The sequence below is a fragment of the Amblyomma maculatum genome, chromosome 2, assembly GCF_055883805.1.
Source record: "Amblyomma maculatum isolate TAMU_Amacu chromosome 2, ASM5588380v1, whole genome shotgun sequence".
Lineage (NCBI taxonomy): Eukaryota > Metazoa > Arthropoda > Arachnida > Ixodida > Ixodidae > Amblyomma > Amblyomma maculatum.
Window position 1 is genome coordinate 134,805,835 of NC_139345.1, and position 72,089 is coordinate 134,877,923.

General features: G+C 45.8%; 1 long non-coding RNA gene and 1 pseudogene across 1 annotated transcript; one reads left to right on the forward strand and one right to left on the reverse strand.

The window, feature by feature from the left end:
* Positions 1 to 21,267: 21,267 nt before the first annotated feature.
* LOC146199935 (uncharacterized) lies at positions 21,268 to 48,406 on the reverse strand. Its single transcript, XR_014704780.1, has 4 exons — positions 48,337 to 48,406; positions 42,072 to 42,173; positions 27,323 to 27,395; positions 21,268 to 21,432 (listed from the first exon to the last, which is right to left on the reverse strand). It is a non-coding gene; the product is annotated as an uncharacterized LOC146199935 (long non-coding RNA).
* LOC146199936 (uncharacterized) lies at positions 35,886 to 38,168 on the forward strand (annotated as a pseudogene).
* Positions 48,407 to 72,089: the final 23,683 nt, after the last annotated feature.

Below are 72,089 nucleotides of genomic sequence, written 5' to 3' on the forward strand. Positions count from 1 at the left end.
GCGCCGTAAGGGAAGGGAGGAAGGTGGGAGTGAAGGTGGAAAGAGAGGAAGGGCAGCCGTAGTTGAGGGCTACGGAGTAATTTCAACCACCTGGATTCTCGTCTCAGCTGCCGTAGAGGACGGACGTGTTTTCATGCACTCCGCTCTTCGCGCCCGCTCGAGGACCGTTACGCACCACGTAGCCAGCTCTTCACCTGCCGCAGGGTTATTGGACAGTGCTCCCGGACTGGCCGGAGCCGATTTGTGTGCAGGTGGGTCATCCACCGACCACTCTAGTGGACTTTTGAATCGCCAGGTGTACGGGAACGCTAGGCTGTGTTACGCCTAGCGTCCCCCGACGCGTCGCGGCGGCTCCACGCACGCTCGTTCAGCCACAAAGGATGGAGTACCACGTCGACGGTGAAGACATTTCACGGGAACAGCTCTCGGAAGAAGGCTGGGAACGAGTTCTGGAACACCATGAAAAATACAGCCACATTGGACGCAGGAAATCCGCCCGCGGCCGGAACGCGGGAAGCAGAGATGCCGAGATGGACCCGTCGGAAGTCAACGTGGCCAAAGGCGAGTCCGAAATTTCCTCCGCTGGCAGCAAGCCACCTCTTCGCCCTCGCAGGGCAGCCCTTCCCCGCCTTCCGGCAGACTACCACGAAGTAGTCGTAAGGCCAAGAGGCTTCGAGCTTCAGGCTTACAGCCCCCGGGCAGTCCACCAGGTAATCGCCGCATCAGTGAATCTCGACCCTATATTGGTGCTGAAGGAAGATTGTGTTCGAGTGAACCCTTACAACAACACGATCACTGTCGCCACCAAGGATCCCAACCGCATGAGAAGCTATCGCCGCTTGCAGTCCGTCAAACTGGAAGGCAAGGAATTTCGAACTATGACATATGTTCCGTCACCCGACGAGTCGTCCAGAGGCATTATCTACGGAGCCTATCACCCGGGAGAGACGCCCGATGAAGTACTGGACGCTGTAGTAAGTCGCAACCCGGACTTGCCAATAATTTCTTCATGAAGAATTGGCAAGGCTCGTTCAGTTTTAATTACATTCGCCGGAAAGCATGTGCCCTATGAACTTTACTACGGTTCAGCATTGTTCCACTGCTATAGATTCCGAGAACAAGTCGAAACATGCCTGAATTGCGGCACAATGGGGCATCGCGCTGACGTCTGCAGCAAGCCGCCGCAGCAGCTGTGTCATAGCTGTGGTGAACAACACCCGCCCCCGAGCCCTGGCCAGCCCCTTTAGTGCACACCTAAGTGCATCGTGTGTGGGGGCGCTCATGCAACAGGGAGCAAGAACTGCAAGTACCGCTACGTGGATCAAGTCAAGCTCTCAGCGCCGAAGAACCCTAATTCCAAGGTCGGACAACGACGTGAGTCAAGACCAAGGCAACGTCAAAACAAGAACAGTGGACAAGGAGAGCAGTACAGCACCCGTGATCGTTCCAGCTCATTTCCACCTCTCCGCGAAAGGTCGCAGTCTACACACCGAGGAAGAAGTAACAGCAAGGGACACGAAGACACCAAGCCGGATAAACAGGTGGGCTGGCGTGCCGGGGTCTCCCAGGATAAAAGCCGGAAGCAGGAAAAAGGTAAAATTGACTCTCCTTTGGATGAAATTCTTCAGGCTATTCGGAACATAAATAAGCGCCTAGATGCTATGGATCAGCGGATAGCAGCCAATCATGCCACCATTGCAAATTCACTCCCCAATCCGCCTAAATTCTCAACCGGTAACCCGCGTCCTACGACCATGGACGAACAAGTCATGGACACTACGGGCAGCAGCAGTGCGCTCAAACGCCCTGCTACCTCTGATAGGGAACCCCAAGCAAAAAAGATGGCGGAATCCCCTTCAGACAAGGACCTCCCATCTAATCCTTTAACAATGCAAAAAGTCGATGCCAGTTGTAAACGCTACGTCAAAGAGCTTGAAGATAAAGTTGAAATCATGTTTCGAAACTTCCATTCGCAAATCATGAAACGATTAGAATGCATTCTACCCCTCCACACCTCGCCCTCGGCACAGGTTACTCAATCCGCACAGGTTATTCAACCCCCCGCCTAATATTACCAACCATTAACCAAAATGGCTCCGCGAAGCCGGGAAATTGAGGTATGGCAGTGGAACTGCAGGGGGTATCGAAACAAAAAAGCCAACATGCAGTTCCATATTCAAGCCCTCCAAAAACCTCCAGACGTTATTGCCCTACAAGAAACAAACGCAATCGTAAAATTACCAGGCTATAAGGTTTTCCAATCTCCGATTGATGAACGCAGAAGGCGACTCCCTGCCACTGCAACTCTCATTCAGAGAAATATGGTAGCGATACAACACAACATAGACGGAACAACAGTACCTCATACACTCATCGAAATCCTTCCGCAGGGTAAGGAAAAGATAAGCTGCTTTGTCCTCAATGTATACAGCTCGCCCAAAGACAAAGGCACCGAGATCCCAGGTCTCCTTCAGAAGGTCGTTAGAGCAGCAGGGACAGCTCAACTTCTAATCGTCGGTGACTTTAACGCCCAACATACCGCATGGGGATACAGAAAATGCAGCACCAAAGGAACCAAAATTTGGATTGCAGCATAAAACCTTGGCCTCTCTTTTCTCAATGACGCGCAAATTGCCACAAGAATAGGTAATAGTGTCAGTATCGATACATCTCCAGATCTCATGTTGTCTAAAAACATTGGCGATATTCGGTGGTGCAACACGGGTGTCCACTTGGCAGTGATCATTATATTATCTCAACCGCCTTCCAAATCCAAGCCAACAAGTCCCCCAAAACGACCATCAAAATTACGGATTGGGACAAATTTCGCAAAATTCGGGAGCAAACCGCTTCAACCGATATCTCTAACCTGGAGAAATGGATCTCTGATCTTACCTCAGATGTAGAACATGCCACTTCATTGGCACCTGCGTCTGCAGAGCAACATACCACGGACAATAAATTACTCCACATGTGGGAAGCGCATGCCAGCCTTCTTAGACGCTGGAAAACACAGCGCAACAACAGGACACTACGTGTAAAAATTGCTCACTTAGAAAGGGAGATTGAGCAGTACTTTCTTGAATTGGAAAAGCAACAGTGGGGCCAAATCTGCGACAGCATGAATGGACAGCTAGGCACCAAAAAGACGTGGCTCCTGCTTAGGCATCTTCTAGACCCCAGTAACCCTAAATCGGCTCAAAAAGACCAATTGGTTCGACTTGTACACCAGTATCCGGGTACACAGGACGCACTCATTAATGAACTCCAGCAACGATATGTAAATACCACAGACAATGGACCGCTGCCAGATTACATTGGGTTGGATAATGCGTACCTCGAAAGGGGCATCGAGGATGCAGAAGTCTGGCAAGCGCTGGGTCAACTGCGCACAGGCACAGCACCTGGAACGGACGGAATAACCAATAAGGTTCTCCGAAATCTGGACCCTAAGTCGATCCTCGCCCTAACGGAATTCCTTAACCATCATTGGCAATCAGGCACCCTCCCACAAAGCTGGAAACATTTCATAATTACTTTCATACCTAAACATGGCAAAAAGCTAGCGCTAGAACATTTGAGGCCCATCTCCCTGACCTCTTGCCTGGGAAAACTATTTGAGCACATTATCCTTACTAGGCTCCAGAACTACGTTGAGGACGACGGTCTCCTCCCGGACACAATGATTGGTTTCAGGGCAAACTTATCTACTCAGGATGTTATGATTCGTCTCAAAAGGGATATAATCGACAGGGACAGAAACAAACATACCAGAGCCGTCCTGGGCCTTGACTTAAACAAGGCCTTTGACAACGTCTCACACAGAATCATCCTTGATAATCTAAGTAGTATTAATCCAGGCATCAGAACATACAATTATATCAAATCATTTTTGTTTAAACGTACAGCCGTCATAACACTAGGAAACATAACATGCGCCCCAACAACGTTAGGAACACAAGGTACACCGCAAGGCTCGGTCCTTTCCCCATTTCTCTTCAATTTGGCACTCATCCGCCTCCCAGGTATGCTAGTCGAAATTCCAAATTTGCACCACACCTTCTATGCTGATGATATCACCCTCTGGACCAATAAAGGTAACGAGGGCGAAATCGAGGAAACTCTTCAATTGGCAGTTGACCAGGTAGAAAATTACGCCGCACAAGCAGGACTCACTTGCTCACAGCCTAAATCTGAACTCCTCGTCATCCGAGGTAAGGGGAGAGGTGCGCCACCACTGCGCCACCTCGGCGGGGCTTTTGGTCAGGAAGAAAGATAACAGTTGGGGATTATGTGCTGACTACCACTGTTTGAATGCGATAACCAAAAAAGATCTGTATTCTCTTCCGTGTATCCACGACGTGCGATGGATTTCACGAAGCCAGCTACATCTCATCCACCGACCTTCGTTACGGCTATTGGCAGATCTCTGTCGACTAAAGGGACCACGAAAAAATAGCGCTCATAACACCTGACGGCCTCTACCAATTTACAGCCACACCGTTTGGCCTTTTGCAAGGCAATAGCAAACTTCCAATGCATAACGGGCTCCTCGATCCGAGGCTTCAAGTGCACCGCTTGCTTGCGGTATGTTTAGGACGTAACTGTTTTCTCCTCGGCATTTAACTGCCACCATCATCTCCATTCTACAATTCTCGAGCTTTTTAGTCCAGCCTGACTTCAACTAAACTCCAAGAAGTGCAGCTTCGGTGGCCGATAAATGAATATCCTTGGTCACTTCGTTTATGCTGTCGGCGTTCAGCGTGACAGTGACAAGATTCACGCTGTCAGAGATTTTCTGACTCTGTGTTCATCGAGAGATATTCGAAGCTTTATATGCGTATGTTCCTATTTCCGACGATTCCTACTGAAATTCTCAGGCCTTGCTTGTCCTATAACTCACCTCCTGAAGAATGTCGTTTCATCTTCTTCGGACCAGAACAAGTTGCAGCTTTCTCGGAGCTTACTGCGGCTCTCACTAATCCACCCGTATTGGACCATTTCAACCCATATGCCCCTACTGAACTACGCAGCCAAACAAGTGGCCATGGCATTGGATATATATATATATATATATATAAGCAGATCAATCAAGGGAAATGAGGGTGCTCGTTATAATACATGAAGGAAAGAAGTTAGCAGTCGGCGAGGCCAAGGAAAGCGTTGGGGATGGTACTTTTATGTCTTTTTTTTTAATGTTTACTTGGATAAGCACAGAAATTAGTAATGTAATCTGTTTAGGGGAAAGATAATTAGACACAAAGTAGAAGAAAAAACAACGTGCCGATGGTGGGATCCGAACCCACGACCTCCGAATAACGCGTCCGGTGCTCTACCAACTGAGCTACATCGGCCGCTGTCCCCCCTGCTACTTTCTGGGGTATTTATGTTGTCTTCTACTTTGTGTCTAATTATCTTTCCCCTAAACAGATTACATTACTAATTTCTGTGCTTATCCAAGTAAACATTAAAAAAAAAGAAAAAAAGACATAAAAGTACCATCCCCAACGCTTTTGTTGGCCTCGCCGACTGCTAGCTTCTTTCCTTCATGTATTATAACGAGCACCCTCATTTCCCTTGATTGATCTGCTTGTAGCTTATGGGGGTCTCGGTTCTGGCAGTCTTGAAGCCATAGGTAGCGTAAGAGGGTTCTAGCACAGCTTTCACCCTCGCTCTTGATCACGTTCTACGTGACGCTGGCGGTAACAAAGGACGTCCCACGTCCGCCGCTATGGCTGAGGGTGGCGCTGGTGAACACTCTCAAGGTTCGTATACAGACAACATAAATACCCAAGAAAGTAGCAGGGGGGACAGCGGCCGATGTAGCTCAGTTGGTAGAGCACCGGACGCGTTATTCGGAGGTCGTGGGTTCGGATTCCACCACCGGCACGTTGTTTTTTCTTCTACTTTGTGTCTAATTATCTTTCCCCTAAACAGATTACATTACTAATTTCTGTGCTTATCCAAGTAAACATTAAAAAAAAAGACATAAAAGTACCATCCCCAACGCTTTCCTTGGCCTCGCCGACTGCTAGCTTCTTTCCTTCATGTATTATAACGAGCACCCTCATTTCCCTTGATTGATCTGCTTGTAGCTTATGGGGGTCTCGGTTCTGGCAGTCTTGAAGCCATAGGTAGCGTAAGAGGGTTCTAGCACAGCTTTCACCCTCGCTCTTGATCACGTTCTACGTGACGCTGGCGGTAACAAAGGACGTCCCACGTCCGCCGCTATGGCTGAGGGTGGCGCTGGTGAACACTCTCAAGGTTCGTATACAGACAACATAAATACCCAAGAAAGTAGCAGGGGGGACAGCGGCCGATGTAGCTCAGTTGGTAGAGCACCGGACGCGTTATTCGGAGGTCGTGGGTTCGGATTCCACCACCGGCACGTTGTTTTTTCTTCTACTTTGTGTCTAATTATCTTTCCCCTAAACAGATTACATTACTAATTTCTGTGCTTATCCAAGTAAACATTAAAAAAGACATAAAAGTACCATCCCCAACGCTTTCCTTGGCCTCGCCGACTGCTAGCTTCTTTCCTTCATTATATATATATATATATATATATATATATATATATATATATATATATATATATATATATATATATATATATATATATATATATTTGTCTGGCCGCCTCTTTACTGTTGTAACAGACCATCATGCATTGTGTGGGCTTTCATTCCTCTAAGATCCTACTGGCCGTTTTAGACGCTGGGCGCTCCGATTGCAAACAAAATACATTTTTGTCATCTACAAGTCCAGTCGGCTTCATCAAGATGCACACTGCTTATCCCATCATCCCATCGACTCCCCTAGCCCTTCCGACTTCGACTATGACGCCTGTGTCTTGCCTGTATCGGCCTTTTCTAGTAATGTTGACGAACAGCGCCTGGATTCGTCGCTACATTCCCTTATCCCATGTCTTACCTCCGACCGCCGTGATCCATCCGTCGCCTTATTTGTACTGCATGGGAACACCTTATACCGATGGTAATATGCGACCAGATGGCGCAGAGCTTTTGCTTGTCGCTCCCTAAGATCTCCGTTCCATCATTCTGGAACAGTTCCATGATACCCCTATGGCTGGATACCTGCATGTCTCCCTCACATACGACATCCTGCGCCAACGTTTCTACTGACCAGGGCTCTACCGCTCCGTCCATCACTACGCTGCCACATGTGAGCTGTGTCAACATCGGAAGAAACCTACAATTTTGCCTTCAGATCAGTTGCAACCGATCCCCATACCGACTGACCCGTTTTTCGTGGTGGTGGTGACCTTCTTCGGCACATTGCAGTGCCCACCTCGGGGAACAAATGGATCGCCGTCGCCCCCAATTACGCTATGCACTACGCTATTGCCAAGCCATCCCAACCAGCTGCGCAAGACTTTGCTGACTACCTTCTAGAAAATGTGATTCGCCCCTTGTAAACAACTAACTGCCCTAGGTCACTGCTTCCTGTCACGAGTAGTCGATTAAATTCTTCGTTCGTGCTCCATTCCCCATAACTTTACTACCGTGTATCACCTCCAGGCCAATGGCCTCACGGAACGTCTAAATCCTATACTCACAGACATGCTGTTCATGTATATCTCTGATGACCACCAAAGATTGGAACGTACATCTACCCTTTCTGACGTTCTCCTACAACTCGTCTCTCCATTCTACTGCTGGATACTTTCCATTTTACCTGCTATTCGTTCGACGCCCGTTACCGCTCTTCGATACCGCACTGCCTGTGGCAGACGCCACCAGTACTTACGCCAGCGATACCGTCATCCGCGCTCATGATGCCCGCCGTATTGCTCATGCCAGGCTCTCTGAATCCCGAGACTTTCAGAAATGGTAGTACAAAAGTGACCACAGTGATGTGTACTTTACTCCTGCACTCCCGTCTTGCTGTGGCTCCCGTGCCGTCCAGAGGGGTTATGCGAAAAACTTTTTCCCCGTTACTTTTGCATTTTAAACACCTTTGTACTGTGTTTGCGCCCTGTAACCGATGTCAGATACAAAGTTGAACCTGTGCATCCGAAGTCCTCGTCCGTAGTGCCATCCTCCGAAACTGCGCATGTGTCCCGTATCAAGCCCTATAATTCACGTTCTATACCACTAATATAGAATTAAAGCACCGGGAATGTGCTTTTCCCGAGGGGGTTAGTTCTACTAGTGGCGTTCGCTGGTCATGCTCCAGAGTATGGTGAAGTGCCACAGCTGCCTAATGATGACAGCGCTGAGGGTGAACAGAACTGCGCTCCCATCTATGCTAATATGGTACCAACTGATATTGCCTGTGGATCTTTCCGATAAAAATATAATCAAAGATCTCGCACAGAAGTGGATAGCAGGAAACGTCCGGAGTAAGTATGCAGATATCGTATATAAGCATGTTTGTCGGTCCCTCAACACTATTATTTCCGTATAGTTGTTCCCCGAAAACTGCAGCAACGGAAGAGCCGGGTGCGTCAATCAAAAATAAAACACAACCTTACGTTTTGCTGGAGCATGAGGCGCAGTACGGAAACTGACATGAATTATTAAATAAAATGACTTTATGGATTAAAATTACTTACTGGAAAGAGCGTATTACATCGGTGGCTTCCGTAACGCCATCTTTGCGACATTGAATAAGTCAACCTGAAAACTCGCCGCGGCGTAAATCCGTTAGAAAATAGCATTTTAAAAGGCGATTGTTGCTGAGGGCTGTCTCTGAAAGCAACCTATAGGTAACACACACTCACTGGAAAGAGGAAGTGAATACTGTGAAGGTAATTGTCTGGCGTAAGCGTCTTCATACCGTTACACCCTGACTGCGTTCGTGGCGTGTTTTGGTGCTGTTAAGAACAAAAAACCTATTATATGCAACCTAAAGGAGAATATACCACAAAAAATATGGTCGTAATTTGTTTGAATTTCGTGAATAAAAAAAGAACAAATTGGACCTACAGGAATCAAACGCATGTCTTACAATCAAGTACGTGGTCTGAATTCATTTTTAATGGCATATAATAAATACAATGCTGGAAAAAATCCATTGCGCCACAGAAGCGACGGGTAGTCCAGTCTTTACTCATTCATTCATAAACCTTTATTCATAAAGATGATCTAAGGCCTAGAGGGGAAGGGGGTGGGTTAGGTGAAGTTGAGGGCGCCAGACTCGGACATAAAGTCTCGCAGGGCACTTAGCTTGCGCTTGGCGTTGGTATTGGGGGCTGTCCATTCTTAGTAAGTCTTAATGTGGTGAGCAGATGTGTAGCGTGCGCGGAGGCCGTGCGGTCTTTAAATGAGCTCTTATGTATTTTGATTCAACGCTCTAAAGATGGCGCAAATGGCGCAACTGGCATGATCAGAGGATTACTGCAAGCAATTCTCATCCAGCAAACAATTTTATTGCGCATGCATTTTAGTTAACGCAGTGCAATGTATAGTAAAAAAAACATAGCTTTTTTTACTTCCTTTTTCTTGCGTTTTATTTTTTAGTGACAACACTAATTGCTGCAGCTTCGTTGCCAGGAACTTCCGGGTAACTGTGGAGCCACCCAACTGCCGCAACAGGGATGAGCATCTACGCGATTTCATGGAGATTCTTCAAAATTACAGGCTAAGCACGAGACTGGTGCCACCACCGGATAAAGGTTTAAACACCAGGGAGGCCGTCGCAAGCTGGGAACATTGTAAACCCAATCTGGGCATATTATGTCCAGATGAACGATAGAAAAAACGATAAATGCAAGCACTGTGGTGAGAGAGGGACCTTGACCATATAATCTGGACATGTGCTAGCTTCCCAGGGGATAAACCAAATATAAATTGTAGAGAAGCCTGGGAAGCCCTGCTACGGAGCGAGGTCCCTGCTCAACAGCAACCAGCCATCCGCCTGGCGGAAGAAGCCGCGAAGAGCCAAGATAAATGTTTTTACTACTACTACTACTACCTCTTTGCCAGCTTCTGATCGCGGAGGTCTGGGCCTGCGTGCCTGGGCTGGGATTGGGGGCCTCCTTATCTGGTAGGAAAATGAAGTTGTTATCACATATCCGTTGGTGCAGTTTTCAGGGAATAGTAATACGCCTCCTGGACTCCAAAATAGGGGCTTTGACGAAAGTGCCGAAGAGCGCTCTTTTTCTAGAATAGACAATATTTCTCTTTCCACTTTCACTCCCACCTTCCTCCCTTCCCTTACGGCACGGTTCACGTATCCACAGAGCAAGTGTGACAGATACTGCGCCTTTCCCTTCCTGTGAACCAATTTCTAGAAACACGAAATATCAAGAAAGAATTGGAGCCTTCGTAGATATGCCCCGGCAAAGCGGAACAGTCGTGATTCCTTCCCGAAGAGGGATAACCATGACAACACGGCGGGGCGTTACTACTATTGCTCTTTGTGGCGTCTGCGTTTGTCATATTTGCGCAGTTTGTAATGAACGGTGTCACTGAACATGCACTGCATAGCCATAGGCCACGGCACCGCAGTTACGATGTCACGCTCACTGCTGATGTTCTTCCAGGTGCTGCTGCTTTCGTTCTTGGGCCAGCTGTCACCTGTCACCTGGCACCACTACGACTGGTCAAGCCACAACCCTTCTGGTGACCTGATGCATCAAGGAATTGTGCGACCGAATCGTCTGTCAAGTGCACCGCATCATCGCCTCCTTTACTGCCGCCGCCATGTCTGGACGCTACGGCGTTTGAAGTCCGGCAACCTGGAACGGCGTCAGCTGACCAAACAGCTGAAAAACGCGCACATTTCTCGGATGCCACGACACCGCAGTTACGATGCCACGCTCGCCGCTGATGTTCTCGCAGGTTAGTACAAAACATACCGTTGCCGTAGCGATGCTGTTTGTCTTTTCGCCGTGTCGTGGCCACCCAATTGTTTCAAAAGTGCTCGTGCTGCATTGATGTACCTTTGGCGCCTCTTACTTATTGGTGGCGACGTTGAACCCAACACTGGGTCCATGAATAAAGCACGAGAGGAAAAGTTTAACAACGTTGCTCTTGCGATCCAACGTATGCAAACGAATCTTTAAATAAAGTCCTTAACATTCACATCAGCCTGAAGAATGACTTGGATGCACTAAAAAAGCGTGTGGTTGATTTGGAATACAAAATCGAACTGGTGCCGTCTGCACTGTCCTCGTTAGCCCCTAAAAAATATCTAGAATGCAAGACAAAATTTATGACTTCGAAAACCGATCTTGGCGGTCAAATGTTCTTTTTTACGGCATCGAAGATACGATGAAAGGAGGGCTACTTCGGAGCAACTCATAGGTGAATTCTGCTCGATTAAGCTTAGTGTGGTGCCAACTCTTATGGTGAGAGCACGTCGTTTAGGTCGTTTTTCGACACAAAAGACGCGACCTATCATTGCTAACTTGTATAACGATAAAGACGTAGAATTGGTGCTGAGCAACAGTTCCAAGTTGAAGGACACTGATTACAGCATCTCTCGTGATTACTCTGAGGCCGTCCGACAAAAGCGCCGTAATCTCTGACAGTACGCCAAATCTGTAAAAAAGAAAGGTGACCGCATTCGTCTCGCTTTTAATAAGCTGCACATCAGTAATGGCGTCTATGTGTGGGACACTCAGGCTGCCAGCGTAGTCTGCGTTTTTCGCCAATCCACGGAAGAGTGACGTTTTTCTGTTATCCCATATAAAGCACCAGCTTCCCATTCTTCACAGAGCTCATCATGTAATAACAATGAAACCATTTCTTTTTTTACCCTAACATCACAAGTGTTCTATCGCGGGTTTTTGAAATATCTTCGCTGATCTACTCATGCTCCGCATCAGTAATAGCACTAACTGAAATATGGCTCACTGACTTAGTTCCTGATAACAGCATTTTTGTCACCGAAACACGTTTAAGTATTTTTCGAAATGACAGATAAAATCGTAGAGGAGGTGATGTACTCTTGGCGGTAAAAGACGATTTGTTGGTTGTACCTGTGATGGTTAGTTCTTTTCTTGAACGTGTATGTGTATCTTTGCTTAAAGTGCTTTTCAATTGATATAATAATTGGTGCTATCTACCGCCCTCCGAATATGACTGTTTGATTTTCTGCTGAATATAATCGAATCCTGTGGGAAATTTGTACGCGTTTTCCTAACTCTACACTGCTCATATTTGGAGACTTCAACTTCAATAGCATAAACTGGTTTACACAATCCGTCACAGCGAGTGAAACCGAAGCTCATATGTTTCTTTAATCACGTTTTGATTTTTCGCTGTCGCAACTTATCACCAATCCCACACGTCGCACATCGAGCACCACCAACATTCTTGATTTATTACTAACAAATAATCCTGATATTTGTTCAGACATAATTTATTTAACGGCATTACCGGTTCCTTTAACGAAAAGAGAACTACTGTTAAACAAATCAGATGTTACAGCAGAGCTATAATTATGAAAGAATTAACACTGAATTAGATTATTTCGTTGTCCAGTTCAAAAATCAATATTTATTGCGCACTGTTGAGCAAAATTGGGATTTATTCAAAACTACCCTAAGTAACGTTATCGACAACCTTGTGTCTCTTACGTCCATTAGATGTAGCAGCAATACACCATGGTTTAATCACAAGCTGCGGCGTATGAATAACAAAAAAAGCGACTTTACCGGCAGGCCAAAAAATTGTAGTTTAGGCACGTGGCAAAAGTATAAGAAATGCGACCGAGAATACCAGTAAGTAATAAAATCCACTCGACAGCAAATTTTCAATCATGACTTGTCCTGTCTGTTAACCAATAACCCTCGTAAATTTTGGCGCATCATAAATCCTACCTTTCATCCTGACATTTTACTTTCCGACAGTAGCGGCGTCATAATCAATGAATTCGATTGTGCTTCTCATCAGTTTTTACCAACGAAGACATTAGCTCATCTCCAATCTTAAATACATTTCATGACATCTGCATGCCTGACATAGTTATTAACGAAGCAAGTATTTAAGCTTTATTAAACAACCTCAAAATACAAGTAGCTCGGATCACCTTGGCTTTAACTATAAGGTGCTGAAAATATATCCAGAAGCATCTCCGCTATCTTGTCCTGTTTATTCTCGCAGTCGTTATCGAACGGACTAATTCCTAATGACTGGCGTGTAGCAAAGGTAATACCTGTATTCAAATCAGGTGAACCTTTATCCCCACTTAGCTATTGACCCATCTCGTTAACCAGCAACTTTTTCAAACTTCTAGAGCATATCATTCATAGCCAAGTCATTAACTACCTCGAAGATCATAAAAATATTTTCAAATATCAGCACGGTTTTCGCAAGGGGTTTTCATGTGACACTCAACTAGCTGGCTTTGTTTATGACTTACAATCATCACTTAACGCAGGCTTTCAGGTCGATGCAGTTTTTCTGAATTTTTCAAAAGCATTCGATTGGGTCCCTCATCATAGACTTTTACTAAAACTAGCATAGCTTAATATCCACCCTAATGTGCTTGCCTGGATTAAGGACTTTCTTCTAAATCTCAGTATACTTCAGTTAATAATTCCAACTCTTCTTCGACTTATGTGACATCTGGTGTACTCCAAGAAAACGAGCTTGGTCCTTTGCTTTTTCTAATCTATATTAATGATTTACTTGCCTGTGTAACATCTAGAGTTCGTCTTTTCGCAGATGACTGCGTAATTTACCGTAACATTATTAATGACAGAGACCGCCAATTCTTACAATCTGACCTGAACGCAGTAAGCTCATGGTGCTCATCCTGGTTAATGACATTAAACGTTTCTAAAGCTAAACAGATATCTTTCACTTGTCTTACAGATCGCATTTCAACCACTTACATGCTCAATGACAATGCTTTTGAACTAACAAACACTTACAAATACCTCGGCGTGCACCTTCAGTTTGATCTAACATGGCATCACCATATCGACCTCACCCTAGCTGCTGCTTACCGTTCACTTGGTCTTCTTAAATGTACTCTCAAACACGCTCCTATCCATGGTAAAAAACTTACTTATATCACTCTAATACGCCCTAAAATTGAAAATGTCGCGGCTATCTGGGACCCTGATCAAACCTATGTTATGACCAACATTGAATCCTTGCAGAACCGTGCTGCGCGTTTTATTCTTTCTGACTTCTTAGCTCTCACTAGCATCAGAGCATTAAAACAACGTGCTGAACAGGAAGACGTTTCATGTAGTCGTAAACACGCTCGGTTAATACTTTCCAGAAGCTTTATCACCATCCACTACTGCGCAGTGATTTGTTTCAGTCGCTTTATGTCATTTTTTCACGACCTGATCATGTCTTCAAAGTTAGACGCGCAAAGTGTCATTTATCATCTTATGCCGATTCATTCATACCTCGCACTATCATTGAATGGAATGACTTGTCATCGCACATCGCTAGAGAAACTAACATAAAAAGTTCCAAGAGCTACTTTGCTGTGACGGAAATGTGTAGGATATATTTTTCTGTTGTTTTTCTTTCCTCTATTGATGTTATATCTAATGTTTCCTATCGTAATTGTTGCTAATTGCATCGTGTTTTTTACAATTATATCCCCCCCCCCCTATGTAATACCCTCCTTTGGAGTGCCTTTAGGGGTAACCGGAATAAATAAATAAATATAAAAACGACCATACAGACCCTTCGTTTTGTGTACTGGGTGGAAGGAAAAGTCTTCAAAGCACATTGTGCGCATGCGGTTAGCTGGTCACAACTTCGCAACCTCGAAAATGTTTTTGATGTCAGCGCACATCTACTAATGGGCAGCTTTATTACGCTCAGTTTTTCAAACTGACCATTTTAGAACCTGCGAACTTGGTATTTACCAGTGTGCCACTCATGAAGTGGAGAAAACGAAGAAAACGTGCAAAATCCGGACTTCACTATAACCAAGTTGCCTCCTGCAAGAAACAGGAATTTTTCATTGACACCTGACAGCTGTTGCTAATTTGTAGCCGTAAAATATTTTGGTGGGTTGTACTTGGGGGGGGGGGGGCGCTTTTTATGCCGGCCAGTAGTGATGACATTAACCTTGGCATCCATAGCAATGTGATGGGATGTTAGTGTGCTGTGTAGTCACTTTTAAAGCAATGTCGTTAGTGTGCTGTGTAGTCGCTTTTAAAGCAATCTGCCGCATGACCCGACCCGGTAAAAGTAGGCCTAGTGAATGGCGCAGAGGCCTGTCTCCTTCAAGGACATCAGCAAGGGACTGTGGGCGGATTAGTGATTTCTGGTAGGGAAGAGCAAATGACCGTCCGTAACAACAGGAAGCTCGTGAACTGCATACCCGGTCTGGTGATATCAGCGATGGCAGTCAAGCATCTGATCAGCACACCAGAAGTAGTCCAAGGCGCCCTTCTCGCTGGATGAGGGGCAAGAAGAGGGGGCGAGGCCTAGAATGAACTTTCCGAGAGGGTATCCAAGGCTGCCTCAACGGAGGCGCACGAGGATGGTTCCAGCTCGATGGGGGATATTTTACTAGAAGCAGCGGAAGGCTTGGCTGGCATTATTGCATCGGTTTGGATGGTAGGCCTTGGCTGCCATCTTGAAGGCTGAGTTTGCAAAAAAGATGTCAACTTATCATTACAGGCAACCCACTGTTATGAGCCGCCTTTTCTAAGGAGTTGACTTCATCATTTCTTAGAATAGGTGAGTGTCCTGGTATCCAGAGCATCGACAGCTGGAAGCCTGCATCCTTCACTGAGTGAAAGCGAGCTCGAAGGAGCAGTACCGACAGCTGAGAGGAATGAGGGTCAACCTAAAGCTGAAAAGCAGGCCTATAGTCACACAGAACCACAAATGGTCCATGTGCAGCGATGGTCTCCAAAGACGTCATTCACCAGATGGAGACTGGTGAGTGCCTCGGTGGTAAAGCTGCCAGGGAACTTCAGCCTAGAGGAACGAAAACCATTCAACCCCGGGGCAACAAGGACAGCAGTCGCGTGACCAGAGGAGAACAGCACCAAGCCATCCACGATAAGAGGGCAGTCCTCATAATCCCTTCCAGGAAAGAAGCAGGAGCCTGGTTGATGACAGCGACAGGGGAGAGCCGCTTAGAAACTCCGTTGATGTTGGGAAGGACCTGATTTGCGGTACCAGTGCGTAGAGGTGGCAAAACAGAGCACCTGAAAGTGAGGAGGATGGTTTCCGCATTGGCCGTCAACACGTTCCCCGTCCGTGAGTGCGGGATAAAGCTAATGATTGCCAACATGGCAGTACAGCTAATCTGCAAGTGCTATATAAAAGATAAGAATGAATATTATTTACGTATTATTTACGTATTTTAAAGCGTTATTCGGCCCGATGGAGTCAAGCACAACTACGGAGTGAAGTACATCTCCACCCTGAATACAGGAGTCAGTTTTAATCCCTTATGCGGGATTTACGCCTAAAGGTTTCGTCAAGTTACCATATGCAGCAACTACATTCCAGCAGGCAGAGTCTTCGAATGCAAAAGTTTTTGGTTGCTTCATTCGTAAAGAAAAATAATTGCAGGAGTGCACTTAAACCTGGTTAAGAGCGGAAACGGCGAATGCCGCTTCTCAGTATTTATTTTCTTTAACTGCATTGTCGAGATCATGGTTTCTGTTGCCATCATCACTATCGCTGCTATTTTTATGTTAAACCACATTCGGCATCTTTTTAGTCGCTGTTATCATCATTGTCGTGGCTACTACGAATCTTGCGTAAGAGGAGACTTACAATCTGTTTCTAAAAAGCGAAGCGTGGCCTGATGGTGTGCACGCTCGATAGAGATCGGAGGGATAGTGGTTCGATTCCTGGATCAGACAGATATTTTTCTGAACTGCCATTTCTTACGAACATCTCCGCTGCCCATGAGCCTAGAAAACTTTCTGGTTTCATTTTGCTGCTGGAGCGGTTGATATAATGATTAGAAATATCTGAAATATAAATAACAGTTGGGAACACAATAGTACTAGCCAAGCATCAACGGTAGCAAGTTGCTTTTCCTGAAGGATTACAATCAAGCAGAATTCCTCATGAAATCCTCCTTCAAGATTAAAGTATGGCAAGAGCAAGCAAACAAGACATCTTGGAATCGCTCTTCAAACTTTCCGTGAGTTCATTCGTACTTTCAGTGCACAAAGCCACAGAGCGTATATACTAATTCTGTGACTATGTATCATCCACAATTCAATTTTTTTTTTATTGAACCGACGCCGATACTTGATTGTTCTAGACAGCTGCTGCTGCATTGAGTGTGCAGGCAGCTTTATACTGGGTGGGCAGAGGAGCAGAACACAGTCAGAGACAATCCTGCCTCTGATATATGTGGCTCTAATCGTTCTGCAAACAACTTTGTACTCGAAAAATTTATAACAGGTGCGCGATTTTTTATGTTAGTCTATTTTTATCCCCTGGTGTAAAGAAGGGTTTGTCGTAAAAATTAAATTGAAGTGTTATATCTTTATCGACAAAATGAACAAGCGAGCGACAATCCAAACTACTGCTTTCAGCAATAAATGAAACATTAATTTTTGATGAAAGAGAACGTCTACTGCTGTATTATCGCCCTCAGGACTGTAATTCCAGTAATTACACCAAGTGCTTTACAAAGTATTGTTACCGGGAAACGCGAGACCAAAGTGATGTGCTCACTGACAAAGACGACGATCAAGGAACGCAGGCACGACGAAGCGTTGAAAAGGAGAACGACGCTGAGAGAGCGGATTCTGCACGGCTACCGAAGTCTTGCGTCCAGTTCAGCCCATCGCAGTGCCGTCACATTAAGTACATCCCCGTAACAGTATTTAATACGTTACGTTAAACTACATACCTCGAGGACATTACATTTGGCTCCCTCATGACCTTTACAGTTCTCTCCGATGTGTTTAGGAAAAAACAATTATAAAATGTTTTGCACTAAATTAACACTAAAAAAGTATGCTAATTTGATAATTATTGCTTACGTTTGCTCAAAACAGCTCTTCGGGGTCTTCAGAATGCCACACTTGTCTTTTATTTACTTTCTATTGCCCCCGCCACCGGCAGATCGTGATAATGCCAGCCAGTTTGAAAAGATCGGTTTATTCGGTCAACCGTTGCGTTCTTTGAAGGGTTCAAGCTGTATCACAGAAGCCTATCGAATATTTTTCGATTGTGCTCGACAAATTTAAAAGGTTGAATAGCACTTGAAGCATGTTTTACGAAAAAGCGACAGGCATGAGCATCAGCATGCCGACCATAATAATCAGTGCCTGAGTTGACTTTTTGGGAATGAACAATGGCGCAAATCTCTCACTGTGCGAAACAGTGGAGCGCAAGAGCGCTCCCCGTTTGTATGAAATCTTTATTTTTGTTTAGAAGGAAGCGGCATAACGCTAAACGCAACACTAGACCAACGCGTTCGAACTTTACAGCGCACGAGTGCAGTGGAGAGCGGTTATTTTCTAACGTATAGAAACAGCGGTCGCCGACACTCCGCCCCATGTTACTACTCATAGCCTAAATCAGCAGAGATAACAGCAGAAACAATGAAGAGACCACACCAATGACGTTTCGTGGCATAATTGCAACGACTAAGTTTGATCGGCCTATAGTGTGCTGAAAGACCATGTACATTTCAATATTGGTACAACGCCACCAGGTGCACTCACACCCCTAAACAAGGGCAAATGGTCTAGCAGGTTCGTTTTGCTTATAGGCAAAACGAATTGCCTGTTTCTTCAATACTCATCAATCTTTTTTGCTGAAGAATGAAGAGGCATAACATTTAATTTAAGAAGAACGTAGTTGTTATTGAGCGCGTTATATTTTCTACCTTCTCTCCAGCATCTTGGTGCTGTATTTGTCTGGAAAGCAATAAAATTTGCGCAAACCGTAGCCCTACTCAACTTTCTGTAATATATGAGGCGTAATCATTACCCTTTCCAGCCCTGTGCGCAGCCAGATGATTTTGAGCACTTGTGTGTCGTTTCGCAAGCACACTGCGAACATGGAATATGAAAACGTGGACGCATGCCGTTCTTTACGTATATCTACGAGGAAACAGTTGAATCTGTATTATGGTTTTCTCTCAAGCCACGCCATATAGGTAGTGATCTCCTTCAGGTGGGGTCGGAGAACATGCTTGATCGGCTCGAAACGTTCAAAATTAATTTGCCCCAGGTCCGAAAGGCGACAGCTAGTGCGAGAAATGGTTGAACCAGCTTGGCGGTAGGTGACGACGAGCGCGATTTTCAAGCCGTCAAAAGGAATGATGTATAGTATTTGAGAATGGTTTGCGAAGAAACGGTGAGCTCCTTTGAAGCTAGAGTCAGCAATGTGTTTGCAAATGTTGCTTGGAACCACATTCCTCCCGACACTGAGCTAAGAAATCTCATCGCTTTCAATACCACATCGGTAGGCTACTTACATTGTGAAGTTAGACAGGCACAAATTAGAGAGAGAGAGAGAGAGATATTTTAATGGGAACAGGAGATGTCTGCCTGGTGGTAAGCCCAGCATGCTACTCCTGATGAGGGTTGAGGGATGAGGGTGACAGAGTGTGAGAGGGGAAGGGGAAATAAATGAGAAAAAAAAAAGAATCGATGTCGCACACTTTCACATGCACATAATCACACACAGATAAGTTTTAAAGGGTATTAATCAACCCTGTGTCCTTCAGAAAAGTTAGTAAGGCCTTGGTAGCTCGCGCAGCAGACAATCCGTCGCACCAAGGAAACAGGACATGTTCAAGGCGCAAGGTTGTGTCTTTAGGTAAGCTTAAATTATTGCGCAGTGTCCTGCGATGTGCAGTAAACCATTGACAGGAGGTTACCAAATGTTCAAAAGTTTCACATACATCACATGTAGAGCACAGAGGCCTGCTCGCTATGCCTATTTTATGTAGGAAGTAGTTTGTGTATGACACATTCAAGCGGATTCAGTGTAGACAGTTTCGATGCCACCTGTTCAAATTGTGAGGAATTCGAAAGATGCAAATGGGATCTATTCCGTGTAGCGGTCGATATTGATGGTTCGGGTCAAACCACAGAGAGCGTTGTAATCGCCATGATTCAGTTGCTACAAGTCTTGCTGCATCTCTTCGTGAGAATGGTACTGAAATTGTCCTTGTCGAATATTTTAGTTCTTTTGCAGCGGCGTCGGCGAAGTCGTTGCCCGCGATGCCGCAGTGAGCAGGTAACCACTGTAGCACAATGCTGTGACTCAGGTCATAGGCCTCTGTATGTAGCTTATTTATGTCAATGACGAGCCCTTCCTGAATTCTTGATGATTTAGGCAATTGTAGTGCAGCGCGACAATCGCTGAAGATAACCCATGTTGCAGGGTGTTGTTGTAGAATATATATAATTGCTTCTCTCAGAGCTATTAACTCAGTAGCCACAGCTGAAGTGCGATGACTGAGTGTTGCCGAGATTGTGGTGTGCATTGATGGTATCCACACGCCGATGGATGATCCTGGCACAAATTAGAGGATAGCAATTAGGCGACTGATAAAGTTTATATAGGCAAACGAGGATTGAATGAAGAGCCACTAATGGCTCCCACTAACTTTTTTCTGCCATACCCTTAAAACCAAGGCTTAAGTGTCTCTCTCCCACAATTTTTGGTATTTTACTGCTGCATCGACCAGTCTGTTCTAGGTCATATCGTCTGCGATCTCCATCCCATAGGAACAGAACCATAGCATTAGGTGTTTTCAGGTGACATCATGATGCCCTGCAACTCGTACACCAGTCACTGCCCGGATTGGCATCTATCAGCTGTCCGCCGTTTAACTCGACTGCGTCACGTAGACTTGTGACATATCCCACCGCACTGGTTAACGCTTTTCTGTTTTAAGTTATGCTGATTCCAAAATGGATATCTTTATTATGCTGGGTTTTGAATATCAGCTGAAGCTTACAGAACAGAAGGAAAGTTCTTCTGTACGACACCATATTCCTACGCTTGCGAAAAAGCAACTGGTTCCTCCTAAATGTTATCAAGTATTTCTGCCAAAAGCCTCCTTTGATTTGGTGCGGTGAAAACAATAGTACTTTATTGTGTTTAGGCTCCTTGAAAAAAATCGATAAAACTAAGACAACTTTACAATTAAAATTCTTTTTAAGATGTTCTTATCAGTTCTGCTTTCTGGCGATTCTATAAAGCACATAATAGTCTTACATCACTGTTGCAAAAGGCAATATAGTGCTGGTAGTACAATATGTGCGAACTCTATCTTGTTAATGTTCTTCTCGTAAACACCAAAACCAATACAACCTATTGTAAATTGTTGATCGCTAGATTGTAAATAGGTAGACAAAAGCGTACGTGAAGAAGGAGAGTATTTAAAGCGTTTAATTCAGACGCTGTAGGTGTTCGGCCTTTAAAGATGATACTATCCCTTGGGCCCAACGGGGAGCGCGCAGTGGCCATAGCACGAATAAAAGTTCCATCCCCTACAGGTGCATGGTGACGGGCAGAGGCGATCCATAGGGCAAACCTGCAAATAATTAAGTGGATATTAGTGTCTTCACTGGGGCTGCCTGGTATTTGTTTGAATATTAGGTAATAAACAGAAACCCCATACGAAAAGAAGTCTTCAAATCGAAATGTTGGCAAGTGGACTAATGCTTCTTAAACTTTCAGTGCTGCAGAACTACTATCCGCATAATCGCAGAACGCGATGTCTGAATCCGATGTTACTTTTAACCTTTTCGACTGCGGTAAGGTGAAAGGGGGAGAAAAACACAGCTTCTTCACGGAGGGCCTACACGTGTTTACGGTCCTGGTAAGCAAAAATTACGGCGTGATGTAGGGAGGAGAGAAAAATCTGTGATGCGTACTAAGAGAGAACAAAAACGGCGGGGAACACTCCATATGCCCCAAAGAGGTTCACAGGGAAGCGAAACGGCTTCTGCTCCATTGCTGCGAGGCTGAAGGCAGAGGGGAGCTCGCCTCGCCATGCATTCAATGCTAGGCGCGTTTGACTATGCTTTCTGTCGTGGCTCTGCTACTTCGGTAAGTATGGATGGTTGTCCGGGCAGTGCTGGTTGTCTGACGAGGAGTACGATTATGTGAGGTGACGTTAACAACAGCTGGCAAGACGATAGAGGCAGTAGGAATCAACAGAGGTTGATGTCATTGTTTAGAGACAGAACAATGCGGATGCGCAGAGGCAGAATGTACAGAAAAAAGTGAAGCAAGAAACCCTTAAGAAGGGCAATAGAATAGTTGTAGAGAGCTTGTAATTCAAAATGTTCTTGTGGAAGTTGTTAAGATAGAGTAAAACTGCTTCACTAACAAAATCGTGTTTGCTTACTATGCTACAAAGTATAACTCGTATGCAGCGCCATTGCCAATAAAAGCATTACATTAAGACGACCGTCTTTGCGAGGGACGCGCAATGTGTGGTCTCGAAGCATGGACCCCTGATTAGCAGAGCAAAATAACATTTATTAATTGAGACAAGAAACACAATATTGTCAAAACGTCCAGCTGCGGCACATTCTTCTGTGATTAACTGAGTTAAATCGTCTGTAATTTTTATTTTTCCCTTGTAAGAATTCCGCCTTTCGACTCCTCTCGAATCAAAAGACTGCTTTCATATAATGAACATATATATTGCAAATTGTGGCGACTGCGTGAGACTGTTGCCAATGCTTGTTCATTGAGAAGTAAACATCGAAGGGGAGTTTGAGGCAAAAACCAGAAGACGAATTACACATATGGCCATGCAAGGAAATCTTGCCACAGAATTAAACATCCTATTAACCATAGGCACCATATCTTAGGAACATTTTTTACTTCAGGAAGTGCAATTTGATTGCAATAATGCACACTTTTTCTGAGTGCGAGTACACCAAAGATATGCAAAAAAGAATGCATTAGCACTGTAGCTCTCTCTCTATGACTCCGCTTCAAAAACAAAGGCCTTAATGAGGCCTCGTTCTGCTGATGTCTCGTGTCAATGAAGAACTCCTTGGCAATCGAATACTCTCTAAAACGCAGAGTGACGTAATTACAGCCCAGTGCCAGCAAAAATTGAGAATTTAGCAATTTTCGTGAATTCACCTTTTTTGCAGCGCTCTAAAACCAGTACTCGTGCCTCGGTGGTTGAGTGGTTACAGTGCAGGGCTCGTGAAGCCGAGGACGGCGGATGAAATCCTGAGAGTGGAGCTAGTTTTTTAAAGGAGGGAAAAAGTAAAGCGCCTAAAGACTGTGTAAAGCTCATGCCCGTTAAAAAAACTTCATGTGGTCTGACTTTCCGGAATCGTCCATAACAGCGTTAGACAGCTGGAGTCGCTTTGGGGTGCTAATGGGGGATGCGGGTCTAAAACCCCAAAATAATGTGCTTTTAAGGTGTGTAATTTTTATCGTCCATCAATAAAAGCATCTTCTCAATAATTGTAATCTGTGCATTAAAAATTAGAATTATTCTTTTTTTTATAGATCGGGTGCTCTTATGAAAGAAAGTGCCTATGAATGCCCGTATTAAAGACGCATCCGCTTAGCAGACAATAAACTGAACGTGCAGTGCATCCCCAAGGTCAAATGCTTGGGTTTCGCAGTCTCTAAGCAAATAACACCTGTTAACTATAACACCGCTCGTGGCTAAAACTAAAAAGCAGAAATAAAATACAGATTTCGGACTGTAGCAACAGTGAATTCGCTGGTAAAGTGAAGTAAAAGCTTTTATTGACTTAAACGCATCACACAGCCTTCGAACGTTGTTTCAACCTACTCGGAGCCTGTGTAACAAAAGTGCTCAACAAGCTGGAGATAGAACGTGGAGCCTAGAAGAAGAGGCAGGCACCCTCCCCCCTCCTCCCAGCAAGCAACGAAAGAAAACATTTCACGGGCAGAGTCAAGGGCGTTCGAGAAATGCAAAGCTGAAAAATGAAAGGCAATAAACTCGGAGCAATCGATGCAGTCTAGTGTTTCTTGAAAAGAACGACCCACCATATGCACCAGCAAACTTGATTTATTAATATAGGCTATATAACAGACGAAGGCGGGCTAGTTGGTGGTTGACTACGGAATGTATATTGCAACCGCGCGAAGCGACAGGGACAAAAAGAAACCACAAGACAAAAATGCGCAACTTCAACTAATCTTTATTACAAAGAAAACCTGACTTATACACGTTTCCCAATCCCACCTGATAAACAGCAGACATCATATCATATATACGCGGTAATGAGCGTGGCACGAGTTAGCATCTACATAGTTGAACTCCTTCATGGAGAGCGCAACTGAAGTAGTGCTTCTTCTCTCTTTTCTCTTTTTTTCTCTTTTTTTTATGCTATAGGCTTCAAAACGTTTCCTACTGAGATGGTTCGCAAATTATTTCAGAACAATTGTGTCATGGAAGCCAGGCCTGCAGTTAAGGAAATGGCGGAAATGTTTTGCAGTTTATCATCCCCCGGCAATGCTTCAACGGCTGCGCGGTGCTCTCTTCGTTCCAGTCTATTCCTTCGCCACATAATGCAAACTGGACATTACTTGAATGTTCAACTTCAGGAGCGCCACGCAGCCCGTGAATCATTGGCGGGGGTGGTAAACTGGCAAAACATTGTTGCCATTGCCATAACTGCACGCCCAGGTTCCGTGACACAATTGTCCTGAAAAAATTACCGAACCAGCTCAACAGGGAAATTTTTGTAGCCAATAGCATACAAAAATGAGAATTACTATTGTATAAGCACTACAGTTTCGTTTTCTATGAAAAAGTTCAACTATCTAGATGGTAACTTGTGCCACGCTTATTACTGCTCATGTATATGATTTCTGCTGTTAATCAGGTGTGATTATGAAACGTGTCAAAATGTGGTTTTCCTTCTAGTAAACCTTAGTTGAAGTTCCGCGTTTTTGTCTTGTGCTTTCTTCTCTTCGTCCCTGTCGGTTCGCGCGGTTGCATTATGCATTCCATAATATAGGCCCTAAATTTGAATACCACGTTCTGAAATATTTGCACTCATTTTTCTCAGTTTGCATTTGTTGCAAGAGCAGGATAATTACGAATACTATCTTTCCAAACTCTTTCGCCTAAGGCTACCTTCAAAATTGTTTCTGGGGTAGTTTTGTTTCGAACAAGGTAAGGTTCTTTTTGGGTGAAATTATTCTCTAAGAAATATAAAATGTGTGACATATACTGTAACAGAAAAAAAAAAAAGATTTGTTTTCAAGTGTTTAGAATATTACGAAATGGCATAAAGAATAATCAATCGGCTTTTTCTTGCCCAGTGAACAATTTAGAAGTTATCTAAATTGAAATAGTTAGTGCATCCTAATAATTTTTGAATGATAGTTTTTCTAAGCTGGCACACGTATTTACTTGTACTGACAGCTAGGATTTGTTTTCTATGTGTGCTAAGGTGAATAAAGTTACACTATATTCTAATAAGAATTAGATAAGCCATCTCAGAATTTCATATAAATTCGTGCTATACTTAAAAAGGTGATCTTTATCCGGGCATCTGCCTTAAGCTTTATAAACCAAACAATACCCCCATGAAATCATAGTCGCTTGTCGAATGCAGCTTCCTATGTTTTTTTTCATACGATATTTAGCTACAGCTAACGAGGAAAAAAATGAAGAATTCATGCTCTAACTCTTTCTCGGATACTCCGTAATTGTGGTCATCATAGCCTAACCTGAGCTGTCTAAACCATAAACTAGCCTTTCCCTTCACCACATTAAAGGCAGTTTTGTCTCGTACGTGGCACGTTTGAAGAATAGATAGACAGAGAGCGCACTTCGGTTAGTAAACTAAAAGAGAGGGCAAAATAATCATAACGGTTTCGAAGCGTAAACGCTGGGCTTTCGCGCAGGAACTTTAAAATCTGACGACCACCCTACAATGATTTTCATTGTCATCTATTCAGACTGCTGCTAAGCGTCGCACACCAAGGTTTAACCGAGGCCACGCTTTCCAAGGGTTAGAAATGAAACAAAACAGGCATAGATAGTATTGTCACATTTTTATCGACCCTTCTGTGCATTCTCCTTATCATCACCTATCAAATAATAAGGAAATCTTGTTTGATGTGTAAATATCAGCATAAATCTGGTTTATAACAGAGTTGAAAATCCAAATAGTTTCGACGTAAATACTGGGACAAGCTCCAAATAGATACGGGGACCAGCTGGAAATTATAAAACATAATAATCTATAGCCTGCGTAAACATTACCGTCACGGCGATGCGCTTCGTTAGCGCAGTTCAAGATATACTGTCCGTAACTTTTCTATTTTGTTGTCCGCATTTGCAGTCGCTGACTATCCTAAGGACATGTATTCAATTACAAATGTTATCTCCTGGCATGACATGGTGACCTGCTGCATCTTACCGACGCTCCATAATAACTTTTTTCGTATACAATCTTACGCTTGGTCTAATTCATTGCTTACGTCGTGCTTTGTATATTCAATTTGTAGCCTGCTTTTCCTAGCAAAGCATTGTCAGCGTAAATATGAAATGGCAAAATATATCCGTCATTACTGCTTGCAGCGCCCGCTTCCCACTGCAGTACCTTGAAAAGCTCTGCCAAACAAGCAAGACTAGCTTTTTGAGATTAACGTACCCATCATGGTATCTAGTAAATGTTGAATGACTTCTATTATCTCCTTTTAACAACTTCCCATGTAAGCTGCACGGGTAGGTAATTCACAAACACAACTTTTTTGAAAGAGCATAATTCTCCCTCCAATAGCCAACGCACATTTTGTAAGCATGATTTGCGTAACTGATCATCAAACTGATGGCATTAAAACATTTATGAACCGATTTGCTGAGAATATTTCCTGTTTTTATTCCTTGCTAACATTCATAAGAAGCCAAATACAACGCTCAAGTACTGACACCTCCACACAAATGGTATCGCATTCCCATGCATGCCTGTAGCAATTTTGTGGTGAATATTTGTTTAGAATTATAATTCAATATTCCGTTTGACACCCAATACATGTTTTCTGCCGGCCACATTTACAGGTTACCATCGCAATATGATAAAGTTGAAGTGAAACAACTACTGAAACTATGTGCGCTAACTGACCGCTCGTTTGTGTTTCAGGCCGACTGTGTAGTTGTGCATCCCTTGACATTCTGTAGGCATCTATGACCTGAAGTGGTAATCACTTTTGTTGGCTCTAAAGTTACTTCTGCGTCAATATCATGCTTCTCGCTTCATGATAAATTTAAATAACTGAATCGTGTACTTAACCTGTAGGCTGCGAAAATTCGTGAGAAAAATGTGGCGAAGTTTTTATTAACTGCAAATGTCAAATTGTTGCTTATATTATTTACAAACGAATATAAAGGGGTGTAAAAGAGTATGTGAAGATTCATGTGCTTTGACCAGCACATCTCTCTCTTGAAATCAATTACATACTTGACCAACGCAACTGTAGTTCTCATGTGTCCCCGGATTTTGGGGGCATTGCTCCTTCGCACTACTTGCAGCCCTGTAAAAGTGAACCGTTGGAAGCATCAATATTTTATCTTTATTATAGGATCAAGAGATCATGGTTCATAAGCCATGTGCTACTGAGACGCTCGCTACAACCATTATGATGTTACTTCTATAACTAATCTTATTACTACTTTTACCAGAGTATTTAGTGCTTTGGAAATATGCCGAATATCACGGTTCATGCTCGGTCCTTTATATTCCTCAAATATAATAATGACTTGTGCATTCCATGAGATCATTTGTTTGCTGATTATTGTGTTGCCTTTCGTGAAACTAACAGTTCCGACAACTTGCAACGCAACATAGATGCTACCTTTAACTGTTGTAATTGGTGGAAAATGGATTTTAGTACCTCTAAATGTAAATTCTTCGTGTATCTAGGATTTCATCATTTTCAAGACTCTACATTCAAAGTAATACAGTTCTCGTGTCCGTCAGTCTCTACCGTTAGCTAGGAGTTGAAATCTCTTCCGGTCTCACTTGGCCACTTCCCATTAATACGATAATTCAATATACTAATCGCATGCTTTTCGTCGTAATTTTCTTCTGCCCCTAGTTCTCTTAGACCCATATTGTGCAAACCACTTGTCCGTAGTAAACTGGTATACGCTTTGTCCATCTGGTACCCATATTGAGCCACGCCCGTAAAGTGGTTCAGAATAACTCCGTTCGTTTCATCCTGCACAAATATTAACGTACCGCTAATATATCAGCAATGAAGTGCATTTTAAACCTCCCTTAATAGGCTTCTCGTCATAAATTTTCGCGCATTTGTTTTCTTTTTTTTTCACAAAACATTTCACACTTGGCCAAAATTGTATACCGTACTCAGTCCCCCATCTTCGTACATCTCTCCTCGAATGCATCATGGTCACAGGGTTGGGATCTCTCTGTTCAGAACAAAAACATACTGCGTGTCGTTCAGTCCTCGTCTCCCAAAGACTGGAACTACCTACCCGCACCGATTGCCAGCATTGAAGTCATTGATAATTTCCATACTGTCGTAGCTAACACTGCATATGTAGTTGACTGACATGTATGCGTTATTTTCTTTTTTTTTCTGTTGTAACGTTTTGCAACCTCTACTCCCCTCTGTAATGCCTCTGGCCTTGAGAGTGAAACCTAAATACAAATACATAATAATAATAACGAAAAAAAAAAACATGAAAGTGTCAGTGAAATCTTGGTCTTTTCAGCGCGAAGCGCAATACACGGATATAATTGAAATGCGAATGAAGGCGGAAGTTTGTGAGAATGCATACATTTTCCTGCTTTACCACTTAAGAACATCTCAAGGAGAGCACTCTGGCCGCTTGCTTTTTTCATAGGTTAAGCACTGCAGCAAGCAGAAGCTATGTCGTATTTGTAGATCATCTGCCTCATGTGCAAGGGAACTATGGTTTAAAATCTGATGCTACGCGATTCTCGATAAGTATTATCTAGATGGCCTGGCTTCCGTAAAGTGGACTTAGCTATTATCCTTGCTCGTCACTGATTTGAAGCCACTGAGGTCTGTCGTGTCACCTGGCCTGAAGAGAGAATGGGCGGTGAAGATGCGCTAAAAATAGTTGAGGCTAAGGCCGCATCCGTGCAGTGTGCCATGAAGCTCACCAAGCATAACAGGGTAGAACTGTGCGACACTCGAGAAGCTACCCCCATTTAGGCCAAAGCACGCTCAATTTTACAGGCAGCACAAGACAATGGTCCGATACTGGAAATATATTGGCAAACGGCTGTCCTAAAGCGGTCCAGCATTGCTGAAATTTCCCAGCATAAGTTTGGCCAGTACACAACACATCCAATGGTGGACCAAGCTCCACGTGTTCTCCCAATGTTGTTACGGCCGTTTTTAAATACTGGCAACGTTGAACCAGCTTTCCGTTTGCTAATTTGGGTCCCAGCACACATGTTCGTCCCCGGCAATGAGGCGGCCCATGATTTAGCCCGAGATCTCTACGTCCGGGCAAACACGGAGCCGCCCGACTGCCAGGAGATGAACGAACGTGTGCAAAACTGTACAGATATAATCGAAAATTATATATTAGGAAGACGTCTGATGCCGCCATAAAATTCTGGCTTAAATAATAAAGAGGCCATAGCCTTGCGGCGATTACAAGCCGGAAATTTCCCAAATCCTAACTGGTTGTTTTACACCCAGATAGCGAGGGGAAACCTCGACCATATATTTTGGGAATGCCCTAAGTCTCCGGGCGCTAGGGGCCACATTAAAAATAGAGAAGCATGGGTGAGCCTGCTGCGAAGCAACGTCCCCGCTGACCAGCAAAGAGCCGTCCGCCTGGCGGCTGAGGCCGCGAATAACCAATGTATATTCGCCAGTCCTTAGTCGCGGAGGTTCCAGCCCCCGTTCCTAAGGCCTGTGTGCAAGGAGCGGTGAATGGGGAGCCTCCTAAATCGGTGGAAAATAAAGTTTTAACCAATCAATCAATCTATTCCTCCGATATTTTAATAGTCGCTTGTAAAGACTGGCAACATTGGGCCAGTTTTTCATGTGTCCTTCCGGCATTGGACTAGCGATATTTAGAAATCGGCAACGTTTTACCAGATTATCTTCTGTTTTTCGATGTCGGGATATTTTCCTAAGAAAATGACAACATCGCGCTAGTATTTCTTGCGTCGTCTCGATATCGGAAGAAACATATTTAAAATTGGTGACACTGAACAAACTTGTATCGTGTTCTCCCGATACCATCCGTTCCGTTTCTAACCGGCTATATTGGACCAGTTCATTGTGTCCTCCTGATATCGGCTGTGCCGTTTCTGAAAACTGACTACATTGGAAAAGTTTGCATTCGGTTTTCTGATACTCAATATACCGTTTAAAATGACGCCGAAGATAGACCAAATTGTACCCCAATCTCCCGATGCTGTGTCACGTAAAAAACTTGGCTATGATTGATTACAATGACCTTTCAAACTAAACAGGGTTCCGAATTTTTGTATTTTAACAAACATATAGAAGCCATTCCATGGCATTTCTGACACTAGCTTTCAGGCAAATAGCATTCAAATGCATTCACAGCATGCAGCCACCAAGGTTAGGTTCTGCAGTCCGCTAATTTGTTTTGCAGATGGTATTCATATGATTCCTTAATTTACTACACTTTTGTTCCTAAGCAAAGTGCGCGAACCCTCCATACATGAAATCGTGAATAAATAGTTTTAAAACATGCTATGATTAAATTGTGTTTTTGCGGAATGGGGGCTGGCGGAAGTCATATTACAATTCTTAGATCAACAAGGCTATTAACCGAGACTGAATTACATGATTAAATACTTGGCGCTCCTAGCGGCTCATGAACCTTAATGGATTATCATTATTAAATGACTATGGACGTTTGTAATATCGCGCACATGACATTACATCAGCAGTCAGTCTGTCGATACTGTTGACTGACTGCTGATGTACGGGACGCAGTTGTATTGCATAAGTCTCCTCCCATAGCCAGGCTCATGTCTGGCGAGGGCCCGTAAATCCAAGCCTCTGGGTGGCTGGAGCGGGACTACAACACGGGTGAGCAGACACCCAAGAGCCCTCCGCGGAAGCGGAGAGGACTCAGCTGTGACCTGATGAAGAGGGACAGGTCAGCCTGGTGGCATTAATTTGTCATCGAGCAAACTAATTCAGTTTTTCCGATGATGGGTGGATTGACTTTTGGTTGGTCACTGGGAGGGGCTGCGTCCTCCTGTAACCGAGAGGGGTGCAACCATTGGCGATGAAGCTCTGAGGAATAAGGCTGGGAGCAATGGCGCGCTCCTGTAATCGAGAGAGGCCACGCCGGTGAATGCTCAGACGGCCGACTGGAACCTCGGAGCCTTGTGCACTCTGAGGAAGTCTATCCCACTAAAGTGGGATAGATTCTCGGGCTTAGGAACTGTGCTACGGTGGGACCCACCGAAAATGACAGCCTTTACCGATGATGTACCCTATTGATAAACGGGACTAGGGATAAGGCTGGGGAGCTCCCAACTCCTTGTAATCTAAGGTGGAAGCCGCTGGAGTTGGAGGTGACCACTCCTCGTAGCGGGAAATAAGAGTCTGTTCACCCGCCGGTGCAGTCCAGGGATGGGCTGTGCCGGCTAAGTCTCTATGTAAGGACGCCGCAGGGGAATCCCCGCTGACTAATCAGGGGTAGGGGCAACCCTGTGTAACCCAGCCCACGAGGAGGCATGGGGGCGCTGTTAGAGACTGTCTTCACTCCCCCTCCGGCGTACGCCAGGGACGTCCCGGGAAACACTCAGGCCTGCAGGCGTCTCAGCAGGCTAAGAGAGTGAAGACGAAACGAAAGCAGAACTGGTGCAAGCACCCTTTGAGTGTCTGTCAGTAGTACCGCTGTGAGACCAGAGGGGTGGAGGATGAAGCCTCCACTCGCGCTTCCGGTACGTAGGCGGTAGGTCCCAAAAGAGTTTTGCAACGGGGCCGGCGTCCAATCCAAGACGCTTAACAAAATTTGGTAGAATCGGGCTCTCGCGTGGAGCGCAGCATGAAGAGAGTTACGAAAGTCGGAGGCGCGAAGGAGGGGTGCACGTCATGGGAGTGCACCACGGGTGTTGCGATCCCGCCTGCCCGAGCACGTGGGTGCGACCCACAACACGACCAACGCGGTGGCAGTAGTTGACAAGTCCGCCACGCGCGCTGGGAGAGCTGCAGGATTAGTTTTCAGCTCGACAATGACCAGACGTAAACTGGGACAAGAGCGGTCCCGGCGTGGGTGTCCGCCATTTTGTGGGACTTAGCTCCTGGGAAGGGGCTCGGCCTGGGCGATCTCATGTAAGCCCAGGGGATACTTGTTGGCCAGCTAAACTCTTCTTGACACCGAAGCGGTGGCCTTGTGGTAGAGCATCCGCCTCGCATTCGGGAGGTGCCGGATTCAATCTCTGGTGCCGCCGGTTACCCAACGGTTTTTCAATGGGTACAAGCTTTCCTCCGGCCTGGTGCTCGGCTCTTCCGGGGTTAAATGCTTGGGAAAAGGAGTCACGGCTCAAATAGTTGCGTCGATGTGGCAGTGATCCGTTCCGCCATCGGACAACAATAAGTCCGCCTCGCGCGGCAAACGCCCATTATGTGGCTCTTTTTTTTACGACTGCTGCAGCTGAGGCTCAAAGGGAGCACTTCAGGTGACGCTCAAAGGAAGTACCTTTGCAAGACAAACTGAACCGCCTTTGCAGGCTGCGATGTTTGAAACTGGGTTTGGGGCCAATGCGAAAGAGGTGAGCGCAGCGGGGTTTGCGGAGCTTCTAACAAACGCACACCCCTAGAAAAGCCGAGCGCCAGGCCGGGGGACGCTTGTACCCATTTTTTCCGGTGGGTGTCCGGCGGTGGGTTTCGAACATCAGCAGTCAGTCCGTCGATACCGACTGAATTTAGCAGTCTATTCTGCTCATGCTACAGAGGGAGGTCTGTCCCCTGCTGCCATTCATGCCATGCAGGTATAGATACGGAGAATGGTGCAACAGATCAGGCACTTGATAAAATTCCAGATAACGCTTTATGTCGCAAGATGTAACAAAGAATGTTGTTGCGTTCTTTGATATGAAAGGGGGTTTTACTGTGCTTTAACAGCGATAATAGCCCTCTCGAAGTTGCACGGAGAACCACACAAGAACACAGCCAGTCTAGGCCTCCACAAGCGAGCTCGAGAAGCGCAGCGCCACTTCGTCGTTATTATACTCGTCTTCGTGATATTCTCGCCTAGTTCACCCTCGTCTTCGTAATATCCTCGCATAGTTCACTGCAGATGAAATATTTCCTCCCATCCATCTTGCTTTCTACTTAAATCATTTCACTTTTTGGAAAATTTTATTGTTCTGCTCAGGCAAGTGTTTTTGCTTTTTTGTGATGTTTTTGCTTGTTATCATGCTATTTATGGAATAAATATAACGAAGTTATCAATTTTCACTGTGATCATTTTTGTTCCCTTCGACTTATTCTTGAGTGATGTTGCAGCACCTTTGGAATCAGTGCCTTGAAGAACACTTCGCCTTATTTCTAGCCAGCCATTCGCTAGTGGACGGGACGAATAGTCATAGATTGAGCCGACCTGCCAAACATGCATAAAATCGCTACAAATTTGTCAATCTTCAACAAAACAATTAGAGTGGCGATGTGTTCTTTTTAGTGTGCGATTGCCACGGAACTCCGGAGAACGCTCAGGCCAAAAGCATGAACTAGACGCCCGCTGCACCCATACGATCGCACATTTGATACACACACACAGACGCTAACACGCTAACAAAATATCAAAAACTAACACAACCTACAAAGAGCAATTATAAACGCGATGCTCCGCACAAAGAGACAGCGTTTAAATTTTTGAGCTTACAGTTCGAAGCGCTTGACGCATTTCGTGGGTCCAGGCAATAGCGTCGACGTCGAGGTTACGTTCGACTTGCAATTAGCTAGTCTTGTTGGCCGAAAGAGACGACCTCCCGTTGAAGCGTAGGCTGAAGTAACGTTGGCGTTCGTGGCGGCGTTGAAGTGAACCTCCTGGGCGATGCAGGTGGACGGTGGTACGAGCTTTAGAGGTGCCCCCTGGATGCAGCAGGTGGCTGAGTAGTCGCTCAATTTCCGGAACCGGTTCGAGAACAGAAGGGAGTCTGCAGTGCAGTGCCGTAGAACATGAGACCAACGGTACAGCAGCCTGCGTTGCTCCCTTGCAGCCAAGGCGTCCCTCACCTCCCGGAGCCTCCGCTTCTCTGCCCCCCCCCCCCCCCCCCACACCCTTGCTTCTCCATATCATGCCTTTTTAAAACCTCCGCGTTGATGCACGTTAGCCTTATCGTCGTCTTCATCGTCTTCTGTTCACCAATCAGCGCTTGTCATGTCACCGACTACTTCATCATCTTCTTAATCCTTCGTTGGTCCACATCATTCTTTTTGCCATCGTCATCTTCTTTGCTTTCTCAAAACGCCTCTGCATTTGGCCTCTTACATGTGACAAAGACCCCCTCTCTCAAGAGTATGCCCTTGAAAACCGCTTAGAGTTTCGCTGCCATTCCGACTTCCAGCAAACCGAATATCTCCGGCCAGTCTGGACCCATCTCAGTTGTCTTGAACGCGCCCGAAGCACACCACTCACACCACACACCAAGATTGTCTTCATTGAACAATATCACAACACTACCAACCCACTGATACAACAAACCAGAATTGTCTTCATTAAACATTATCACAACACTGTCATTGTCCGTACAGTGTCTTTATTTTACACACTAACGCCCACAAGACATTTCATTGTATAAACACACATCAACAAACCGAGAACCAAGCCCACAAAAAACGTAATCTAACTAAGCCTGTTTTGCTCTACTCATGAAATCAGCGCCAATGTTGTCTCTGCCTTTAATGTACTCCACATGAAATCCGTACTCTTGCAAGGCTAGGCTCCACCTTATGGCTTCGCTATTTTTCACTTTGGCTTTGGTTAGATATTTGAACGGCTGAGGATCAGTTTGAATTCAATAGTGTCTGGCGTAAAGATAAATATGAAATTTCTTCACTGCCCATACCACAGCCAAACATTCCTTTTCAATGGTGGAGTACTTGCGTTCACAAGCCGTTAATCTGTTACCACCAAATAATACTGTATGTAATTTGTGATTCTCTTATTTCAAGAGTTACTCCCAATGCTCTGTCGGACTCGTCAGTGCGAAGAACAAACTCTTTGTCCATATTCAGAGCAAGCAGAACAGGCGGCTTTGCGGTATGTTGTTTTAAAGTTACGAAGGTGTTTTCGTGTTCATCTGTCCATTTCAGCTTATTGCTGACACCCTTCCCTGTGAGTTCTACAAGTGGATAGGCTTAGTGAGCATAATCGGCAATAAACTCCTTGTAGTACCCAGTTAAACCAAGAAACGACTGTACTTCTTTCGTAGTACTTGGTGTCTGGGCTGCCTGTGTTTTCCGCAGTATATTTTCTTTCGTCGTGATGCGGCCCATCCCTATCTTGTGCCCGAGAATAAAGATAACCTTAAAGCCTATCTCACATTTTGTTAGTTTTACCGTCAGCCTGGCATGCTAAAGTCGCTCGAAGCTCCACTTGCCACTCGGAAATGGGACCGCGATACCCGACGTAGACTGGCGCGCGCACATACGAACATCGAGAACTATGCAATAGAGCTCACTCGACAGAGCTGACACAGCCGCTGTGACCAGATGAACAAGACTCCAAACGCTCGTAACACGTGGAACCTCCTTCGACATTTACTCGACCCAGCTGGAGGCAAACTCCAAACACGCCAACAGCTCGAGCGAATCTTCCACCAGTACCCTGGCACGTCTAACGAGCTCAAACAAAAGCTTATAAATGCTTACATCAGCCCCGAACCAGCAACCAACAACCCTTCTATCAAGGGCGCCGACATTGTCTGTCTAGACGCTAAAATCACATTTGCGGAGGTCCGAGCACAACTCAGTCGCCTCAAGACGACTTCGGCGGCCGGCCCTGACCACGTTTCAAGTAAAATGCTTAGGAATCTAGACGACGCATCTATTCATGCCCTTACCGACTATTTTCGAGAATGTTGGGCAACCGGTACCTTCCCTCAGGAGGGGAAATGCGCCAATCTAGTCCTCATCCCCAAGCCGGGCGAACCACCAACATTGGCCAACCTCCGTTCCATTTCTCTCACATCCTGCGTTGGGAAGCTGATAGAACACGTTACCAGACCAGACTCTCACGATACCTACAAGACAACCATCTTCTACCAGACACATTGTTCGGCTTCCGCCCTCATTTAGCAGCCCCGGACATTACGCTTCTTCTCCGTCATCAGGTAGTCATGAGTCGTACACTAGACACGAAAGTCATCATCGGCCTCGATGTTGCCAAGGCATTCGACAACGTCCTCCATGAAGCGATTCTTCAGCAAGTTAAGGCTCTCGGTGTTGGACATCGCACGTACGCATACATTCGAAACTTCCTCACCAACCGCACAGTGCAACTTAAAGCCGGCACGGGAGATACTTCCATCATCTCTCCGGGAAACCGTGGCACGCCGCAAGGCGCCGTACTTTCGCCAATGCGTTTAACGCCTGCCGAAGCTACTGGCCGAAATCCCCCACCTGCATCACAGAATTTGTGCTGACGACCTCACACTTAGGATCACGTGCGGCAGTGACGGCCAGATTAAAGAGACTTTACAGACCGCCATCGAACGGATAGGAAATTATCTAAGTACAGTTGGCCTCACCTGCTCGGCGACAAAGCCCGAGTATAACATCATCGCTTCCCGGGACGACGCCCTCCAATGATACTTCCTGACATCAACCTCCAGGTGCAAGGAAACCCGATTCCTCGAATAATTAACATCAGGATCTTAGGCTTGCCCCTTTAGGCTAACGGCCGCAACAACGTCACGCTCCAACGCATCGACCAGTTGGTGGTAGAGATCAGACGCCTCCTTAAGCGAATCTCCAACAAGCATCATGGCATGCGAGAGTCCAACCTCCTGCGCCTCGTTCAAGCTTTCATCTGCTCCCGCATCACCTACTCTGGACCTTACGTCTCACTCGTGCCGAAAGCGAACGGCTAGAAGCGTCCCTTCGAAAAGCATATAAGACGGCCCTAGGTCTTCCCACGTCCACACCTACCCATAAGCTCATGGCTCTCGGAATATTCAATACCGTGAGCGAAATGACCCAAACAGCCCTCATCGCCCAGTATGAGCGGCTCTCACTCTCACACGCTGGCCGAGTGGTACTGCAGCAAGTTGAGATCTCCCCACCGAGATCGGCCCCAAGTTACGCTGAACTTACAACGGAATATCGCTTAAATCTTCGCATTCCTCCCATTTCCAAACGGATGCTGCCGGAGCACCACGCCGAGAGACGGACCAACCGGGGTCGTCAATTCGAGAAACGATTCAGAGGACATCCCGACGTCATGTAGACGGACGCCTCTTACCATTCATCGAGGCCAGCAATGGTGGCGGTAGCTCTCGCCCCTCATCGCAGCTGGTGCACAGCCCGTGGCATTCGCAATGCAGAAACAGTCACCGCAGCTGAAGAGGCTGCCACTGCGCTAGCGCTAGCCTACCCTAACACCAAAGTCGTCATCAGTGATTCTCAACAGGCTATTCGCAACTACGATGCTGGCCGTATCTCTTGCCAGGCGTTACACATTCTACGTTCTACAGCACCCTCTTCCACATCTCGCTTACTTCTTTGCGCTGCAGACCACGAGTCGTTCAGCGAAAACGCTCAGGCACACACTCTCACTCGAGATCTCAGCTGCCGTGCAGAGAGTATGACCAGCCACCCTGCTTCCGCTAACACTAATATCTCACGCGCTTGTCTACTCACCACTTACACGGACATACTCCAGCACTACCAACTCCAAAGATGTGCATATCCTCGCGCACATCGCAATCTAACGAGACGCGAGGCCGTCCAATGGCGCAAACTACAAACTGGCAGCTTCCCACACCCCATCTTATACAGCAGGATCCTTCCGGAATAGATAGCCCCCATGTGTAAATACTGTTCAACTCCGACGATTCTCATACACATGGCGTGGACTTGTACACACTACAACACAGACCTCTCAAACACCCCAGAGACATGGGAGTCTCTCTTGCGTACTTCCGAGCAGCAGACCAACGCTGGCTTATCCAGCGCGCGGTGGAGGTCGCGGCATCCCAAGGGATCCCCGCGGATCTCTTCTATGCCAGCGCAATCGGTCCTTTGACTGGTCCCCTGTTTTTGGGCGCAATAAAAGAGTTCCCCACCGCCACCTCTCTAGCGTAACTATGTGTTCTGTCCATGTATCGGTCGCCACCAGGATATCATCGGTATAATGTTCCTCATTTCCGAACCCACCCAAAACTTTCCTCATCAATTTCGTGAAAATAGCCGATTCAGTCTTCAATCCAAAGGGCATGAACTTAAACTGAAATAATCCCGCTGCAAAGGAAAGGGCTGTTTTCTCCTTCGATGATTCCTCCATTGGTATTTGCCAATACCCTTTAGCTAAATAAAGTTGGAAAAAACTTTTTGTTGTCTACCTTGGCGAACACCAACTCCGCTCTTGAAATAGCTTTCGCATCGGGTACCAAGATGTTAATAAGCCAACGAAAGTCAATGCACAAACTGTTGGTGCCATCAGGTTTTTTGACGACCGCGAGAGGGTCGTTGTATGCAGACCATGACCTCTGGATTATACCCAACTCCAACATTTCCCGCACATCCTTTTCAATTGTTTCCTGTGCCACTAACGGCAGTGGCTGTTGCTTCATATTGATTGGTCGCTCTGTAGAGAGCTCTAATTTGCAGCATATGTAAGTCTTCCTCGGTACATCCGAAACGATACCTCCCTTACTTTTTAGTGAGCTCTTATCGGTGATCTTTTGTGTTCATTCAAATTGGGGTTTATTAATGCCTTTTTCTATCCTACACTTTTCTTCAAATTGTAAGAGGGCATCTCGGCAACATCATCTGGTTCTTCTACCATTACAGAGCAAGCGACCTTGTCTCCTAACTCTTTCTGTGCTGGAACTCTTCCTTTGCATTTCTTTAACATGTTTGCATAAAATACCTTCTTGGTGTCATTTAATAATAATTCATAATCCATATCATTTTTCTTCTGTGTCACTAGTAGGGTCATTTCCATTACATCAATAACTTGTTGTCCGTGGGCAGTAGGATCAAAACCCTGTCGCCTGGATTGAGATTCCTGTTTGTGGCTTTCTTGTCATAGTAGCCTTTATAGCGTTCTCGCGGCTTCTTGAGACCTTGATGTGCCATGCTGCATGTCTCCTTTAGGTTGTCTCGCAACTCAGGCACATATGTGTATGTCGTCTTGAGCTCTGCTGCAATCTCTTTATTTGCCCACAGCTACTTGAGTATTGTCAAAGGAACCCTGACGGTTCTCCCATACAACATCTCGAAGAGAGAAAAACCAAGGCTTGCGCCATCATGTAGGTGACACGCACGGCGAGAGGGGAGGGGTAGTAGTTTCTTTGGGAGCCACATCATGGCGCTAAAAACCCTAGCGAACCATGGAGGACAGGTCTAAAACGTACCTTTCTAAGAAATCCGAGCATTCATCTGATGAGCCTTTATTCATGTTCAAGCATCATGTCGTCGTGGTGTGAGCAATATACAAACGATGCACAGGGTTTTCAAGTTAATATCTGGGCTTCATTTAACTCAACGTGTCGAACGAAACTTTCTCACCGCGAAGATGACAATGGATTGTCTTTGTCGCACTTTGTTTTGCATCATTTTGTTCAAGGTTTCTTATTCTTACAAGATGTAAAATATTGTTTTCTGCGTACCATTTGTCAGCAACGCTTCACGCGACCTTTACCAATGTTATTTGTGGCAACTGCTTCGCGTGCAGATAGTGCAACGCGTGTTTGGTTAGTTTAGTGCAATTGATCAAGCGACACGGTTTTTATATACCCTATGTTCAGTCTAAGATTTGACCGATGTGACCAGCAAAAGGCCTTACAAAGATCTTAGCCTTGCTTTTTCGTGTGCACCTGTCAATATATTCTACTTGGCCGAGACAAAACCTATTGAAGCATGTAAAAGAAAATGCCTGTACAGGCTGCTCTGAAACCGTTCGCTTTTATATTGCATTTTGTGGCTCTGCCTATGTAGACATGAATAAAGAAAAAACAAACCTTTGTGTCACGGGGTGTGAACTGTATTTTCTGCAGAAAGCCGGGGACTGTGACATGTGCTGATAGGTTCATTTCACATGACGTCATCCCACCACTTGACGTCATCGCATGAGCGCTGTCCGCCATTTGTTTCATCAAGTGCGCAACGCTGCCCAGTCGTCGCATACCAAAGCTGACGTTTAGTGGAGTCACACGACGGACAATATCGTGAAGCACTATCGCGATCGTGCATTTCGTGACTATAATGAGCTAGGATATTCTTGCATACTGTAGATGGTGACCCTTAAGTCAGCGATTTCCACCGCTTTGCTTCCGTCCGCAAGCAGCGTTTTCGCAGTTCGGATTCATAAACGAACGACACTTTCCTTTTGCTTTTATTTTTTTGCAGCGGAAAGCATTCCAGCCACACCCTGGAGCCCAAGCATGTACAGCGTAAAATGTATTCTACTAAAACGCCGGGGGAAAGAGGGCTTTGAGGGACTGACAAGTACGGCCCCAAAGCAGGCACGAGCAGGCGCCACTCTGTTCTGTATCCCGATCGTCTTAACCCGAAGCTTGTAGTGCGTGCAGCGGTATGTCTGGTCAGCGCCTAATCTGGTACCCATAGTCACACGAAAAAGCTAGTAAAAGCTTATAAGTGACGAGCAACTGCTTGGAGTTATTCCTCGCTTTCCCCTAGCGTTTTAGCGCGCTTGCCGTTAAGCTCCATATACGTACCGGGAGCACAAGGGCAGCAGTCCGGAAGGTTCTCCTCCAAGGGTTGAAAGTAGCATGTTTATGAAGTTGTCAAGCGCGTTAACTTGCACATACATGACCGCGTTTTGTATCACATCGAGTGGGACAATCAGCACGGCAGTTCTTTAGCTAAACGACGCAGAAGAAGCAATTGCACAAGACCCGCCACAGCAGGCGTCTACCCCATAAAGATGACAGCTGTGCTGTTCTCAGAGTTTTTACACCTGAAGGACCTATTGCCGAATCCGTAGACAGCGCAATTGGCAATTATTGTAGCAAATTACAGAGTTCACAGCACCTTGGATCTTCCGAACTACCCAAACGAAACTTGCATAGACGACGATAACCTAGGCTATGACGGACCGGAAGCAGAATGGCTTCATTTCTCCCGTCGTCCCCCGCGTGGCAGCCGACAGTGAATACAACCTATAGACTGTTCGAATGGGATTTTTCTTTAGGGATGTCCTACAGTCAACTTTGCACCAATATTTCCTTCTTAACTCCCTCGAATTCGGTTCTTAGGCGTAGAAACCTATGAGGGTATTGTATTATATGATAATGGTATTAGACTTGTATAGTAACTGGAAACTTCGAATGGCTTTTCGCCACTCTGATCCGCATAGGAGACCCACCCGAGTTTTTTTTTGTATACTACTTACCAATGATTGATGTGCAGAAATCTCAGCAATGTGTATCAGACTGTACAATATTGTAGAAAAATTATCAATTGGAATGTTTTATATTTAGAGGTAGTGCATGCACCCGGTTCGCATTTGAGAAATAGACCACCCTACAGTGTTTGTGAACTAAAGATAATAAAGACAAAAGCGTAATTGTTGCGTGATGCAAGCTTCCCCGTTTTGAACACCTGAGGCCGGGTTTGATTTCACCTTCAGTGGTCTTATTAATCGACAATGGAGCGGACACTTTCTGCGCACACTTTCTGCGGAGCCCTTTCATGATTCCTTAAATAATTTTGTCTTAATAAAAGCCATGGTGCTATATAAAGCGCATGTAAAAACTTCTTTAAACTGCAACTTCTCTTTATCATACGTACGCGGTATTTCCTGCGGGCATAACCCACTCATGTACTTTTTTTTTTTCAAAACCTGGATTCATAATGGGCTGTAATTTATGAGACTTTTCTGGATAAGAAATTTTGGAAAACATTTATGAGATTGCGCTGGGATGTGTTAAAGTTCAAAATGTATACTGAAAATTTGAGCAGGCAAAAAGTGCTAACTACCTGAGCGCTCATTTTATGATGTAAATTTTAAATGATACTCACTGCTCTGGTAAACAGAGGAGACCAAGTAGCAGAAGTATGCAAGGCAATTTAAAAGTCAACATTTTAAGCCTTCGTATGCTTCTTTTATGTCCTTCGGCAGTCCTGCAAAAGTTATTTTCGGAAAGGTTAATAGAGAGGATACTTGCTTGCCTTCCTATATCTTGTGTACCAGAAAAGCATTTCCTTGTATAAACCCTAACGATTATTACAAACGCTTTTTGATTTTAAGGCGAACATACTTAAGAGGTCGAATGACAAAACGGCTGTTTTAAACTAAAAAATGCAATAATGTCGTATATTCATATATTATCCCGCGAAAATCACATAAACTAAAAGCTTGAATATTTTAGTATCTTCTGATGACGTTCCATGAAATTCACATCTTCTAACAATTTTTTATGTATTTACTGAGTGTTCACTTGTGCTGAGAACAGCAAACGTGCACTGCACTTCCGTCAATTTATACTGTAAACTACGGTCAATGTAAGGGGAAATCTTTGAGGACGCTATCAAAAATGAACTAGTAGGGCGAAGATCATCGAATCGGTAAATCAGTAACAAAACAGATACGTGCAGAGAGGTGTTGAAAATCTACTTCCTCGTTGATAGACTGAAAATGATACTAAAAAAAATATAACGACCAACAGCCATGTCTAGAAACATAACTTGAATGCAGTGCTACTGTAGATTGCAGCAAGCCTCATAAAAACAATGTTTATTCTATAAACAAGGCATCTGGACGGGTCGAAAGTTTCAATGTTAACAAAATTTAGATGCACATTGCAAAGTTTTTTCAGAAGCGCTATAGCAATGTCACAAGCACATGAAGCAGCGTTGTGACAGAGAGTACCCAAGAGCCAAAAACTGGGCTATGAATAGAGGGTCCATGGTTGAACCTTGCGGGCTGCCTATTTGGGGCTCATGCTGGTTTTGAAATTTGTGCCCAGCGTGCTCCTTGCCACTTTCCTCATACGACCCTATAGGCAACCTGCCATGACGTTTGCTGTGTCGATCACTGCGCCGTAACACACATCCTAGCGAGAAGAGCAAATACTTCTGAGGCGGCGTTTTAGGGCGTTTTCAGGCCACCTCCATGAGCTTACAGAAATCAGATTGCGCGCTCTGTCGAAGCTTTGTGTGGCGTATGTCAGATAACTGGGCAACGTTGAGAGCACCTGAACAAGGACGTTATCTGACACACGCGTATCTGTAATGGTGCCGAATGTGCTCTGTCGTTCATCGCGAACCAAGCGGCCAACAGCAGCATTTTTGAGTCACACTGCGGGACAATTGCAGCGCTACCTATGCAGTGCAGGTTCCTTTTTCGCGCCCATGTGGCCAGCCCCAAATACGGGGCCCTGCTGGTTTTGCAAATCATGCCCAATAGGGCTGCTGCTGCGCTGCCCACGTATGTATCACCGTCCGAATTTGTGTTATGGACAGCCGAAATAGGGCTGAGCAAATCAGCCCCCGATAGTCAAAAGTCGACACCACACGAAACTTAAGAACGACAAAGGCCATATTTTTGCGCCATTTTGCTTCTTGTTAATGATGCGAAAGATATTCCTGTATGTGCATAGCAACGTTGTTTTGTTTACTACCGCTAAACAGTTTCTAATTCAATTTTCCCTGTCAGTTTTGGTTTCGGCTTCAGCCGAGAGATGGCTAAGATGTAATAATAAAGTTTAGGTCACGCGCGGCATAAAAGAACTGCGATAGAGTGAGTGAACTTTAATAACTCCTCGGGGATCTTTTTCTTCGCCTCTTCAGCCGAGGCTGACGAGCGGTTGGCGTCCCCAGTCCAGGGCACTGCGATATAACGGCTCACTCTTCACTATATGTGATCCCTGTCATTTACGCAGCCTGACTACAGCATTACTGTGCAATAAAACGACAGAGGAACAATAATATTGCGGCTTTTAGCACCCTCAGGAGATCTTGAGTACTTTCACGTCCCACCAATCGCTCGGCTGTTGACTCCGAAAAAGGTGGGAAAAAATTTCCATTTAAATTATCCAGCAGTAATAAGAGAACGTCATTGGTGATGCATGTTATCTAAAATTTGCCCCAGCAGAAGTATAACATAGGCTGGTTCATGTTAGTCTAATTTTTGTTTTATTTTATTTACATGCTCTATTGAATATCTTTAAGACAGGAAGAGCTTGAGCGAGCCCGATGCGTACACGAAAGGTGGTATAGCTATTGCAAAATATTTTCAGGCTGTCTTGCGGAATTGACATACTTGTAAGAGCAAAAAATTGTCAATTTTTTGCTATAAAGTATACGCTTAGTACTGTTATCCGAGACGTCTGAGACAGGCGTTTATAAGAGTGTATAATATGAGTTAAATAAACAAAAAGGTGCTGTACAAGTTAGGATACAGACATACAGGATTGGTAAACTCAGCTAAGGCCCAGTTAGGGCACCAGTGAGTGCTTTCTATTAGCAGGCCAGATTTGGCTCATCATTTTATGCAGCATAAGATCGGGAAAATTTCTGAGAGACTTGAATCTCTCTTAAATGTGGTAAGACGAAATCCTTTCCGGAGACTTTCTTATTCATTTGGCGCTATTGTGTCCTCTTTTACTCTTGAATGACGTTTCGATGTCGTAAAGCATTGAAAAGGCCCTCTAGTAAATTTTTGCAACTTTTTACACGCTTTTACACAATTTTGTCATCCCTGGCTGCGTGACGTCTGCACAATAAATCGACGTTTTTGGCTATTTTGAAGTCGATTTTACTTTTTTGTGTATAAATAATTGTTTAGCATTCAACGTCAACATACTTTACATATTTTATCAGCCACTACCTACACAAACATTCTGTTCCACTATCAATCAATTCGTTTCTCGACAATGACGGTGTCACCGTCGGCAGACGCACAAATTGTTTTCACACTTATGACCTTTAAAGGCTTTCGCCTTAATATATGTTGCCTTTGCAACCATAAACTATAAGTAACTCCCATATGGGTGGCAGGCAGGCACTGCTGCCACAGACAAAGCGGCGTAAAGCGTCTTTGTTCAGGGAGCGGCATTTAGGTTAACTCTTCTTCATTCTGCTTAAGGACCACATTTGTTTTATATCTGCCCCAAAGTGACACGCAAAGCACCGCCACTGGCATCATATGGCCGTTCCCTTTCTACAGCCTTACCCACCCAAGGTATTTGTTCCTAGGATCGCCTTTGCGGGGCATATACCCTAGAGTATTTCGCAATGGGCCAATTCGGGCAGCAAGCAGCCAGCACAGTATGCCAGCCCCACCACTGCCCAAGCGGAACCAACTGAGGTTTGGCGCAGGCAGCCCGAGTGGGATAGCCTAGGTTTGGTCGCACAAAATCCATATTTCCATCGCAAGCCTTGCTCGAGCCTATTGAGTTTTGAGCAAGCAGCCTGATGTGGTCTGGCCGTGGCTTCTTTCTTCATAAAATCAACATTTGTTTGCATCCGTACAAAACCTCCCCTAAAGACACCCTCAAGGGTTTGATGCCAGAATGTGCGCTTAGTTCGCCCTTGTAACCAGAATATAAAAGCCTAGTGGCAGAGGGGCAAAATCAAATTAAGCTTGTCCCAGGGTCGGCACATTTTAAGATAATTAGCTGTAGTCTTAGTTAAAAGTCCTGAAACCAAAGGATTACCATGTCTACCGCAAAATGCAGCTATCGCGGCTCCAATAAATAAAAAGGGCCGTGAAATGCTATGCGACACTTCTAAAAAATTATTTCCTAACTATTTAAATTATCTTTGATTTTAATGACGGCGTGATGGCTCCATTTTCTGGCCCAGACGAAAATATATTGCCTTCACGACTTTCGAACAAGGTTGCACCTAAAAATTGCCCATACACCCGGATTAAAGGGCGTCAATATAAGTTATGGACATTGCGTAAAGAAAGTAGCTATCCTTGCGCACCGACGTAAATCTGCCGTTGCTACGCGCTTCTATTAAAACAAATATATCAGTATTAAAGTTCGTGATGAAATGATGTGTTGAAAAATTGAAATTACAAAGCACCAAATCTTTAGGCAAAGGAGCGTATGAAGAGCAGCTGAATTAAGGACCTTAAGAGTTACTGGATGTTAGGCGCAAGCATGTTGGTGCCCTTTTCGAAGAGCTAACATAAGTATATGCATTCCGAACTTAGCGAAGAAAAATAAATAAACAGTGTATTAAGTCAGAGGATAGTATTTCTGACCAATCTTCGCGAAAGTTTCATGATAATAACCTATTTGACATCAATAAAGACGGTTACTGTCCACATTAATGTCTTCTTTCATTTCTTGAACGTTTAGCTGAAAGATTTAAGCAAATGTATTATATGCACAGAATATATTTTCTGCTAAAAGAGGTAGGCAAAGCTTTTACCCCTCTAAACTAAGTAACCAAAGCGAAAACGGTTGCATGTTTTGCTCGATCCGCCTCGTTTCGTTTCCGTGCGGCAGCCGCTCGGCGAGCTATTTCAGTTGAATGATCTGTTTTGGCCTGTGTGAACGCAGAAAATTCACGAGGAGTTTCACCTGGATACTCCAAGATGACTGCTGCCGTCCAATTATTGAGCGCTGTTGCGATCCGTTGGCACAGGCTAAACGACGAAGGAGGCTTTATAGCTACACATATCGAGAGAGCGGTTATATCGGTTTCGGTGGTGGCGCGCGGCGGATGAGTGACGTTACAGCTGCCACGTGAATTCCTTCGTTTCAAAGTCAAAGACGCGCACACGACACGCACGGCAAAAAAGTTGCAGTGAAGGCAGTATTACAGCTATCGCTTTTAATATTTCACCTACTGTTCATTCATTCCACTGCACACAAACAATATATCCTCTCGCAAAAATATGAATTAGGGCACAATTATTTAGCTGCCGAAAAAATTTTTAATGTCCTGACACAGATTTCATCTTATCTGGGTGGCTAGCGGCAACAACCAGAAGTTCAGTAGAGGGGAGGGGGGGGGGGGGGAGGCCTGGGAGATATATCTGGGATGATGAGGGGGCTGGGGTGATGAGCTGGGATATATATCTAATGATATAGTGAATTTTCGTTGTTCTTCTCGAAATTAAGTTCTTTTTGGTGACTTGAAGACGTTTCAAATTGCACCACAGGCGCGCCCCGTCCAAGACGGTGATCAGAGACGACTAAATATGGATAACGACACTTGAGATTTACAAAGAGAATAACTTAAGTTTATATACAAAACTTAGCAATATTTACAGCAAGGTTAGGCAAAAGATACATGGATCTGGCTAGCTCTGCCTAGCCGAAGATGTACACATCAAGCCATAGCTCACAACATCCGACTGGTCTCTCGGGCTTGGTGTTAAGCTCTCCGTGTCCAGCCCACATTTCAGTTGCGTCCAATCGCCACGAACTTCAACATGATTGGTTCGTGACCACGTGCAACTTCAGCAGTGTGAGTGAAACCCTTTCCCCACAACGAAAGAAAGAAAAACACAAAACACAAAATGTCACATGCAGCCCACATTCCACTGTACACCGTGCCGCGTTCTCGCGTCAAGATCATCAAAGCAAATGAGCAGGGTCGTTAGCGGACCGCCGCCGTCTCGCGCCCCCGCTCTTCCTAGAACTTGCAAAGTCCGTGACCTCCGGCTTAGCGGCGGCGCGACGAAAAGACGCCCGGTCAATCGGTCCTCCCGCCGACGTGCGTCTTCCCCTTTGTTCAACGTTCCCCATCACTCTTCCCCCGGCGCCGAATGTCACCTTTCTGTCTGGACGCGGCGTGTCTATGAACGGACGTTTCAACCGCGACGGCGGTGTCGTGTCGGCTCGTATGAAAAGCATACTGCAGGTATGCACAAAGCAGCTTAACTTCCCCCTCTTGGGGACTCGATCGCCTGCCAGCCGCCCGGTGACACTCGTCACTCTAATGGCTTTCCCTGCTTTATCCGGTGATTCGCGGCGCCTTCTCGTTTGCATGCAGCTAGCACCAATTCATGCTACAAGAAAACCTACCACGAGGTACTGAGTACATAGCCGCTAATCCGGGGGTGCGTAGCGATACCTTACAGATATAAAAACAGAAACCAGGTAAAGTCGACAGCACTGCTGCTTAAAATACTACTATTTTGATTACTGGTGCGAGATTATGCACATAGAGACATATGCGCAGTATGCAACGGAAAAAAAGACTACGTGGCCGTATTGCGATAATTACGTGAACCGCACTGCAAATATGCATTTCAATTTCAGCAACGTCGTACAAAAACGTTTCAGATCCCTATAGTGAGAAATAGTTTGAAAAAACTTACGAAATGTTTCTACAAAAATGTGCGGCTTAAGACGCGCAGGACCTTTTACCATGAAGGACGATCTAATCGCGAAACATTTGAGTCTGGACAGAAGCATCCACGTATAAATGCAGAAATAACGAACTTTCATTTATATTTTATATGGCACTTTAAACGTGTCTCAAAGCTTCTTGTGAGCAGCACCGAACATGCGCTGTTGATCCATATAGTTGTCATTATAATGCTTCCATTAAAAAGAAAAATAACGCACTGCATGACTTTAAAGTCAATCTTAGTTGACATCGTTCTTAATAAACATAAAAGAAAACTCGTCAGGTTTACAATGTGAGTGCATAAATTCAACTTTAACATTTGAGTGAAATCAGACAATGCACATATGAGATCAAACTAGATGTCAGGTGACGCTTGTTTTCAAAAGCCAGTTGAGTTTTTCCGACACTGTGAAGCCGTGCAGCTTTACTACGCAGTACAAATTTGCAACATAAGTTTTATAGTTTTCTGTAAGCATTTTGCGTGGCCTGAAATATTTATTCTGTGTTTTCCACTACAGAAGCATACAATATAAACCTCTACGACACCATCACAATTATATTGATTGTTACTTAAAAGTTCTGAAAAAATGAGGACAATATGTTAAAAGCTATTAGCCATAAAATATGCAAAAAGTTTTGTTGATTGTTTTCATAGAATTTGGAGTGATAGCAGCTAACTCAACGGCATGACGTGGCATTTCATTTTAGTTGCGGTGAATTTCTCCCCTGCTAGATTAATGCATGATCTACGTAGAAGACATCACAGTAAACACCTACCTGTATTTGTGCAACCACCGCTTCGACGCCAATAACTCTGGCACTGGCGTGCTTTTAAGTAGTGGTGTTAGGGCATAGCCTCTTGTCTTTCCACGTCCCGTCATGCGCTACGAAGCGGCCGTTCACGAGGGTTATCTATTACTCTTGGCTGCGAGAGCCGTTCTGTGAGACGCGCCAAAGACTATAGGCGTTCGATACGGTGGAGCAGTTTTCTGCAGTGAGGAACTCGCATCGCAATACTACCTTTTCATGATCCGCGCTTTGACATGTTTGGCGATCTGCGCATGCCATTCTTTTCATGCGATGCGCGCGCCTTATTACGGAGAAGCACCGTCCTCATTCATTAATGGCGCCAAACCTCTAGTTTTGTCGCTCCACACGAAGTGGCGTTTGAAACTAGATCACCCAACCAGCCACTCGGGCTACCTAACGCTTGGTGTAAAAGATGGCCCGAAATCGCCACGAGGCGCATTCAGTTTGAATTTTAAGCATGGCGCAGCCGCAAGGAGCAGGACGAGCACTAGAAAACTATTTTCTTTGGTGGCGCTTGCCACAAGCGTTGGTATATTTGTGACACATATTATCATCGAGTGTTCTGAAGGACGTTTGTTTAAGCTTAAGGCACGTTTGTTTATGGGCCCACGAGTGTAATTCCGGGTTTATGAACGCTGCAGAACGATACCTTCGCATTGCAGGGCATTTTGCGGCGACTGCAGCTGCGTATAAAGTACTTCTTTGCTATCAGCAAATTTGTACATTCATTCATTTATTGCATCCTTAACGGCCCTTTTTGGGCATTAGATAAGCAGGATGAGGGGGAGAACAGTTTAAATACAAAGTGAAGAGAATGATGCAATGTTACCACAAACAAATACATTCCACAAAAATAACAAAAAATAGAATACATGTGAAATGTTACATTCAGTTGTAATCAATACATAGTAATATCACGGTAATATCATAGTGATATCATGAAATACATAGTTATAATCAATACATAGGCCATAGGAGGCAGGAGCAAGAAGAAAAATAAAATGGTACGAGTCAAAGCACTGGAATGATCTTTCATTTTTTGTAATGTTCGATTAGTGCATCGCTGAATTTTGCAGCGTCACACTCGTTTACAATGTAGTATGGTAGTTGGTTCCAATATTGTATTGCTGTAGGTATAAATATTTTATTGAAGACTGTTGTAGAACCATGTAAACGCTGAACACTCAAGGAATTAAAGAGACGACTCGATGTTCTGGTCGAAGGTGGAAGTAATGAGACACGTAGGTCAGGGAAGTTGTGACATAATTTATGTAAGAGGCAGAGATGTGAGACTTTTCAACGGTTCTCAAGTGGTAGCAGGTTGAGTGTTGATTCAAAAACGGTGATACTGTAGTTTCTATCATAATTTGAGTGGATATAACGTGCTGCATGGTTCTGAATAGCTTCTAGGGTGTTAATTAAGTACGCTTGATGAGGGCTCCATATCGAAGATGGATATTTAAGTTTGGTACGTATGAACGTTTCATATGCTAATTTAAGGACAGAAGGAGCGGCCAAGTATAATGACCTTTTGATGAAGTCGAGTGATTTGGATACATAGGCTGCTAATTTTAAGTTGAGTTCGGACCAGATTAAATTTCTGGAAATTGTGACTTCGAGGTATTGGTTGCATTGGACTTGCGTTAGGGTGTTTGGAAGCAACGAATAAGTTCAAGTGAGGTTTGAATTTTTGCGGCATACTTGCATGTATTGGAATTTTGAAATGTTTAGCTGCATAAGCCGATCAAATAATCATCGTTCAATTATGTCCAAGTCGTTCTGGAGTGATCATTGATCATGGTTAGAAGCTATGCGGCGATAAAGAATGCAATCACCTACAAAGAGGTGAATATTGCACGAAATACCAGAGGGAAGATCATTAATGAAGATAAGAAAAAGGAAAGGGACAAGGACTTATCCTTGCGGTACACAAGAGAGTACTTTAGTAGGACTTGAAGGATGACTGTCGATTACTGTATTCTGAGAACGATCTATTAGAAAACCGTGTATCCTTGCTAAAATTATAGGGTCAATGGACAGACCAGAAAGTTTAACCATACGACGATGGTGGGGTACGTGATCGAAAGCCTTAGAAAAGTCTAAGAAATGATGTCAGTTTGTAAGGAAGAGTCCAGATTTAAGTGAAGATCAGTTGTTAATTCAAAAAGCTGCGTTTCGCAGGAGAGACCGGGGCGGAAACCATGCTGCTTCATGCAATAGAAAGAGTTATGATCTAGATGCTATGCGACTTGGGAAAAATTTACGTGTTCCAGAAGTTTGCAGGAATTGCATCTCAGGGAAATGGGGCGATAATTGCATGGGTCTGCTCGGGTAACAGCCTTGAACACGGGCACACTTTTTCCAATCCTTAGGTAATTCACCCTTTGATACAGACTGTTCAAATATTACTTTCAGGAATTGACTGGAAATGTCTTTAGTACATTAGGGCAATTTCGCAGGTATTCCATCAGGCCCAGGTGCATTCAATGTTTTAAGATTGTCAGTTTTTTTATAATACCATCTGCTGTAAAGCAAATTGGAGGCATCGGTAAAAATTTTGAATCCGGAAATTATGCATGTCCAAGGGGGGGGGGGGGAGGGGGGTCGTGGGGGAAAACTGATGAAGAATACGAATTCATGATGCCTGAATGGTGTTCAGTGGGAACAGATGATCCGTCTTGGTGCAAGTTCAAAAATACACTGTGAAGCTCGTCAACAAAAGAACGATCGCAACCAGGCGCGCAGTAGTCATTATTACTGCTAGCTAGAAGTAATAATGACTGTAATTGACGGCAGGAATATTCGGACACACATTATATCGTGGCTGCAATTAATTTTGAGAGGAAATGAGGGTACAGTAGATTTTACAAAAGCAACCACAACACTTCCCCTGCGCCCCTCCTTGTCAACCTATGAATGGCGAAAACATTGTCATCATAAAGTAGCTCGCGGTTTTCGATGTCAGAACTTAGCCATGATTGCGTAAAAATGGCGATGTAAGTGTTGTTATCACTTTGGGTAAACAACTGCGGATGTTTGCAAGCATAACTGCCATGGTGTTATCAGAAGTCTTTTTATTCCAAACTGTTGAGTAGAGAGGACGAGGAGAAAGCGCAGGCCTAGCTGCCGGCGATTACCGCTATAGCTTGTTCTCTAAAACGGAATCTGATTCGGCATCATAAAAATACCGGTTTTCGTCCATGAGAAGTTTATCGAAACGGATCTTGTACTTGCCACCATGTTCTGGGCAAAAGCGTACAGCTTCTAACGGGCTAACCGGACACGTGCTGATTAGTCTTATCGAATTGAGTTGTCTGAATTTTTTAGCTTTTGGGTAGAGGAAAATAGTTTTGCTTATTTTTAAAGTTAGCAGATTAGGCAATCATACGGCGGTTTTTCGGGGTTTCAAAAGGCCCTCTCTGTGAGCGCGTTCATGCGCGCTCTCAATGATAGTTATGTCTATTTCCTTTGAGCAGACAGATTACATACAATTCAGGTTGTGTCCAAGTAGAACGAGAGGAAGAAGATGGTTTGCACGGTATGAAGAATAAACATTTCACCCCAAAGAGCCGAGCACAAGGCCGGGGAAATCTTGTACCCATTGAAATGCCGGTGGGTACCCGGCGGCACCAGGGATCGAACCTGGTACCTCCCGAACACGAGGCGGATTCTCTACCACAAGGCCACGCTTCGGTAGCTATGACCCTTTTCCCAAGCATTTAACCCCAAAGAGCCGAGCACCAGGCCGGGGGAAAGCTTGTAATCATTGAAAAGCCGGTGGGTACCTGGCGGCACCGGAGATCGAACCTGGTAGCTCCCGACCACGAGGCGGATGAAAACAAGGGCTACATAATGGGCTTTTGCCGCGCGAGGCGGACTTTTTGTTGTCCGATGGCGGAACGGATCACTGCCACATCGGAGCAACGAAGATAAGTCCACTTGTCGAAACGTTGGCTCATCTGCGAACTGAGGCGTACCCCATTTACCATTCTTCAGTTCTTCATAGGTTGTGTCCAAGGTATACGTACTATGGTAGCGAAGGTACAAACATGGCGGCTCATGGGACTCCAGCGTCCAATGAAAACTGGGGGACCACGACATTGAATGACGTCAAGCATACGTTTACTTTGGCGCCAATTATAAACATGTCTTTTTATGAAACCGCCGCATGGCATTTACGAGCCTGCATGTTTTGAAGGTTGTTGCCTTTCAATGCGCGCCAACTTTTGCCATATGAAAGGACTTGTTTCTGTTGTTTACATCCATGTTGATAAGCAGTTATTTCAGCACAATAAAAGTGGTTTGCAAAAGTGGAGGCATAGAAAGGCAGCAACACTTCCAAACATAAACCAAGGACGCAAATTTATAATGCAAATGTTGCAAATCATGCAGATATTTTGGTCATGTACTTTTTCCCCCAGTAGAGCAAGGTGTGGTCCAGAAACAGTGGCGCAACCGGACAGCCGTGCCCAGTTCCTTGCCCATTTCGTAGCATAGTGTACCAAGTGTACAATTATGGACTTCACAACCAAGCAAATACAGCAATAATGTTAAAAACTAAAAAAATGACTGTCGCAGACAGCACGAAAAGTAGTTCTGTTTAAGCAGGGTAATCCGTTCAATGATCACAGCCGAAGCATGACAAATGCTTGTTTCCAGAGTGCTCGCCAAGGTACACGCTACAACATAAAAGCGGCACTTCTCACAAGAAGATCACGCTTGCCAGTCAGTGTCTCAGCGACACAAATGTGCGCCCTTTTGCGTCTTTACGCAATAATTTGTTGATCCCCCAACCCTAACGCCTTCCGCTCTCTCACTGCCCAGCTGCACCCCTGTGACCGCTTCACCCTGTGCGGTCCGCACCCCCCTTCGCGACGCCACTGCTTTGCATTCACTGCTAGGCGAGCTCGACTAATTTCAGTCATGGCTCTGCTTCTAGGTTTAGCAGGGGGGGGGGGGGGGGTAACCGGGGCTGGCCTGGTTGTCTGACGAAGAGTACCGTAGCGGCAGTAGGAATCAACGGAGGTCGATGTGTTGGCTGAGAGAAAGATATGACGCATAGAGGCAACATATAGAGAAAAAGTGTCGTAAAACATCACCAGATATCAAACATGTACAGAAAACAAGGCTATGACGGCTGCAATTGAAAGAAAAAGTACATGAATATAGGCACATCAAAATACACGCGGAACATATAGCACTGGGACGACTCTTCATATTTAAATTATTCAGCTGAAAGAATATAGAAGATTTCAAGGCAATGGTCCAGACAGGTTTAGCATCAACAAACGTGCTTAATATAGAAGCAATAAAGCATACAATGAATCTGTGTACAACCTCCAGACATGCTTCTTATCAGCAGCCAGAATTTGAAACAATTACGATCAACCTGAAGAACACATAAAATACAGCTTATAGTAAGGTTGGCGGACGTAGCAGGCTATACCTAAACGGGCAATGTCTCTATAAAAGCTTCCAGCTTTGCAAGGAAGTTTCAGCTTTGCAAGATGCAAGATTAAAACCTTTATGGACACAGGAAAGGAAATCCCGCTGTTGAAGTAATAAATACTCAGTACATGTAGGAAGGGGGGGGAGGGGGAACAACTTTTGAGACCTTTTAGCACTTGCTTTTACAGGCCTTCCTGTTAACTTATGCACAACTTAGGAATACAAGGTGAGTACTGCCGGCTACTAAATATTCTCGAAAACATGAAGCCTAGTTCGCACGAAATTCTTCAGCTATGTTAACAGGCGAGAGCCATCCGAAAAATTTGTTGTGGTTTGACTCTGGTTAAGCCTAGTTGAATTGCGATAGCACCGGCGGAAGCTTCTTTTTCCTGCTACATTATTCCTCTATCACGACCTATCAGCGTAAGGCCTACATAATTGGGGACACTTAAGTTATTTATATGAGGGCATGACATGAGAGCGTAAGCTACCAGCCAAAATATAAATTAAAAAGGTTCAATGCTGCTGAACCGAATGAGGAGTGAAAGTTTAGCGGCCGGAGACCGAGCGTTCGTCTTCTTCTTCGCGGCTATTCAAAGTCAAACATGGGCCTTCCCGGAACGACGCTACGGGTCGAAATCTGGCGCCGTATTCCTATCGCAATAAAAAGCTATGAAGCTAGAAGCAGATGACACTGATAAGAACTCCCTCACGGGTGAAAGTAAGGTGGGAAGTGATGTAGTAAGACACCGACGGTTGAGTCCCCGCTGCCGCAATGTGCCACAGAGCCTCGCTTCCTCACTTAGGCGATAGCGTGGCGATATTTTTTAAGAACTTTTAAGAATGCTTTAATAAAATACCTTATCTTATTCACAAGCAAAGTTATTAAAATAGCTATTTTTTGATGGTGGTTTGTATATTTTTATTCGTAGTAATATAATTTCTTAATTTCAATGTTTGGAACCCCGACATGTGGCTAGGTTGTGGTACCGTTAAACCGCTTTCGGGCCCAACCTTGGCCACCCCTCTTCTTTCGCCATCTTGTGTCCATGCTTCGTCACTGGCATCAGGAATTTTAAATAACCCCAGGTTAGATCGGTGAAGACGGCTTTCCGCGTCATTTTCTACTTTTTCTAATGCGTCTACACGCAAAAAAGGCTACCCACATGGTTCTCAATGTTTGTCTGAGCTGAACGGTAAATGTAAGTTCTGAGAGTACAGAATTTCGGGCGTCTTCAATTTGGGCTGTCGCATTAGCAATTGATTCAAGTGACACACCTGCGCTATTTTCGTCAGGTCCGGGATTGAGTTCGTTGTCACCAGATACGAGAAGCCGTACAGAACACTCGTTGAGCGAGGTCCAGAATACTTAGCATGTTAAAAGACGGCAGAAATCACTCGGGTCTGGGGGGCACGACACCGGGAAGAAGAACGGATCACTAGTGGAAGCGCAAGCAGCGTGTGGAAGGTAACTGACCTGAATTGAAAAGGGCATGTTCGTGACCGTATCCTCAGCGGCGTCGTGCCCCAACTGGTTCCAAGGTGTCGGTGGCTTTTCTTGTCTTCAAATAACGCTTCCTTCGCAGAACGCGGAGTTAGCTTGCCAGACAAATGATTGGTAGAGTGCTGATAATAGTGCGCGGGAAGTGGCTTCAGCTTCAGGATAATTATTTGCCCGTAGGCTCCGCGCAGGTCTGCTGCAGTGGCCAACCGGGAAATTGTTGACGCTGCCGTTGAACTTCAACGTGATGCTCCATAGGGTAGCCTGCATTGAAAAGGGCATGTTCGTGACCATATCCTTTGCGGCGTCGTGCATCCACAAATTATGCTCTTCCTGCCATAGCCTAATCGGCTGTTGCAGTTCAGAATGCAAGAGCAGGTCGTGCACTTTGCTACATCCCTATCGGCTGAGAACCTGGTGGGGAAACCAGAGGTTGTTCTTGCCGACACTGTTGTCAAATAAGCGGATGAATCTAACTGGCCGCTGAAGTTGAACTGAATGCGTGAACCCTTTTCAGGTAAATTTCCGATTATGCAAGCAGGGATTGTTTTTGGGGTGGTGCTTTATCCCTGTGTATGGCGCATGCTTGTAACAGTGGCTTATGTGCCATAAAGCCTCATATAACTGTTTCTTTGTCATTCTAGTCAACCTACCAATCTTTTGCTACGCTCATGGTGCTCGAGAGGCGACGCGTGTCTATCTGTTAAAAACAAATTTAGTTATATAGAAGTAAGAAGCGGCAAGAGGCATTTTACTAGGCTTAAAGTTATGCTTTGAACTAAACAAAGAATTCTCAATTAAGTGTTGCCGTGTTTTATAGCTGGCACAGAACGCAAATTATCTGCGCGAGTGCCATTTCTTCTTACGAACGTCAGCTGAATCGGCGTAAATATTTGTTCTCTAAATAGCGTGCTGCCACCAGGAGTGAAAACTCATATTTAGTAACTCTTTGCCAACTAGTCCAATTAGCCTTTCTAACACACTAGTGACCGCTATCTCGACACAGCATGACCACCGGCACAGCACTTTTTTTCTTCCGTCATGGCCTTAGCGACGGTCGGCATCCTTTGAATTTGGTGCCGATAATACATGATGCGATGACTATGGTCAAGTTGGTGTAGAAGGGTGGAAGTAGGAAAGAAAAATTTGAGCTGATTTATGAACGATTAGGATTGTGATAGCCACATAAACTGCAATTACATGCGCAACAAACAGAGAAGGAAGGGGACGTAAAAGTATTGAAAAACTAAGAATGAAGGAGTAGTAGAAAAGGACGGCGGAAGGAAGGGATGGTAACCAGAAAGAATGAATTTCGGTTGGCTACCCTACACTGGGGAATAGGAATAGGGGATTAAAGGGAAAGAGAAAAGGAGAGGAGGTGAGAAAGTCATAGTCTGTCAATCAGGCTAATCTCTCTTAAAAAGCGAAAAAGTGCCTTGTAGGCCTTGAGCGCAGTTGAAGTGTGACCATGGTCCAAAGATCTTCCCTTCCGTTAGAGGGTGAGCGTCCAGACGATCCAATGCAGTGCGAAGCGTATGTCGTTCAGTTACAAAAACAGGACAATCACAAAAGAGGTGCTCAATCGTTTCGTCAACGCCACATCGTTCACACGCAAGCCATCCAATCAGGAAGGTGTATTTGTTTGCGACAGCAACACCAAGCGATAGGCGGCACAGTAATGTTGTTTCACGACATGTTGTGCGGTGGCGAATACGCAGGCGCAGTCCGGGGTCCAATGCCTTGAGGCGACGGTTGGAGAACTATCCGGTGTTCCACGCTGAATGTGTCAGCTCTACAGCCAAACAGTGAAGCCCGCTCGCTGCGTCGGCTCTCGTTAATGGAATTTGGACTGGAAGTCCGTAATTGTGGGCAGAACGGGCAGGTCGTCCACCTGGTTATTTCCTGCAATGCCACAGTGTCCTGGAACTCACTGGTAGATGGTTTCGTGGCCTTTTAATATTGTGCCGTGGTGCAGCGTACGGAAATCTGCAATTAGTTGTTCATATTGTCACGGGTTCTAACGCTACCCGGACGGCAGTCCAGAAGGACAGGGTCAAAGGACGGGGTTGAGGCAAAAAAGGCAGAGAGCAGGCGCCTGACCAGGCAAAAGCAGCGGCGTCCCAGAACCACGCGCACTCCGCAGAACTTCTTCTTCTCCCTCCAGAACTGATACGGCTAGCGCGGGTTAGTGTTGCGATACCTCGAGCAACACCAAGACCCCGTTCAAGATGCAGCTGAGCGCTTCCTTCCAACAGAACTTCGCCAGAAGCAGCGTGGTCGGACGTGACAGGGAGAAATACGCTAGATTGGGGCGGTACGGTTACGTGCTCCGCCAAGACGCGTGCCGTGCAAACTTGGGGCTTTGCGCCGAGGTATATCGAGGTTGACAAAGCGTGAGGCGGCGGTCGGTAAAGTCGATTACAGCTGCAATCACTCAAAAAATCCATGCCGAGAATAATGTCTCTGGAACATTTCGATAGTACAACAAAGGTAACCGGGCACCTGAGACCGTTAATCTCAATAAGAGCAGTGCATCTGCCGATTGGTCACACGAGGTGGCCTCCAGCGGTTCTGATATCGGGGCCATCCCACTGCGTCGTTACTTTGCGAAGTCGGCGGCATAGCTCCCCACTCATAACAGAATACTCTGCACCGGTGTCAACGAGTGCCGTCACGTCGTATCCGTCGATCACAACATCGAGGTTATTGTACACTGTGGCGCGACGGTCGTCGGAAGCTCCGTCGGGGAGTTCGTCGTGAAATTCGTCAGAAAGCTCGTCGGAAAGCTCGGTGGGAAGTTCGGCGAGAAGTTCGGCGCGAAGTTCGTCGGGAAGGTCGTCGGGTTGATCGTCGGTTCGCGTGGGGGAGCGGGGCGAAAAACGTGGAGGCTCTTTAACAGGAACGGGTTCGGCAACGTCCAGACATCGCCGGGCTTAGGTTTCCCGATGAGGCGACAGGCTTTGCCGTCGATTGCTGAGAAGGGGAGAATCGTACCAGCGGGACGGTGTCGAGCGAAGTTTGCGACGTGAAGACCGGTCGGGTGGTGGTGAAAGGCGCAGATAATCCGCGATGTCGCGGGGTTGCTCGCCGAACTCCGGGCGGGGAGCATTCCGCTGGAAACCGCGAAGACCAAGCTCGCGGTAAGGGCAGCGACGGTAGACGTGGCCTGCTTCTCGGCAGTGTAACCATCGTGGGCGTTGGTCGGTAGTCCTCCACGCGTCAGCCTTGCTCATTCATTGCTGCTGCGGACGAAGATCGTACACAGGGATACTGGGTTGTGCAGGCAAGTACTGAAGGCGAGCAGGCGGCGGCGGTGGTGGCTGCTGCGGCGGCGGGCGACTGGAAAGGAACGCGTACGTCTCAATGGGCTGAGTAGGTGAAGAAGCAATCGAGCACTGTTGATAAAGGGCACGTTGTACTTCTTCGCGGACAGCATCCGTGAGGGCGCAGGATGCCCTACCATCAGCAGGTGGAAGCAGCTGCCGTATTTCCTCGCGTACAACTTCGCGGATGATCTCGCGTAGGTTTGCGGTGTTGAGGGAACCAACAGGAAAGCGAGCAGCTGAAAGGTTCGAAACGCTGGGACCTCCAGCAAGGCGAAGATAATGGTCCGCTCGCGTAACCAAGGCTCGCTCGATGTTCGTCACCTCATTTACAAATTGTGCCACTGTAGTCGGCGGATCAAGAATAAGCCCGCCGAAAATGTCACTCTTGACGCCCCGCATGAGTGCACGCACCTTTTTTACCTCGGTGGCACGGGGGTCGGCACGGGAGCTAAGTCGTAGGACGTCTTGAAGAAAACTCGTTGCAGTTTCGTCGGGTCGTTGTACTCTTGTTTGCAGAAGGTCTTCTGCTCGCTGTCGCCGATACTGTTTGGCGACGTACGTCGCAGCTCTTCCTTACAGGTGTCCCAGGATGTGAGGGAGGCCTCGTGGTTTTCGAACCAGTGCCGAGCCGTACTGTCCAGGCAGAAATACAAATTCTGAAGACAGTTTTCGGCATTCCAGCCATTGTGGCGGGCCGCACGTTCGTACTGCTCCAGCGAATCCTCCACATCTTCGGAGGCATCGCCATGGAACGTGGCAGCCGCTCGAGGAGCCATCGGTAGGTGCGGGAAACGAGTCCGTCTGTTGACATTGGGTCGTGGTACTCCGGGCCATTGCAAGTAGTGAAGAGCCTGAGTTTGGTAACAGACCAAATTCAGGAGCAAGCCCTTGAAGTCGCCGGCTGGCACGTATCTCGGCCTCTTCGTCGAAGGGGCGGCGGCTGAGACTTGGGGCCGAACTCAGAGTAGCGGGCTTTGAGGGGCTGTGCTACATTTACCACGTACCTCCACCACAATGTCACGGGTTCTATCGCTACCCGGACGGCAGCCCAGAAGGACCGGGTCAAAGGACGGGGTTGAGACACAGGAGCCAGAGAGCAGGCGCTTGACCAGGCAAAAGCAGCGGCGTCCCAGAACCACGCGCACTCCGCAGAACTTCGTCTTATTCTCCCTCCAGAACTGACACGGTTAGCGCGGGTTACAATATCAACCATGGCGTAGTGTCGCTTGCATGCCTTGAAGCGCTGCTTTGGAGTCAGTAATAACTGACCATTCTTGGGGTAGTTTCTGGCTGATGTATTCGACTGCAGCGCGAAGGGCAGCTAGTTCCGCGCCAGTCGAAGAAGTGAGATGTGCAGTCTTTAGTTTTATCAAGACGGGCCTTGCCGGTACTATCACTGACCCCGCGGAGCTAGCTGAGGTAACTGAGCCATAGGCGTACACATTTATTTGGCGATTATGCCTAGAGTGAAGGTTAAAGCGGTAAAGAAGAAATTGAGCATAGGCAAAAACCAGATGTATGCGATAAGGGACAAGGCGGGCAACGTCATCACTAATATGGACAAGATAGTCACAGTAGCCGAGGAGTTCTATACAGATCTCTACAGTAGCCAAAGTAGTCAGGACCGTAATGAGATGGGCGGTAGGGAAAAACAGTCAGACGTTCCACCAGTGACGAAGGACGAGGTCAAGAAAGCACTAGAAACTATGAAAAGGGGGAAATCAGCTGGAGAGGATCAGATAACTACAGATTTGCTGAAGGACGGGGGGGATATCGTGCTAGAAAAACTGGCCACCCTGTATACGCAGTGCCTGGTGTCATCGACGGTACCGGAACCATGGAAGAATGCAAACATTATCCTCATTCACAAGAAAGGGGACTCTACGGACCTTAAAAATTACAGACCAATCAGCTTACTGTCTGTTACGTATAAGGTATTTACTAAGGTAATCGCTAATAGAATCAGGACAACCTTAGACTGCAATCAAGCAAAGGATCAAGCAGGGTTTCGGAAACGGTACTCTACTATCGATCATATCCATACCATCAATCAGGTGATAGAAAAATGCTCGGAATATAACCAGCCCTTATACATAGCTTTCATTGATTACGAAAAAGCATTTGACTCAGTTGAAACCTCGGCGGTGATGCAGGCATTGCGAAATCAGGGGGTAGACGAGCCGTACGTGAAAGTGCTGGAAGATATATATAGTGGCTGCACAGCAACCATAGTTCTACATAAAGAAAGCAACAAAATTCCCATAAAGAAAGGTGTTAGGCAAGGAGACACAATCTCCCCAGTACTATTCACAGCTTGTTTAGAGGAAGATTCAGAGACTTGGAATGGGAGCAGTTAGGGATAAGGGTAGATGGAGAATACCTCAGTAATCTGCGATTTGCTGATGACATTGCCTTGCTAAGCAACTCGGGAGATGAACTGCAAATAATGATTGATGACCTAGACAGGAAAAGTAGAAAGGTAGGCTTGAAAATCAATATGCAGAAGACTAAGGTAATGTTCAACAGCCTCGGGAAGGAACAGGAGTTTACATTAGGTAGCGAAATACTGGAAGTAGTAGGCGAATATATCTACTTAGGACAGGTAGTAACCGCAGATCCGGATCATGAAAAGGAAATAACAAGAAGAATAAGATTGGGATGGAGCGCATTTGGCAAGCACTCGCAGATTATGACTAGCAGCTTACCGGTATCGCTCAAGAGGAAAGTATACAACAGTTGCATCTTGCCTGTACTCACCTATGGGGCTGAAACGTGGAGGCTAACCAAGAGAGTTCTACTTAAGTTGAGGACAACCCAGAGGGCTATGGAACGAAAAATGGTAGGGGTAACATTAAGAGATAGAAAGCGTGCAGAGTGGGTCAGAGAAATAACTCAAGTTAACGACATTCTAGTGGAAATTAAGAAGAAGAAATGGACATGGGCAGGACATGTAGTGCGAAGAGAGGATAACCGATGGTCGCTGAGGGTAACAAACTGGATTCCAAGGGAAGGAAAGCGTAGCAGGGGGCGGCAGAAAGTTAGGTGGGCGGATGAGATTAAGAAGTTCGCAGGGGTCAAGTGGATGCAGCTAGCACAGAACCGGGTTAAGTGGAGAGATATGGGAGAGGCCTTCGCCCTGCAGTGGGTATAATCAGGCTGATGATGATGATGAAGGTTATCCAGCGTGATTTTTGCAAGGCAAGCATTGGTACCCCGGCTTTCTTCTTTATGTCAGGAATTGATAGGTGAATCTGAGGTTCAAGTAGGCTTCATATGGGTGCGCCTGTCTTCAAGCAGGGATCAGCTGCAAGGGAAGATAAGTGCAGTAAGCTTCAATGCTTTTGTTCCAGGGTCTATACAGCAACACAGGCAGTGACAGGATGTTCCCTGGCTAGATGTACAGTTGCTGCCTTTGAGGTGCATTTAGGCAAACGGAGACAGGTGAGGAGAGCTTGCGCTTGCAACTTTGGAGTCTCCGAATGCTCGTCTTCGTGATTCTGCTGAATATCGAAAGGCTGTACCAAATGTACCCCATAAATAATGATCGATAATGTAGCATCCAGCGCACTGATGCGCCGCATGACTTCCCCGAGGAAGGAGAGAACATGGACAATGGCAAGTAGTCTCCTTTTCATGTCTTTCAGATGTGGGTTCCCCGAAAGATTCCTGTCGATGGCAACTCCCAGGAAGCGATGTCTTTTTTAATAGAGAATGGCGTTCCCGTTTATAAATATGGTATATTATGACATTGGTTTTCGTGTGAAGGCCACAAGAGTGCATTTCTCACTTGAAATGCTAAGGCCATGCAAATGTAGGTAAGACGTCACGATTGATGTTGCCATTTGAAATCTCGCACGGACTTGAGGACGCGTCACACTTGAGGCCCAAATGCAGATATCACCAGCATAGATAGACATCTGAGCAGATTGTGGCAGCAAATCGACCAGGCCGATGAGAGCAAGGTTGAATAGGGTTGAGCTCAACATCCAACCCTGTGGACCTTCGGGTGTGCACCGGTGTAAAGAGGTTGGTCCGTCCTGAGTCTGGATATAAAGTGACCTCTCTAATAAATAGCTACGTATTCAGCTTAACACATACGGCCTCCAATCTCAGCGGTTTGCAATACTTCCATAATATCCTGATGTGTAATGTCGTAGGCGCCCTTATTGTCCAAAAACAATGCCGCAGTTAAACTTTTCAAATTTGTTTGCACCTGAATGGATATAACCAGGTCAACCACGTTGTCGATAAACGAACAGACACGTCGAGAACCGGACATAATGCTTGGATACATTTGGTATCTCTCCAAGTACCACTCAATGCGCGTGAGCAGCATTTGTTCAGTAACTTTGCCAACACAGCCGGCAAGTGCTAGCGGACGATATGATGAAAGCTCGAAGTGTGATTTCCCGGATTTCAGCAGTTGAATGAGCCGGTTGGTCTTAAAGTCTCTGGGAACTGCCGTCGCACCATGACTTGTTGTAAATATCTAAAAGAGCCCAAAACGCCTCCTTGCCAAGGTTAGTAAGCGCGTCGTAGGTAACACGTCGATTACCTCTGACGGTCACATACTTCATACTGAAGTAACCAAGCAAGTTAAATGAAGTGCTCTTAGAAAGCAGCTGACAAGGCGCTTGATTTCAGCTAGTTTGCTGATGTCAAGGCACACATGGATGTGTACAGCGTCAAAATGAATGGAAAGCTTGCCTTTTGCTACCCGGACTAAATAAAAAGGCTAGGGTAGTGCTCGTTTGGCTCCTCATGAAGGAGCGAACAATATACAGCTATTATAGAAGGTATTCTTAAACGACTAAACTGGTCAAAATCCTCGTATAGGCGTATGTTTAACCACTAAAAATAATGGCACAATAAATCATGGGAACTGTTTCAAAAATGTATCCGGAATTATTTTACCTGTTAATAAAACAGCTACAAATTTTCTTAGGTATAAGTTAGACTACCTATAACGTCGGTTGAACATCCGGAAAAGCTGGTAGTAGTAATAAAGTAAATGTGTTAAGCCCAGAGGCCGGTGACTTTGTTATCCAAAATGAGTACACTGGAAAAGTATTGCACCCCTAGTGGCCCCCTCGACGCACAATGTGACGAAAGACAGACCGGTAAAATCCTAAGAGAACTATGGGACGGTCGTGAAATGGCAGTGCGACAAGAAATATGAAAGAAGAGCCACTGTCTCGTCTTTGGTGTGGTATGACGATGCAGGAAAGTCGGTTCCATATGCCAGGGCAAATAGGCAATGGCAAATCTATGACCTTACTTATCATCTTTTCCATGAGTTCTCAAAACGGAGACCAGAGCAGGTGAACCGCGGGCTAACGACAATAGATAATAAAGGATTGGTAGTGCGGTTTAGGAGGGCAAACTTTGAGAAAACATCTGCGTTGGAGGAAAATAATTCATGTCCTCATCAGGATCGCACTGGGTTGTGTCAAGGCCAAATTATTTGGGCTCTTGGCTTCAGGAGCAGCGGCCAGTGCCATCAGACGGTCTGCTCTGGGAGACATTCAGCTATTGGCGTTTTAAAAATAAATTTAACAAGTGTGTTTGCAGATTAAGTGTTCCGGAATTGGTAATGTGCCCTTGAAGCACTTAGGCACACCTAAAAAGGTCGGTGAGCCGTAGCTGGAACCGATGTTGTCTGCGTTGTTACAGGCTAGCCACGAGGATGACCTTGTCAGCTCAGACATGCAGGTATAGTTGCCGGGAGAGAGAACCACAGTGACAGCTGCTCTGGTCGTGATCTCCCCCGCCTCGGTGGTGGTGGAAAACGGCTGTTTTTGCGGCGCACGTGTTTCCCTCCCTCTCTTTTTTCTTTCATGTCTATTTTCTCTTATGTCCGCACAAGGCATCGGAGGTGGCTCAGCTACAGAGCCAGTAGCACGCCCGTGCATTTTCTCTTCTTTCTTCCTACACCCACCACAACGACAACAGCCACTCAGATTACATTGACCAACATTAGCGATGATTAATCATGCGGAGACACCGTGGGCGCCGCGGCGTCTCAATCTCACCTCGGTACCGCCCCGACAGCTCCGCGTCTCAATCGTGAATGCCACCGCTTCACTACAGGAGCCCACCCGCACCCAGCTACGGATTAATCCCACCAATAACACGTGCACAATGAGCACGCCACATCAGATCGAAGCTCTTATGCAGGTGCAAATCACCAACATTCATTACTAAGGCACCAACTAGGCCGTAGCAGCCTATATCAATCCCCTGGACGGCGCAGTGAGAAGGGTGGTCACGAATGCCTACTGGAATGAAACCCCCAGGGAGGTACTGGATGATCTCGTGAACAGCCATACCCGTGCTCCAATAGCTAATGCTCGACGCATGGATGCCACTCGACAAATATTAATAATCTTTAGAGAAGGACCGGTTCCTCGCACAGTTCTTTATAGCGGGGGACTCTACCGGTGCACACCTTACAGAGGCCACATGGACGCTTGCATTAACTGCAGACAACCAGGCCTCAGGACAGATGTGTGCAAGCTGCTACTTACGAATATCTGCCCGAGATGTGGCAAATCGCATCCCAAGGAAACTATCCCTTCCAGCACTCCTGAATGTATATTATGCGAAGAAGCACACATGACGGGCACGGGGAGATGCAAGGCTAAAGGGTGAAGGCCTACAACCAACCCTGCACCTCAGCACCTCTTTCGTAAGGAAAAGCCGCCTGGAGATGCTACTCGGAAGATAGAACTCAACGCCACTCCCTCCACGTTGCTTCGCAAAGGAGAGCGCACAAAGGACCCACAGAATATGTCATGAGCCGACCGAGCAGCTGGAGTCATCTCCAAACAAACCCCGCCCCCTCCCCCCAGCCCCCCAGGAGGATTCACGCAACAAGAAACTCTGGGACTTGCGGGAAGAGATAAGCTGCCTTTCCTCGCTCATACAGACCCCACACCAACCCCCCTCATCCAACCTCCTCTCCCAAGCCGACTCTCCCGCCTTCTCTCCAACATCCCCAACTACGCAACCGCCCACCAAAACGAAACACACATCGGAATCGCTACCAGTCACACATGATTACCTTGAGCGAGTTGACGCGAAATTTGAAGTAGAGCTAAAGGATTTAGAAGCCCGGATACATTCCAAAGCGACTTCCTCTTCAGCCAACTCGAAAACAAAATTGACTCGATGTCCTCACTCCTCGTTCATACAATCCACATGGAAATGACCAACATAGACACTCGCATTCAAACCTCTGAGCACACGCCAGCAGTTATCCTGAAGCACGTCTTCTCCAACTACCACCTCTTCATCCCTCGCAACCACCACCCCCTTCAACGCCTAGCGTACTTGACTCCCAATTGGTCCACTATGGCGGGACAGCAACTTAATTTACCCATTCTCCAGTGTGTTAGCATCAGTTTCTAGAAGGGAACGGTAGTTCAGGCAGTAGGGTTTAATCTCGGAGCGTTCAGAAGGAAAAGGAGGGCAATCCCAGAGTAGAGGATATTTGCCAAGAATGGCTCGCTTAGTGGCCTGGTTAGAGCAATGTGGATTGAGTGACGACCTAAACTTTGAAGAATCTGTCTACTCCCCTTTATCCCCATCCATGTCCATGAGCCTTCTCATTCAATAAAGGACGTTCAATCAATCATTCTCTAGTGGAATCGCCGCGGCTTCCGGGGAAAACGCGCGCCTTTCCATTTACTCGTTCCCACCCTCATCCTGCAACCACAAATCATCCTTCTCCAAGATACGGCCACTAGTGCATCAATGTTTAGTTTTATGCCCTGCCACTCAGATGCCACGGACAAACCCAGGGTGCCCACTCTTTTTCACCGTTCAATCACCCACCAAACACACACAATTACCTTAGCGACACCCTGCGTAATCACAGAAATTACTCCTCACGCACACACAGCACCCTCCATCTTCACTGGGAATATATACCACCCTCGATCCCATCCAATGTCTTTTCCCAGGAGATGCTCTTGCGGGATCTCCACCAACTTGTTGGCAGGCACCCTCTCCTCATCGGAGGAGACTTCAACTGCCAGCACATCAACTGGGGGTGCAGCTATACTAGAGGCCGTGGCCGACGCTTCTGGTTCCTAGTCCAGGAGCTGCGACTCACTACACAACAATTTCCACACACCCACGCGGATCGGCACCAACGTCAGCATAGACACCAGTCAGGACCTGATGCTCAGTCACTTCCTCAGTGGCGTCGCCTGAACAAGAATGTAACACACACTGGGAAGCGATCACTACCATCATTAGCATATCGCTCCCCTTTAAAGAATCTAGCTACACACACATCACTAACAAAATGGTGAACTGGGACGCCATCCGTGCATTGCGGAAGGACGACTCTAACACACCTATCACGGACATCGAAGAATGAGTAGAGTCGCTTATGACTGGCCGCACTGCAAACCCCGATACAACATGCTAAGGAGGTCTGCCGCTCTAATTTGGGGTAAGTTTACGACGGACTCGCCCGCAAACTGTCCACCAAGCCAGCTTGGCAACTTCTGAGACATCTCATAGATCCGACACAGTCCAAATCCGCTACACGACACCCTGTTACACGCCTCATGCACACACACAACAGCGACCCGGACGATCTCCTCGACACACTACAGCGGGCATACACCTCACCCGGCACATCCGATCACATGCCCCCCTGCTCAAGAAAACCTAACCCGGAACTAGACGGTGATATTTAGGAAGCGGAGGTAAGAGCGGCCCTCCTGACTCTCCGCACGAATTCAACACCGAGACTTGACAAAATCCCCAATTCTATACTCGCAACCTGGATGACATATCATTCTCACAGATTAAAGTCTACTTCAACAAATCTGGATGGACGGCACCCTCTCCCAGTCCTGGCGATGCGCCAAGCTAATATTTAAGCCAAAAGAGAACAAGCCTCTTAAACAAGATAACCTGTGCCCTGTCTCGCTCACCTCGTCCCTCTGGAAACTTTTCGACCACGTGGCACTTGCGAGATTGACACTTCACATGGTGGACCTTTACTCACACAGCATGGTGGGCTTCCGCCACAAACTCTCCGCTCAGTACGCCACGCTGCAGCTCACTGACATCTTTGACCAGGCTATTCCGGGTCACACAAAGGCAACCTTTGATCGCGTCGATCAGGCGACCCTTTCTCCCCTGAACATAGGTGTACAGATGCACACTTATATTCAGGCTTTTTTAACGGACCGCATGGCTGAGATTCATTTTGGCCCCCTTGCCTCCCCACCCTAAACTCTCAGAAGCGTCGGTACTCCGCAGGGGTCCATCCTCTCTATTTCCTATTCAACACCACTCTCATTCCCCTCGCCCGGAAACTGTCCACGATGCCTCATCTATGACATACCCTTTATGCGGACGACATCACACTGTGGACCACACACGATAGCGATGGCGACAAGAGGGTACATTACAAAGCGCCCCATCACTCATACAAGAACACGCCCGGAGCATTCGGACTCTCATGCTCCCCAGAGAAGTCTGAGCTACCTATACTTCGCCTCACGACCCGCGGATGCCCCACCACACCCATTGCCATATGGAACTCGATGGCCGTTCCGTCCCAGAGGTGAATACGCTCCGGGTTCTGGGACTTCACATCTAGAACAATGGCAAGAGAACCTTAACTCTCAAGAAACTAAAGCAGGTGATAGGAGCGATATCGCACTTCATCCGTCGAGCTTCGGTCAGTCACAGAGGCATGAAGGAGAATGACATATGTCGTCTAATTCACGCCTTCGTCCTCAGCCGTTTCTTATACACAGTCCTCTATCTCCGACTCAACGGGCAGGAAACGGATGCCTTGGACGTCATGTTGCGCACGGCGTTCAAGACGGCCCTAAATCCTCCTATCAATACTTCCACAGAACGCCTTCTATAGCTTGGCCTCCACAACACAATTGGGGAGCTTGTGGAGGCCCATCGCCACGCCCAAGAATTGCATCTAACCAAGACCTCCACTGCTTGCCATATCCTGGAGATGTTTGGCATTCGCGTCTCAGCGAATGACTTTACCCTCTTTTCCGTACCTCACCTCCTCCACTGAGACCTTTTCATCAAGCCTCGCTCTCGCAACATGCACCCCCACTATCACGAGCAACGCCGCCGAGCCCAAGCAAAGGCGCTCCACGAATAATACTGCTCCGAAACGGACGTTGTATGGGTGCACGCCTTATGCACGAAGGAGGGAGCGGTATTGGCCATCACCAATTCTTTCCTGCAACCTCTTGCTACTGTCCCCCTCCCCTCGGTCACCTCCTCGGAGGGAGCCGAGGAAGCAGCCATCGCGCAATCTCCTATGCGCTTGCACACACGAAGCACACTACATAGTTTCTGACTCCGAAACTGCAATACTAAATTTTGCACGTGGTAGAGTTCACAGTTCTGCGTTCAGCATACTGAGCTCACCCGTCGCCAACCCGCCCTACTATGTGGAGCTGATATTGGTGCCTGCGCACTCCGGGTATCCCGGTAACGAGGGCGCCAATGCTTTTGCCCGAGGTTCTTTAAACCGGGTGCCAGCGGCCTCCGGTTCCGGATTCACGCGTGATTGCATGCACTCTTTCAGGGAGCTAACGCAGGCCAATCGGGCCGAGCGACCTCTCAAACCCCCGCCTCACTCATGTCTAGATAACTACCACCAGACGCTCTGGCGATGACTCCAAGCGCGCGCCCTCCCGTCCCCTTATAGGTCGTCTCGCTACCACCACACTCTTATCGATTCCTCTTGCACCTTTGCAACAACCCCAACGCCACCCTCGCCCACATCCTGTTCCAATGCCTGGCGGATCCTCCCCTGCGGTGTTTATAGCACCTTACCACCTGGAAGGATTCGGAGACCCTGCTGCACTCTGAGGACCAGATTCGGCAGAAGATCGCCACAGACTGGGCTGCATGCCGATGTCATGAACCAAAGGAACATCAATGTTTGAGTGTAGTGGGGCCGTGCGGGTGCCCAGGGGCATGCATGCGCCAAACACCTCTGTTTTAATAAAGTTATTACTACTACTACTCGACAGAATAAATAAAGGTTCTGTATTTTTAAATATTTTCTCGCTCAGGCCTGTGTTTTCAACGAGAAATTGTGGAAGCTGCCCTAAACCGCCATACATCTGATGCTAGGTATGCTAGAAAAAATATTTTGCTAGGAATTATAAGCAATTCAATACATATCAGTAAAATCAATTTTTTTACCCTCCGCGCGGCCTCTTCAGTGTCATTTATTAGCATGGCCGCCAGTTACTTGTTTTTTTATACTCTTGTATATTGTATATTGTTGCCTGAGATTTGGCCTACTTAACAGTGTGAAAACGGAGCAAATATGGGGATTTGCGTATTTCAAACAATTGTTATCCATGTTCAAAACTTGCCTACGCTTTTATCATGGGCACGTGGGCTTACTCAGTTATTTAAATAGTCTGAACGTCGACACAATATAGCGTGCAGAAAGAACGGCAAAATATATTAAATATATTTTCATCTCTTTAGAATGGTGAATATTTATCATATTCATGCTCATACTTCTTGCTAAAAATCCAACAATGTATTAAAGGTTTAAAATAATGTACAAAATACTGTTTTATTCACACGTTTCTCTTTTTATCTTCTGCGTGTTGGGTTATTTTTTTTTCCATAGCGGTTACAAATTTATGTTACTCTAGTTACAGCGACATCACACCCGCCGCAAGATTTCAGGGACTACTAACGTATCTGCGGCTAGAAAACGCCGTTGCCGAAAACGTTTGCCATAACAGTGTTCCACATAGTACGAATGCAATATATGTGTCAGGATTCAACCTAAAACATGAAACATGTTGTCCCACGTATTTTAATATATGACGATAACAGTTGAAAGTATACAGGAGGAACGTTTGCAATACTGCTTCTACTATTAAGTGCATTCGCAAGGTCAACCACACTAAGAATGTACGCCGCTTCAATCGCAGCTACGACAGGCATGCTTCGATACAAGTAAAAGGCAAGACATCCGTGTGCTGCATGATTCTATCTATGTACTCTAAAGGACCAGATGGTCTCATTTTATCTCAGGCACTCAACTAGCGCGCCTTTCAAAGCCCGCGTCGATTTCATGGTATCGTTTATAAATGATGAATTATCTGGCATTCTTTTCCTAAGTTTGTATACCCGAGAACCGTCCGGGTTCGTCCGAAAATACCTGCCTACTTTCGCTATCGCTTCTTCCAATTTGTACAACACTACTTAGTCACTATAGTACAAGTCGAAGCGCAGTAACAAACTTTGGTAGAGGGCATTACACCTGATGGCTTTAATGTTCTCATAAATTTTTGCTCTGCGTAACTGTATGCTGTGCGTCACTCTATTTAAAATAGGTCGGAACAGTGCATTCGCTCTTCTGGAGCTCATTACCCTGCGAGAAGTCCAGAAGGTACACTCAAAAGGCATAAGTATATAACGAAACTGTTGCGAAGCAATGCATATTTTAATAGGTTTTGCCGACAGATAAGACTACGGGCCTAAGCGTCGAACGCAGCTCACCTTCGTTTAAATTTTATAATATTTCACCGGTGTTCCTCCACTATTTTGCAAAAATACCAATACATTTCCACTTCTCTTCTAGGTTATCGACCAGCAGCC